General features: G+C 44.2%; 2 protein-coding genes across 2 annotated transcripts in view; both read right to left on the bottom strand.

The window, feature by feature from the left end:
- Positions 1–3442, bottom strand: part of YEATS4 (YEATS domain containing 4) — a 9246-nt gene extending 5804 nt beyond the window's left edge. Inside the window, exon 1 of the mRNA XM_075600298.1 lies at positions 3151–3442. Within this exon, the coding sequence (XP_075456413.1) occupies positions 3151–3201 (51 nt within the window). The 5' untranslated portion in view covers positions 3202–3442. The remainder of the gene's footprint in view (positions 1–3150) is intronic.
- Positions 3443–49120: 45678 nt separating this feature from the next.
- Positions 49121–54296, bottom strand: LYZ (lysozyme). The gene is made up of 5 exons (XM_075600297.1): positions 54126–54296; positions 53539–53762; positions 52463–52627; positions 51295–51373; positions 49121–49456 (listed from the first exon to the last, which is right to left on the bottom strand). The coding sequence occupies exons 1-5, from the start codon at positions 54176–54178 to the stop codon at positions 49375–49377; spliced, it is 603 nt and encodes a 200-aa protein (XP_075456412.1). The 5' UTR covers positions 54179–54296; the 3' UTR covers positions 49121–49374.
- Between the last annotated feature and the right edge of the window lie 17793 nt (positions 54297–72089).

Raw genomic sequence — 72089 nt, 5'->3', positions numbered from 1 at the left:
AACTGCCAAATTAAAAACTGCTAACAGTAAATGCCTCTCCTGGTCCAAGCTCCAGCTGCACTTCCGCTCCTCTCCTCACACACAGAATGGCAGCATATGCAGTCTCTCTCACAGCTGCTAGTGCTGTCAGAAGCTGGCGGTTCCCAAATAGTAACTTTGTTACTTGCAACAAAGTAATATTTCTTCCACAACTTGTATAGCTTCTGCCAAGGTCATTTTTATTTGTCTTTTATTTAGTTTGTAGTTAAAATCACTATCATCTCCCCCCCCCTCCTCCTCACCTCTCTCCTCCCCCCCCCCTCACCTCACTGTGTGTGTGCAGCGTTTGTGGGTGTAGCTACAGAGTTTGTGTGTGGAGCTGGTGTGTGTGTGTGTGGGTGGGTGTGGGTGTGTGGAGCTGGTGTGTGTGTGTGTGTGGAGCTGGTGTGTGTGTGTGTGTGTGTGTGGGTAGCTGGTGTGTGTGTGGAGCTGGTGTGTGTGTGTGTGTGTGGAGCTGGTGTGTGTGTGTAGCTGGTGTGTGTGTGTAGCTGGTGTGTGTGTGTGTGTGGAGCTGGTGTGTGTGTGTGGAGCTGGTGTGTGTGTGTGTCGAGCTGGTGTGTGTGTGTGTCGAGCTGGTGTGTGTGTGTAGCTGGTGTGTGTGTAGCTAGTGTGTGGAGCTGGTGTGTGTGGAGCTGGTGTGTGTGTGTGTGGAGCTGGTGTGTGTGTGTGTGTAGCTGGTGTGTGTGTGTGTGTGGAGCTGGTGTGTGTGTGTGTGGAGCTGGTGTGTGTGTGTGTCGAGCTGGTGTGTGTGTGTGTGTGTCGAGCTGGTGTGTGTGTGTAGCTGGTGTGTGTGTAGCTAGTGTGTGGAGCTGGTGTGTGTGTGGAGCTGGTGTGTGTGTGTGTGGAGCTGGTGTGTGTGTGTGTGGAGCTGGTGTGTGTGTGTGTGTGGAGCTGGTGTCTGTACACAGAGGGGACGGCAGTGCGTGTATATAGATAGCTGCAGTTTAAGTGTATATAGAGGTGCTTTAATGTATTTACCATCTTAATTTTATTTTTTTAAATCTATACAAAGGTGTCTATTTATGAAAAAAAGCCTACATTTAGCCTCGGGCCTTCAACTCTTCCAGCCAGGGCATTATTGGCCAGTAATGCCCTGTTCTTTGGGGATTATTACTTAATTAACAATTTACATGCTGCTTGAAGAACAGGAACATTCCAGAACAATGGAGCAATGTCATAGTTATCCTCATCCAAAAGAAAGGAGACAAGGACCTCAAGAGCTACACACCAGTCAGTCTACTTCCAATCACTTACAAGATTTTTACAAACATACTCCCTGATCTGCAGTAACAGACCCCCAAACTTTACCCTGTCTACACAACAAGTGGGATTTCGCAGAGGATACAACTTAATGGACCATATCCAAGTCGTACAAAAAGTGCTTTACCAAAGTAATGAATATGACTTCCGTTTGGAGTCGTAGGGGCTGAAAAAGCATTTGACACTTCCAAACCTCAGCGGTACTAAATGCATTGACAAAGTGTTGTCCATATAATAATAAAAAACTTAAATGAGAATGCCACAACATCAATTAGATTACATGAAGATAAAAGCAAGATAAGGATCGCCAAGAGAGGGCACCAGGTAGACACCACCGAAGCTTTTCACAGCAACACAAAGAATTTTTCAAGACATTGCAATTGGGAAGAAAAAGGAATCTAAAAACAACAGTGAATACTTGAGCCACATAGGGTTTGCAGAGGACATAGTCATTGTTGCCACAAGTTTTGCAACAAAAACAGAGAGCTCGCCAAAGCAAGTACCAAGATGGATCTCCATATGAATCTCAACGAAACCAAAGTGATGCCCAACAATTTTGTCAATTCTGCAAAGATCGAAAAAAATAGAGTAGAGCTAGAAGTCGAAGACCACGTCTACGGGAACCTTTCGAATGAAAATCAATAGAAGATGGGATTGCGCACATTTGGACGAAACAAGTCAATCTTTCAAGGGAACCTTTCAGTGTGCCTAAAGTGGAAAGTATTCTGTCTGTGCTCAAGTATGAATGTGAAACCCTAAATGCAAAGATAATTCAAAAGCAGCAAACAACAAAACAAAGAAACACTAGTATGGACAAATGTATGTTGGGTATTAATTACCCAAAGGGAGCAGAAAAAGAATAAATGAAAACGTCCATGACAACACAAGGATGAAGTTATTAAAATGGCAGTGGGATGGAAATATCATAAGTTGAAATGACCATTGTTGGACAAAGATGGTACTCGACTGGATTCCAAGGGAAATTAAAAGATCAAGATGACGACCAAAAGTCAGATGAGAGGATGAAATCAGAAAATGTATTGGAGCAACGTAGATTAGGGAAGGTTTGCACCGCAGTACAGGCGGACCCCGGTTTAAGGACACTCACGAGTAAGGACATATCGCCCAATTGGCAAACGGCAGCTCACGCATGCGCCTGTCAGACCGTCCTGAACAGCAATACCGGCTCCCTACCTGTACCGAAGCCGTGCGACTATAGAGCCTGTTACAAACGCGTTATTTACATTAGTTATGCACGTATATGACGATTGCCGTACAGTACATGCATCGATAAGTGGAAAATAGGTAGTGCTTCACTTTAAGTACATTTTCGCTTTACATACATGCTCTGGACCCATTGCGTACGTTAATGCGGGGTATGTCTGTATGTGGAAGATACATACCTCCCTCCAATAAGAGATCAAACAATGAGAATTTATTAATACTGTACAAGTTTCGGTCCCAGTGGAGACCAAAACACCCATCAATAAATGCTCACCGGGTCCTGTATTTCTTTGTATATTCTACATAACCATGCACCTCCCCTATATGTAAAAAAAAAAAAAATCCAATGTACAAAGCTGTTTACTGCGCACTATATAGTAATTATGCAGCGCGTAAAGTCCCATTGGGGAAAAAAAGCGCTATGATATGAAATAAAGTTATTATTTCCCATGATTAAAGGGTTCTACCCTCCAGAGATAGATATACACACAGAGTTTTAGAAGTCTATGTACACTCGAACATATGTAAATAAACCATCACAAATTAAAAAAAACACCACTATGCAGGACCCCCTGGTGCCTGCAGACCCCTCTCCGGACTGTGAGCGGGGTCCCTGGGGCCCCTCACCTTCACTCTCCCTCCAGAGTCCGGCCCAAATTCTGCCATCCTCTTGAACATATTGCAGCGGGAGGCAGCCGGGGAGGGGCGGGAGCAGCTCAATGCGGACCCGACACCGCGCTGCTTACTGCAGGGAGCAGCCAACCGCGACCGAGGGAGGGCACCGTGACAAGCACGGGGAGACTGGCGGTGCCTTCACTGGCACAAGCCGCAGGCTGAGTTCGGCCGTAAATGACCCAATGTTCACTGTCCTCCCCCCCTCCTCTGCTTGCCGGAATGGTACGGTCCGGCCACACACACAACACTTTTGTCAGTGCAGGCGACCGCGCGTGGAGAGCATAGAAAGGGGGCGGGACAAAATAGATGCTGTGACCAACGCAACGGAGGCATTCAATTGCTAAGGGGACTAGTGCTGGCAACGTGTTTACGAAATACCTCGGCGGCCATCTTTGTAACTGGCATAATTCGCCATACTTACGGTCTCCCTGCATATGAAAAATCGTTCTGGATTTAAAAAAAAATGTGTATTTTAATGGATCGGACTACTATGAAATACGAATTCTAGCTCTATTTGTCTCTTATTTTATGTGATAAATTGGGAAAATAGGTAGTATGATACACCTGTACCTTTCATTGGACCAACCATCTTTTACAGTTCATTACAGGCAAGCCTCAGAGAGTTTTCTGCGAGAGACCCCCGTGAGATTCAAACATGCGTGTACTGTCGGCCATTGTTGGTCCCCACTGCAATGTTGTCTCACGATGTCACAACTTTCTATTGGCCACCAATGTTAGGCTGATCCCAGGGGCCCTCATTTCTCCAAAGAAATAATTCAATTTGACAGCAATTTTACCACCTGATTGTATTTATTTAGAAAAAATATGTAACCACGCTATTTTGAACTCTGGTGACCTCCCCTGGCTCCCGTCATACCGCTAAAGTTAGAGCCACTTAGTCTCCTCCAGAGAAAACAAAATGGCAGATTACATTTCCCGCATCACGCAGGATAATAGGAAGTCACAAAGTCACCCAGCCATTTCATATTGTCCCGTGTGATGCTGAGGATTTCAATACCAGTATCTCGGAAACCGAAGACTCAGAGCTGATAATAGCGTGGTTGGTTCCACTCTGGGGACCCCCTGGATGACCATCCTTTAAAAAAAAAAATATGTAAAAAAATATTTATTTTTTTTGTCATAGAAGCATTTATCTTTTGTGGCCCTCTGTGCCCGGCTTCTAAGGAGATAACATCGGTGTGTTATATATTGCTATTCTGCATGGGTTACCTTGACTCAGTGCTGGATGGTGAGGTAACAAGGATGTATAAAAATGGTTGCCAGGAACTTTTCTGGTACAAATGTCATGTTCCCAAGGACAGAGACCCCTCATACACATTTTGACAACATTGCACTGTATTTTATATCATACAGGAATATGGTTCTTCCATTGGTGGAACAATAAATAGCAAAGCTGCATACCAATAGTATATAATAAAATACTTGCAACAACCGGTGCTCCTGGTTCAGGGAAATCTGCCTGAAGAGTCTGGGTTAATAGTAAGAATTGATGATCCAGGGCACAGAACGGATTTTCAAAAAAGAGATTTAATGTATCAAAATAGCACCATAATACGACGTTTCGTCCTTCTTAGAGGACTTTTTCAAGTTCTCCAAGTACAATAAATTTGACCTTTTTAGCTACTGAAGTAAAAAATAATGGGGAAAGAGGGCGGCCTTGTCTTGTCCCATTTGTGATTTTAAAATTGTCAGATAGTGTTCTATTGACTTTAACCCTCGCTGTTGGGTTAGAGTACAGTGCCTTGATATATGTCATGTACATGTCCCACTCTTCTATGCTCCAGCACTCTATCCATAAAGGCCCATCCTAACCGATCAATGTCCTTCTCCGCTTCCAGGGAAAGAAATATTGCGAGAACCCATTTCTGATGCACATAGTGTGTCAGGTTAATCAGCTTTCTAGTATTGTCCCTAGCTTATATGCCCGGCATAAAGCCTAAATTGTGCAAATTAATCAATTGTGGGATGTATAATTTTAGTCTGTTCATCAGAATGTTGGCAAATACCTTAATATCTACATTAGGCAGTGAAATTAGTCTGCAATTAGTACATCATTGTGGTCTTTGTCTTGTTTTGGGATAACAGTAATGTGGGTAGCCAGCATCTGTGTCGGCATATTGAGTTCTAATTGAATTGAACACTGCTCTAATATGTATATTCAATATGTTTTCTTACTTCTTATAGTATTTAAGAGTTCAAAAACATGGGCCGGGCTCTTGCCTCTTGTCATAGATTTATCTACTTCTTTTATTGGTTGTGCTAGCGTTTTCAGCTGACCCCTTATCTAATTTTGTCATATTTATCTTTTGCACATAGGAGTAGATTTTTTCTTGTAGACCGTTACCTGTGATCAGGGTTACCACCACTCTGGGTTTGACCCGGAGACTACGGGTTTTGGCTACGTATCTCCGGGCTTAACTGTGAAATCTCCAGGTGGTTGCCTCGGCTCTTACCTTCTCCGGTAGCATCATCCGGTAGCATCTCCACCTGCTGGGTCCCATCAACATGGCTCCGTGACGTCAAATGCCGTCGCCTTGCCATGACAATGGGACGTGACATTGCACGCCATGAGGCATACACGTGGTCATGGCAACGTAGCACCACAGGGCATCCTGTTGTCATGGCAACTTAACGCCACATGGCGCCGTGAGGTCCCGTTGACATGGCAACACTGCACCATTTTACGTTGCGGAATCATGGTGACGGTACCTTGCAGGAGGAAATGCCAGGACATGATGCTGCTGGAGAAGGTGTGAGAAGAAAATATATAAATAGAAGGTGGCAACTCTGCCTGCAATGGTTAGTTTTATAAATTGAAATAGAACTCTCGAAATTCCTCTTTAATACCTTTCAATTCATGTGTAGAGTCGCCATCTTTCGTTCTCAGGCAATATATGTGGGATTTGGCTTATGTTTTTCCTTAATCTCAAGGCCAGTAGTTTATTTGATTTGTTCTCCTTCTCATAATGTTTGTGTTTGGTCCAAACGCATGGCCTTTTCTATTTTATGTATTAACAATTTCTTAAGCTACTTTGTGAGATTTATCTGTTCTAGTCCTATATCTCTGGCATGCTTCTTTTTTTTAACTGTTAATTTGTTTGCCAGTTTTAATGGGATACAGAAAAATGAGGGGAACATTATAAGATAATAACATAATTAATGGGGGATCATATTACGTAATACAATGTGTGGTTACATTGTGGTGTGCTTCTTTTTATATTTTGGTTCTTTTTCCTGAATTCTCTGAACCAATTTCTCAATTTTCAGCGTTCAGTTTTTTCTGAAATATGACTAATTTGATCAGTTCCTCTCTTCTCACACACTTATGCACTTCCCATTTTATAGCTGCGGACGTACTGTATCTTCTGCTATGTTATTAATAAATACATCTTTAAGGATATGTCTGATTTTATACAATATGTGAGCGCATTCACATGTTTCAGACAGGTCTGCAAACCTGCCGTTCCCCAGTATCTCTTCGTCCACTGCAGCCAGGCATTCTGGGAAATGACATGCAAATGAGCACTCATTGTCGTCACCTTTTGCTCTATGTCCTTTTTAACATGGACCAAAACAGCTGTCTGTGGGTAGGTTTACTGTATATACACTTCTTTAACTCAGGCTGTGCTGAAAAGCTGTGTTATACGCAGACATAAGCATATAGGGGTCCATGTTAAAATAGACAAGAAGCAAACAGTAACACTGTGTGCTCATTTGCATGTCATTTCCCAGAATCCCTGGCTGCAGTGGAAGCACTGTATGTTAGGAGATAATGGTGAAAAGCACAGTTGCAGACCTGTCTGAGACATGTGAATGTGCTCACTAGTGGTATTTTTATTTGATGTACACTGTACGGTTGAGGGTTTTTGTCACCTTTTTATCCACTATAACTTACATAATGTGTGTTTTTATATAAAAAGTTCAGTGAATTTCAACAAAGTTTCATTTATTCTCCACGACCATTGATTTTTGGCCTTTTCCCCAATTTTAATTATTATGTCCACAGGGGCATGAACTGACCACATGCTTGCTCCTATTTTAACCCCTTTCACCTTACTTAAGTACCTTTGTTCCGTTAGAAAGTAAAGACATTTCGTGTAGACTTTGTGCGGATTAGAGTAGACGGTAGTCTCCTTAGTGTTATATATTCTCCATATATCCAAGAGTTGATGTAGACTAAGAGTTTTATGTATTGCGCTCACCTGGCATTATGTTAGTATTGGTTTCCCTGTTGAGCTGTCCAATGCAGGGTTCAGTAGTTGTAATCGCCTTCCAAGACCAAGCAGTCTTCCTTGAACTCATTTAACAATGCTAGTGTCCTCTCTAAAGAAAGAAAAGGCTTTTTGCCCTGTGTTTGGCACATATATAGGCAAAGGTATACAGGTTATATATGTAGCCCTGGTAAGAAAATAGGGCTATAGGTCTATCCTCCTACTGGTATAAGCCCTGCTAAGGGCAGGCTGCCAGTAGTTATCATGGGTTCCCCCCACTTCAAGCCCCTCCATGAGTGGTGGAGGTAGGCCACCTGACTCTGTGTCTAAGGCAAGAGACATTGGGGAGGGGCCTGCCAAAGTCATAAAGGGCAGTGCACAGTGTCAGACTGTGTCAGCTGTGAGAGAGAGAGTTCCTGTTAGTGTGACATAGTTGGAGGAGATCAGGCAGGCCCTGAGTAGAGCTGATAGGGCTATATGTCTATCCTCCTACTGTTATAAGCCCTGCTAAGGGCAGGCTGCCAGTAGTTAACATGGGTTTCCCCCACATCAAGCCCTGCTCTGAGTGGTGGAAGTAGGTCACCTGACCCTGTGTGGAAGGCATAGACACAGGGGCGGTACCTGCTGATGTCATGAAGGGGAGGGCTGTCTCTATTTAGTTGCTTGTTCCTGTCAGGGACAAGGTAGTTGAGTCCTGGGTTCAGTGCTGAGCAGTTACCGTGTGTGAGCTAGCTAGGTTCCGGAGGAGTAGGGCCTAGTTAGCTACAGGTTGACCAGTGCCTCTCACCCTGCCTAGGGGGTGAGGGAAGAGCTAGCCCCACCCTGAGTGCCCATGACTTGGGGTGGAGGCAGGGACACAGAGTACCCAGATACCATCCTGAGGGTGTGCAGTCTGGTGGAAGAGGAGACCCTGTACCTGTGATACCACTGTGTTGCTGTGATTGCTGTTACACTGTGCTGCTGTGTTCTGTGCAATAAAGAGCTGCTGCAGATTTTACAAAGGCTGACTGAGACTGGAATCTCTCATCCCTGTGTGGGAAGTTCTCTGTAAGGGTTCCACCCCATATCCCTGGGGCTTCACAGAGATGAAGGCGTTGCACCACTGAGAAAGGATGAAGGCATTCACCCCAGAAACCTGGTCCTGTCCTCACCCACACCATCGTGGGAGACTCAGGCCCTCCTGTTGCCAGCAGGTATGCACCACACCAATTGCAAAACGTGATATATCAAAAGTGGCGCTCTATTATAAGCTTTAAACACGTGTTAATCCAATATTAACATATAAACCTTAAATTGAATAAATATATGTGATACAAACAAATCCTTGAATGCTGCTGTGACCCAGTGCAGGACTGCTCTCTCAATCCCAGGTGAATATGGCGACGTGGTGATCAAAGGGAAGCGCAAACATGTGGAGATATAAAAAATAAAACTGATGGTGCAGTATTGTGACAAATAAATGCGTATTCTTCTTTAAGTCTGCTGTTATTTATACTCACAAGTGTGAGGATGATGCTGTGTACATAAAGGTATCTTTGGGTATATGTCTGCAGTGATGATAAACTGGCTGGAACCTTGGTGTGGGAATGTATTCCTTAAATAGTTAAACACAGAAAAGCCAACATAGCGCGATCTGTTTAAAAACTGTATTTAAGTGGTTAAAAATATAACAATACACTCACATGATGTATGCTATTTAAAAGCATTTAGATACGCAATGCATCTCGCCTCCGGTGTCTTAGTGCAGTTTTTCCTTCCCTCTTCTCGGCGTGCGTCTCACTCCTGCGTTCCAGCAGGGCGGATGTGACGTCAGTGAGACTTCGGGAGTTCCGGTTTGGCGGGCTGGCTGTGAATCCACTTCACTCTGAAGTGAAGGTGATTCACAGCCAGCCCGCCAAACCGGAACTCCCGAAGTCTCACTGACGTCACATCCGCCCTGCTGGAACGCAGGAGTGAGACGCACGCCGAGAAGAGGGAAGGAAAAACTGCACTAAGACACCGGAGGCGAGATGCATTGCGTATCTAAATGCTTTTAAATAGCATACATCATGTGAGTGTATTGTTATATTTTTAACCATTTAAATACAGTTTTTAAACAGATCGCGCTATGTTGGCTTTTCTGTGTTTAACTATTTAAGGAATACATTCCCACACCGAGGTTCCAGCCAGTTTATCATCACTGCAGACATATACCCAAAGATACCTTTATGTACACAGCATCATCCTCACACTTGTGAGTATAAATAAGGGCAGACTTAAAGAAGAATACGCATTTATTTGTCACAATACTGCACCATCAGTTTTATTTTTTATATCTCCACATGTTTGCGCTTCCCTTTGATCACGTCGCCATATGCACCACACCAAGACACGTAGCAAGACCTTAGTACACCTCAGGGGGTCCGATCTGCGACCGGGGGGGGGGGGGTCTGAGGGCTACAGTTGGAGGCAGGCTGCTGAGATCTAGAAACAGGACAGGTTTACAGCGAAGCAGAGCTGAAAGTGTTAAGTGCACCTTCCATGCAAGTACTGCGGAAAGTAGGGCGCAGATGCATATCAGGGGTAGTCAGGGGAGCGTGGACTCTCGCACAGTACGCCCTGGGTGCCCTAAGAGGCTGTTATAAATTGGGTGCATGGCTATTGCTGTTCTAGTCCCTTGAGGCAGATAGTGTGAGGCAACTGGGGGCGGGGTTAGCCTGTTAACTAGTCCAGGGACCATGGCCCAGGGCCCGCACTATGAGTGGCCAATAGTAGGAGACGCCCAGTACTTAGGGAGATGCCCGGGTACACTAGCCAGCACCTAGAAAGCACACCACAGAGTACTTGCAGGAACCGTCAGCGAGTGCGGTGCACAGAGAAGGAGTTCTGCCAGCCTGGGGTATGCCACATCATACTCATGGGTAAAAGCATGCAGAGAGCAGTCAGAGAGCAGTCAGTGTCTAGGAACGTGTTACACAGTAGACACTGAGAGTAGCGCTATTGTGGGCTCAGTGGGCTCACTAAAGATGGCGGCCGCAGATACATGTGCTCTGCAGGGCATGAAGGAGTTAAAAATGGTGACAGTAGCGTCATTCACGGCCCAGCAGTTAGCAGCCGATCCAAAATGGCGACTCCCGCCAAGCCTAGATCGCGCACGTGCCGCGTGCAAGCAGGCTGCAAGAGAAATGTGGCGAGAGATGTGCAGGGGTTTGGCGCCAAACCCAGATTCCCAGCCAAAAGAGCGGAGCGGCGCGAAAGCCGAAAACCCACCCACCTGTGCTGTGACTGGCCGACAGAAGAAGCCACATCACGCAGAGCGAGAGAGTGCCCCTCCTCTTGTTTCCACCAGAGGGAGGGGGCACGACAAGAGCCAATCAGAGTTGTCCTCTCCGGAGAAAGGAGGGACAGGAAGTGAGAGCGAGGAACTTCATTTCTGCCTGACTATTGAGGAGAAAGGAGCTGTAGAACTGAACTGTTCAACCCCCGAGCAAAAGATGGCTGATTTGAACATGACACCATTTCAGTATCCAGAGGCTTCCTGGTTGTGGAAGTTGACGGCCGAGAGTATCTCCAGTGCCTGTGCGTAAACTGCAGGACACCCAGACCAGCCCCAAGCACGACAGCACGATGCCCTCAATGTGGCACGCTCTATCTATGGCCTGTCGAGCCATGGCCTATGATCAAGACCCCGCGGGGTGCCTCTCCGGGAACTCTAACAGAGGTGGCGGAGACGGAGGAGAAGGCTGTCCTGGTTCCCTGTATCACCGCAGAGGTGGGAACCGAGGCCCAGCCAAGCAGAGATGTACCCGAGAGGAGCGCGACCGCAGTGGGGGTACCAGAGCGGGCCCGTTTCGTACCACTACCCACTAGCGGTGCGGCAAGAGATCCAGGTGACTCCCAAGCGGAGGAAACGGCAAAGGTGTCTTCGGAGGAAGGAGATGGCCTATCATCGGTGGCGATGAGCCTACCGGCGAACCACCCCAGCTGTAACAAAGATGGCAGTCCACTTACCAGAGAGAGGGAGCAGACAAGTCCGGACACCCCCGACGGTGAGCGTTGGTGCGGCCTGAGCTGCGTAGAAGTCCCCCGACGGTGGCGTCTCCCAGTGCGGCGGAGATGGGATCCGAGATGGCTCCGGAGGAACCAATGATCACCAGCCAGCAGCGGAGCGGTAAGGAGACACCTCCACCCCCTTACTCCCACCAGGCGAAGACGGAACCTGCAGAGGGCGAGAGAGAAAGGCTTGCGGCCTACTTGCCCATCCATGGACTGGATGGTCCACCACCGCCCCTTCCGGTCCTCGACGCACTTCCGGTGCGAGACCACGGAGCGGATGGAGATTCCGCGGCCACCAGCGATGACGTCACTTCCGGGTCCGACTGGCGCAGAGGCCCGGTAGTTTTGTTTTCCAAGAGAGGAGCGGCCATGGCAGCCGCGCTTGCAGCACTGAAGGCCCAAGGCGTTACCCGAGGAGCACGAAACGCGCCGGAGAGGGCAAGTCGAAAGATGCCCACTGGTCGCGGCATTGCCCGCCTTATAGACACTGTACCGGACATTGCCAATTCCCCAGTCACCGCCCCTAGCGCCATTGCCCCGGCCACTGCCCGTGCCCCGTCACGTGTCAGGTCACCGGGTCCTAGTGGGGATAAGCTGAGCAAGAACCCCAAATATTCTACAGATTGGAGGGATTGGGACCTCAGTGATGAAGGGTCTGATGGGAGATACCGTATGCAAATGTTATTCGTGTGCCTAACCCTGTTCCGTTTTCTCCTGCACATAGAGGTAGGGGCCGAGGGTCCCATACTACTGCAGAAGCGGGTTCGGTGAGTTTGGTAGTGCATTAGATGAACCCCACAATTTACACCGATGATACAAAAGGTAGACGCAAAGGCTCGCACTCTACTGAGGTGGCGACGTCAGGTGTGTCCTCCCAGGCAGAGTCAGATACTGATATGAGAGTGGTATCAGGGTATGAGCACCAAGACAAGTGGTGGGCACCGCTGTTTACAGGGTACCATGAAGGTATGGACCGTACTCGGTTCTTACTCATCAAGAATAACATAGTTGACCATTGGTGGGCTGTAGGCACCTTTTCTCCCCAGGAGATTGCTGACGAACTGGATAAGCGGTATAGTGACATTGAGCAAAAGTTAATCATTCCCAAGGGTCCCGCTGTACTGTATGATGATGTAGCCCCAGAGGAGCCTGAGTTTTGGGTACTGCCAAGCAGGGCAGGTGACCGAAAGCTGACAGAGCCATAGTGGCCAGGTATAGGCAGTCCCATGGCTATGAGTTCCCCTATGTACCTGAGCCCATTATTTTAGAGATAGAGGAGCAGAGAGATACCTGGCTCCGGGAGGCTGTTATGGAATACCTTCGAACTAAATTTGGTATGGCGGTCTATCATAATGAGGACAAGGTCTGTGATGTTAGACGGGCATGGAGTGTTGGGAGGAGTATCTACATGCATAGCGTGGTGTACCGGCCGGAGTATGGGTCAGTACATCCCTATTATATAAAAGTTACGGATCACAATGGGTGGGAAGTTAGGAAGCCTGACCCGCGCCATTACTATTAGTTAGGTTCTCCATGTTGGGAGTTACCGTGTATCTTTAATTCGCCACCTGGGTGGAACATTCTGATGTATGGGCACTAATCAATTGTGTTTGTTTTCCAGATTGTTCACCTGCAGGATGGTTCTGCTAAAGTTAGGTCCAAGTGGGGACCATTGGATTCCACCTGAGGGAGAGTGTAGCCCTGGTAAGAAAATAGGGCTATATGTCTATCCTCCTACTGGTATAAGCCCTGCTAAGGGCAGGCTGCCAATAGTTATCATGGGTTTCCCCCACTTCAAGCCCCGCCCTGAGTGGTGGAGGTAGGCCACCTGACTCTGTGTCTAAGGCAAGAGACATAGGGGAGGGGCCTGCCAAAGTCATAAAGGGCAGTGCACAGTGTCAGTCTGTGTCAGTTCTGAGAGAGAGTTCCTGTTAGTGTGACATAGTTGGAGGAGATCAGGCAGGCCCTGAGTAGAGCTGATAGGGCTATATGTCTATCCTCCTACTGGTATAAGCCCTGCTAAGGGCAGGCTGCCCGTAGTTAACATGAGTTTCCCCCACATCAAGCCCCGCTCTGAGTGGTGGAAGTAGGTCACCTGACCCTGTGTGGAAGGCATAGACACAGGGGCGGTACCTGCTGATGTCATGAAGGGGAGGTCTGTCTCTATTTGGTTGCCTGTTCCTGTCAGGGACAAGGTAGTTGAGTCCTGGGTTCAGTGCTGAGCAGTTACCGTGTGTGAGCTAGCTAGGTTCCTGAGGAGTAGGGCCTAGTTAGCTACAGGTTGACCAGTGCCTCTCACCCTGCCTAGGGGGTGAGGGAAGAGCTAGCCCCACCCTGAGTGCCCATGACTTGGGGTGGAGGCAGGGACACAGAGTACCCAGATACCATCCTGAGGGTGTGCAGTCTGGTGGGAGAGGAGACCCTGTACCTGTGATACCACTGTGTTGCTGTGATTGCTGCTACACTGTGCTGCTGTGTGCTGTGCAATAAAGAGCTGCTGCAGATTTTACAAAGGCTGACTGAGACTGGAATCTCTCATCCCTGTGTGAGAAGTTCTCTGTAAGTGTTCCACCCCATATCCCTGGGGCTTCACAGAGATGGAGGCGGTGGACCACTGAGAAAGGATGAAGGCATTCACCCCAGAAACCTGGTCCTGTCCTCCCCCACACCATCGCGGGTGACCCAGGCCCTCCTGTTGCCAGCAAGTATGCACCACACCAAGACACATAGCCAGACCTTAGTACACCTCAGGGGGTTCGATCTGCGATCGGGGGGGGGGGGGGGGGTCTGAGGGCTACATATATATACGGGTTTCTGGATGTATTTTTGCTTTCACTAATACACTTTGATCTTCAACATTGAGTGCTGTCTCTTGTTTACCAATCCTTGGAACGGTAACGTATAACTACATTCTCTATATGGGACGTGCACCTGTGGCTTAACAGCACCTATTGGAGTGCCAACTGCCTTATCTGACTATATATATATATATATATATATATACATATATATATACACACACACATACATACAAAAAAGGAGAAACCAAGAAGTGGCGCCTATTGAATTCTAAATCTACAAAAAATGGGTCTGATGTAACTATGATGAACTAATAGACCAATAAATGTTATAAAATGAGTACAAAAACAATAATAACAATGAACATCAACTAATATAAAAAAATATATGAAAATGCTAAAATATATTAAAATGAATTAAACAATGATATAAAATAAAAAAATTAAAATTCTTTAGAAATTAAATGATACAAAAACCAGTCCCAGAACACTGTCCTCCAGAGTCTTTGCAGCCTGTTTGGGGGGAATTGCACTCCCTTGGAGATATCTAAAATAAAAACAAACAAAAAACAGGCGCACTCATAGTGTAGTAAGGTTATAAATTTATATGGGACTGGAATTAAAATATGAACTGCGCACTCACAAACAAATCAGATATTAACGCATGTATGAGATAAATACTCAATTGCCAACAACTGTAGCAGGGTCCCAGCTGAGCCTTCAGTGTCCCGACTGTACAAGTATATTTCTGTTATCAGGCATATTTCTAGTTTGATTAGATACAATTTATTCAGGCTATATAAATAGCTTTATTTTGGCTTTATTTTTGTTAAATAAATCATGACACGGTGTAATATGTCCATGTGTTGTTGTTCATCTGAGGTTGTAATTGACCTAATTTTAAGACCTGCTAAGGAACAGATGATTGTTATTATGTCCTGATATGTAAAACCATAGAATTCAAAGAGGGTGTACTTTCTTTTTCACACAACTGTATATATATATATATATATATATATATATATATATATATATATCTTCAGACTCTTGTTCTGCATAACCATAACCGACTTGTTTTTCCATAGCTATAACTTTAAACCCTTGCTTTGAATAACAGGTCATTGTGGGTAGAAGTGAAACTATATGTGATTAAAGGAATGTTTTTCTAGTTCCCCTTAACTTTACTTAACATCATAAATTGCATAGACTGCTGTATCTTTGTTCTCCTAGTGGTCCCTCCCTGGGCTCCTAGTTTCCTTATCTATTTACTCTCTATTTGAACGAGAAATATGGAAGCTGTTGGCATGGGGGTGGGGGGAGACTTTGTGGACTTTATTTCTTCCAGACTACATTCCCCCCTTTTTAAAATTATTTTCTTATTGTGTAAAGCATGTGACAATGTATAATTCTACATTCTTACCTAATATAGCAATCGTTTGGTACTCCTGTTATAAATTTGTAAAAATCCTGATTGTGTCCCTACAGAAAAGGATGCCTTCTAACTTTCTGCTGCAGTCTGTGAATTGTTGCAGCTGATATATAACATTGTATTACTACGTGTAACACATTATTGTTACAGCTTTAAGAGAAATAGGCAGTCTGCTGTTTGGAACACAGCAACAGATCTGTTTGTGATACTTTGTTGCCAAAGACCAGAGCTCAAAAAGGAGTGTTTCAAAAGAGGAAGTGGATGTGACTTTCTAAATGGCTGCTGTAGCAAACATAGGATAATCAGCACAATAAAAAAGGAGTTAAAAAAATGAGGACAGTATTATCTAATACTACAGAAATGTATGATTTTTCACGTTTTGCTGCTTTAAGTGTGTTCTTTATCAATATATATCTTCCTTCTGGGTCTATCATCTGATCTCTAATCTATATCTGTACATTTTTGGTGATTAGTACACAAACACCATTTTTCTTTACATTCACTCACGCATACCTTTATTATAATGAAAATCCAAAAACTTGGGAGTATCAAATTTATTTTTAATAGTGCATTTCCTGTATAAAAGAACCTTTCCTTCCATTGTTTTGAATTTAGCTAGGGCTAATTTCCTTTTCTTTTTTTTTTTTTTTTTTTTTTTTTTTTTTTTCAACTTAAATTTTTTTATTTTGAATTGTGTGAGTACATACATGTCATGCATTCATGATAAACATTGGAGGGAAACGTGCCTCCTGCAATTGGAAAACATGCATCATGTGTAGTATCTGTGTACTTTGGACAGACGGGGAGACAGACAGACTAACCGACAAACTACATATAGCTCCCAGCCGGGAGGGGGAAATGGGGTGGGGAGGGGGGGTGGGAAGGGGTCTCCGACCGAGGTTCCGCTTCTAAACGTGCGACCGCTGGCTCTCTGCAATTAAGAAAACCGACAGTCCGGCGGGCAACCGGTGTACCCCACACTCTCTGTCCATCCATGAACTGTGTGTGCTCTTGGACCGTCGGGGTGTCTTAGGGCCTCTTTAAGGGAGAATGCACTTTACATCTATCAATGCCAAATCGTGGCCCTATCTACCCCCTGTATGTCTGTCTGTGCCAACCATGGTGACCAGACTTTTAGGAAATTTGTGCCAGTGTCATTGACCAGACTCGTCAATTTCTCCATCTGGCAAACTGACCAAATTCGGTTCCTGATCTTTGTGATTATTGGGATTTCATTTTGTTTCCAACGTGCTGCGATCTCCCCCCTCACCGCCGTTGCGAAATGAACCGCCAGTTTGTTTGCTCCCCTGGAGAGACCTTTTTGCGGCCTGTTCAAAAGGAACCGCCATGGGTCGACGGGGGTGGATGTGCCGAGGATCCTATTCAGCCAATCATTAACTGAATCCCAGACCGGCGTAAGTTTGGGGCAAGACCACAGCATGTGGAGCAAGTCTGCTTGTTGTCCGCATTGTCTTGGGCACAATGGGGAGTAGCTGGGCAGAAATTTAGCTAATTTAGTGGGGGTGTGGTACCATCTCATCATAACTTTATATGCATTCTCCCTCAAAGTCGTGCACATTGAGCTTTTTGACGTCGCCGTCACAATTTTTGTCCACTCCTCTACATCAATTTCCTCCCCTAAGTCCTTTTCCCATTTAATCATATACCCCGTCTTGTCCGTCACTGTCTTACTAGAACTGATTACTTCCCCGTACATCTGCGATGTGAGTCCCTCGGTGGATGTCCCCGAACGACAGAGCTTTTCAAAATTCGTCATTGGTATGTGGGGCTGCACTGATTGATAAAACGCTCTGAGCTGGAGGTATCTAAAGAACTCGGCGTTGGGAATTTTTTGGTATTCTTTAAGTAAATCGAATGATTGAACGCCTCGTTTTCCCCCCAGATCTATTAGCCTGTTAATTTTGCTTTTTTTCCAGATAGAGAAGTCTGCGCTGGTCCGGCCCGGAGCAAAGAGTGGGTTATCCCAAAGTGGGGTCATACCTGACGCTTTATGGGTCAGACTGCATCTCATACGTGTGGCCTCCCAGATCGAGATCGAGTTGTTCATGGAGGATAGCGGCAGTTTGGCACTAGTCCGTGCCTTTTTGGGGAGCCAGATTACATGTTCCAGAGCCACAGGGGAGCAGAGCTCCTTTTCTAGGGCGACCCATCTTTTTGAGTCTGGATTCGTGTGCCATTGCACGATTTGGCATAATTGCGCCGCTTTGTAGTAGGACAACAAACAAGGTACCGCCAGCCCTCCTGCTTCCGTTCGTTTACGCATAATTTGTTTTCCCACCCTCGCTTTCTTGCCTCCCCAGATAAATTTATCTATAGCTGATTGAAGTGAGAGGACATCCTTCAATCCTATCGGCACTGGGAGGGTCTGGAATAGGTATAGGATGCGTGGAAGCAGGTTCATCTTAACGCAGTGGATCTTTCCGATCCATGATATATTGTGGGTAGACCATCTTTTGAGGTCCCCTCTCAAAGTCTGTGTCAATTTGGGATAGTTTGCCTGATATAGCATGTCATACGCCTTGGTGACGTTGATCCCCAGGTATCTAATGTTTTTCGGTTGCCAATTAAAATTAAAATTTAAGGCGATCAGCTTCTCCATGTGCGTGGGGAGATTAATATTCATGGCATCAGATTTGGACTGGTTTATTTTGAATCCAGAGATCCTGTTGAATCTCCCCAGCAGGTCAAAAAGATTTGGCAGAGAGGCAAGGGGTCTAGATATAGTCAGGAACACGTCATCCGCATAGAGTGCCACCTTATGCGACTGGTTTCCAATGTCTATACCCGTAATGTCTTTGCTCTCGCGTATGTGGGCGGCTAGTGGCTCCATACACAACGCAAAGAGGAGGGGGGAGAGCGGGCAGCCCTGTCGTGTTCCGCTCTTAATTTGGAAGGGGTCCGAGACGAACCCCTGGTGGGTAACCCTTGCCAACGGATTCTCGTAAAGGGCGAAAATTGCTTTTGTTAGTTTCTCTCCCATCCCAAACGCTCCAAGCGTGGCCTCAAGGTATGGCCAGTCTATCCTATCAAATGCTTTTTCTGCATCCAGACTGAGCGCCATAACTGGTATTGATCTGGCATTGGCTATTTCTAGCAGATCAATGATTCGTCGAGTATTGTCTGAAGACTGTCGACCCGGGACAAACCCGACTTGATCTGGGTGCACCAGTCTGGGTAGGATGAGACCCAATCTATTGGCCAGGAGTTTGGCATAAATTTTGATGTCCGAATTAATCAGGGATATTGGTCTGTAGCTTTTGCAGTCCAACGGGTCTTTTCCCTGTTTATGTATTACCGAGATGGACGCTTGGAGCATTTGTTGGGGGAAAGGGGTGCCTCCCAGTACTTGATTAAACATGTTGCGAAGGAACGGGGTTAAGAATTTTCCGAATTTCTTATAGTAAAGATTCGAGAAGCCGTCGGGACCCGGGGCTTTAGAGGGTTTTAGGTGTTTGATAACCTCCAATATTTCCTCCGTTGTAAAGTCACTACCCATTGCCTCTCTGTCCAACCTACTCAGGCCCGGTAGATTCGAGCCCTTCAAGAAATCTTTCCGGGCTTTGTCCGTGCCAGCCGAATGGGCTACTTTATCCCCATCGTATAATTTCGCGTAGTATGTTTTGAACTCCGCTACAATGTTTTGCGGGTTGGCCGTGATGTTGCCTGACTCCAGCCGTAGGGCCTGGATATTATATTTACTGGTTTTAGCGCTGATCATATTAGCCAGCAGGGTATCTGGTTTGTTTGCTTTTTCAAAGAATCTTCTCTTAGTCCAACTCAACGACTTCTCCGCCTGGGAGGCCAGAAGTAGATTTAGTTTAGTCTGAGCGTCGCCAATCTGTTGGCGGGTGGCAGGGTCTGGGGCGATTTTATATTTATCCCAAAGTGTCTTTAGCTCCGCGTGTTCCCTCTTAATTTTAGCGTTGCTCTCTTTTTTCTTACGGGCCGCAATACTAATCAGGTTCCCTCTTATTGTTGCTTTGTGTGCCTCCCAGAGGGTTATGTGAGAGCTAACGCTTCCTTTGTTTTCTCTAAAGAATGTTTGGATTTCATCTCCAATCCTGATCTGTAGATCCGGGATTTTTAGAAGGGATTCATTTAATTTCCAGTTTGCTCCAGGCCTGTCCAGTCCTATCTGTGTGCACCGTAGCTCTATTGGTGCGTGATCGGACCACGAAATATCGTGGATTCCCGCATGGGCGATCTTTGGGACCAGTCTACTAGAGACAAAGAAGTAATCGATTCTACTAAATGAGTCGTGTGGGTGTGAGTAGAACGTATAGTTTCTAGTGAGGGGATGGAGTTCCCTCCAAATGTCGACCAGCTGTAGATCGCGCAGTCCCTGTTCGAGGGCCCTGGATCCAGGATCCGTCCGGCCTCTGTAGGGCCCTGAGCGATCTAGGGCTGCGTTTGATACCGTGTTAAAGTCTCCCCCTATAATTAATGCGCCTTTAGCGTGTTTGCGGATAGTTTCAAAGGATGAGACGAAGAAGGCCGGGTCCCCCCCACTGGGGGCATATATTACGGCGATCGTGAGCGGTTGCTGGTTAATAGACCCTGTGAGTAGCAGGAACCTACCCTCCTCGTCCTTCTTTACCTCATCTACCACCAGTCCCACCCCATTATGTATCAGTATCGCTACTCCGCGTTTTTTTACCCTTGCGGACGCTAGGTAGACTTGTCTAAATTGCTTATCAAAATATTTGGGGAAACTGGTGGTACTGAAGTGTGTTTCCTGTAGCAGCACAATGTCCGCACCCTTACGTTTATAGTCGGTGAGCGCTATTTTCCGCTTACGCGGGCAATTCAGCCCCTTGGCGTTGTGTGAGATAAATGTTAGTGACATGAGGTGCGTGTGTTCTCACCTCTTGTCCTGGGTGTCTTCAGATGGGGTGTCCGGTACCCCGCGGGAGTACTCGGCCTCTCTGCAGTGCACAGCGGTGCGCTCAATGGCAGCGGGTTGCCTCTCTGGCCGGAGGGGGGGGAGGGTAGGGGAAAGACATATGGGACATAGGACACATAAAGGGAAAAAAACAACATTGATATGAACAACCATGTGGGTGAGGCAGTAATGGTCCCAGACCACCACCCCCACCTTGCCTTCGGGTAGGTGGAACTCCTCCCGCGCCCCTGGCTCCCTCCTCCCCTCCACAGGGCTCCTCCGCTCCACCCTCTCCCAAGGACTTTCTCGGCTACCTGGGCATCCGCCCCGGCCCGAGTCTGTAGACGCACAGCGACGGCCAGACTGAAGCCCTCGCCGGCAGACAAATTTTACCATTATGTACGTGGTATCTCTTGCCATGAGCTATCCTCTAGCACTTTTAAAGAACTGACTATCGTCAAAACCCCCCCCCCCCCCAACTTATTCGCGTTCCTAACTACGTAACCTAGCTTACCTCCAGCTCCCCTCCCTCCCTATAACTAACTCGGAATCCCTCCCCTAGCTTTTGTTCGGTCCCCCTTGACCTCTTATTCTTTTTTTTAAAACATCACTTATTACTCTCCATTAACAGTAAACAGTAATAAGGTAATAATAAAAATTAAACTATTATTCATCATTTGTTTTTTGTTTTTTAGTATACTATACCTATTGTGCTACACCTTCTCCTCCTGTCACTTTATTTATTAATGTACTGTGGTGTGTTGTGTTAAACCTTGAGTAACTGGAAACATAGTAAGCCCCCCCTCCCCTCTTCTGCTTCATCCTTGCCACGGGACTCATTCCAGCTCGACAGGTCTGCTGCTCAGCCTCCAAACCCTCCGTCTGTGGCTCCTGTGCAGTCGGGAACCTCTCGTGATGCTTTGCAGCTCCTCCCCTGGTGACGACGACCGTCGCCATCTTGGTAGTGGCAGGCCGTCCTCTCGCGAGATTTGCCTCCTCAGTCTCCTTCCTCCGGCCCCTCCCCTCTCATTGTGGATCGGGAGCTGCTCCAAGATGGCCGCCATTCGTGGAGAGGTGCTGCCGGAGCTGCGGGGAGCCATGGAACTGACCTGAACGGGTCTTGAACTGCTTCTTTAACTATGGAACAGTAACTGGAACGGGAACAGGTAGGGTGTTTGTCTTTATTTGCAGCTCAGGTCCCGATTTCATTTCGGGCTGTGGGGTTGACGTCGCTTGTTGGCTTTTCTCACCTCCTTCCATGAAGTGTCGGGTGCAGCTCCCCCTGTGGCTAGTTCTGCGGGTATTTTGTCCTGGAGCCCTATTTTGGTGAGGAAGCTGCTGCCATCTTCTAGTCTCCGCAGCGTGGTGGCAGCGCCATTTTGTATCACCATTAACCCAAACGGGTACAGCCAACGGTAGCGGGTCCCAGCCTCTCTCAGCACTTTAGTTACGGGGGCAATTTGTTGTCTTTTCAGCAGGGTAGTGGGTGAGATGTCTTGATAGACCTGCAGTTTATAACCCTCAAAGTCTCCCTGAGATCTGGTCAATTGGCAGAATGCCTCCTTCACTCTAAAAAAGTGAAAACGGGCTATTATGTCTCTTGGGGGGGCATTTTGCTGTGGTCTCGACCTCAATGCCCTGTGGCAGCGGTCCAGGTGCAGGTCTGCTTCCGAACGGTCAGGCATTATGTTTTGGAGCCATCTGCACATAAAGTCCTCCGGATCCGTTTCAGTCTCTGGGACCCCCCGGATCCTCACATTGTTCCTCCGATCCCTATTGTCCGCATCCTCCTGCCGATCCAATATATCCCTGACTGTTTCCCTCATTTGTGCCACTTGTCTGTCTGTTTTGTGGAGTGCTTTGACTGTGGCGTCCATTTTTTTTTCAAGAGAGTCTGTGCGCTCTCCTATACCGCAGATATCAGCTCTCAGGGCTGCCACTTCAGACTGAAAGCACTTTTTGATGTCTAAGCAGAACTCTCTCATGTCTCTGCGTCTCATAATTTGATTGTCTCTGCTGGTGTCTGGGCCGACATCTTCCTCCTCTTCCGATTCGGAATTACTTGGCGCCATTCCCTCCTGGCTGGGGGCCCGAGCTGGATCTCCTTTAGTGAAGTAATCTGTCAGGACCGCTGATGTACTCTTTGAGCGGGTCGTTCTCGGCATCCTGGGACTTTGAGGCAGTGTGTAGATATGAATTGGGGCTTGATTGTGCTGTTTTGCTGCGTTTTTATTTAATATTGCCGCCGGCTGAGAACGGAGCTAGTGGCTCACACGTTCATGCACTCCAGCCGTCGCGCATGCGCCCTCTAATTTCCTTTTCTTAACCGAGTTGACACCCTTTACATTCAATTAGATAATTGTAAGTAACATGTTGGCTGATCGTATAATGTGTTTTACCCTTAAGTTCTATGTTTCAACCCGTTGGTCCCCACCAGACGTATTTCTAGTAAATGAATCATCATTATTGCAGCAAGACATTCCTTAATATAGATATAGCTATAACAAATGAAAAAACACATGATAAAGAAAATGACCCTAAAAATACATTCTGCATATATGCTACCACAACCCTCCATCTCGAACCTCTGCAATAAAATAGAGTGGATATGAACCCTCAGTTCCCCCTCTGAACAAGCAATTTTCACATACAGAAACCTTGATCTCTTTTTATTTACCGGGGAAAGTAACCTAATGCCACCAAAATAGCTCCCCTCTATTGTGTGATAATCTGAGCTTGAAAGTTGCGCTGTAACTAAAACAAGTGCGCTTTAAAGAAAATACAAATTGCACATTTCCTAGAACTTTAATATCTGAAAGTTCATATTAACAAACCCCATTCTTCACCAGCTCCTCAGGGGTTGAGTAGTAGTATCAGTGACTTAGCTAGACATGTGCGGGCCGCCGGGTAAAAATTGTTTTCAGGACATCCTTTACTAATAATACTGACAGCAATTTTTTTTCTCCCTCCCTCATTCTCTCCCTGATCCTCTCTCTCATTATCCCTCATCATTTCTCCCCCTGCTCCTCATCAACTCTCTCCCTCCCCATCATAATCATCTCTTCCTCTCCTCATCATCTCTCTCCCTGTCCCTGGACTCCCCCACCATCATCACCTCATCTCCCCCATCATCACCTGATCTTCCCCACCATCATCATCATTACCTCATCTCCCCCATCATCATCACCTCATCTCCCCCATCATCACCATCATCACCTGATCTTCCCCATCATCATCATCATCATCATTACCTCATCTCCCCCACCATCATCACCTCATCTCCCCCACCACTGCCAGCATCATCACCTCATCTCCTCCACCATCATCACCTCATCTCCCCCACCATTGCCAGCATCATCATCACTACCTTATCTCCATCACCATCATCATCATCATCATGACCTCATCTCCCCCACACCACCATCATCATCATTACCTCATCTCCCCACCATCATCACCTCATCTCCCCCACCATCATCACCTCATCTCCCCCACCATCATCACCTCATCTCCCCCACCATTGCCAGCATCATAATCATCATTACCTCATCTCCCCCACCACCATCATCATCATTACCTCATCTCCCCCACCATCATCACCTCATCTCCCCCATCATCATCATCATCATCATCATCATCATCATCATCATCATCATCATCATCATCATCATCATCATCATCATCATCATCATCATCATCATCACCTCATCTCCCCAGGGCCCCACTATCATCAGCACCTATCTCCCCATCATCATCATCACCTCATGTTGCTTGTTAACGGCTTCCTCAGTTTTAATGTATAACTGAACATATAACAACCTTATACATTACTGTAACTGTAACTTTTTATTACAGCTCGCCTCCTCGAGTTCCGTAGATTTACCTTCTACTTTCCTACTGTCAGACCTAATCAAAAGATCTGACTTGGTTTTTTTTAGTAACATTAACATTTCTCCACAGGTCCCGTCTCACGCTGTTATCTTGGATGTATCTGCACAGGAATCCTGGTTGCTTCTCTGCCTCTTGCGCTGGGATGTGGCCTGTCTCTCTTCTGTTCAATGAGGTTCCACCTCTGCCTGTGAGGTAAGGCGCGTGCCTCGGTTAAGCTGATTTTCTTTTTTTAACAGGTTCCTATGGATAAAGGGGGGTAGGTATAGCTTCTCCCAGAGTCGTGCAGAGTCTATCACTGACCTCAGTGTACATGTTCTCTCCCCTGGTAGGTAACAACCAACTTGAATGGGAATCCAGAATTGGTATTTAGCCCCATTTTTCTAAAAATGCTTTGCATTCCTAGGGATCTCTGAACTATTAGTTCTGAGCATAAGAGCTCCGTGAACCCTTTCCAACAGACAACTTTTGCTAGATTCGTTGTTCAGGATGAAAGAGAAAAGTTTTTGCACACAGCCTTCTATATCTGCTGGTGGCACATCTCCGGACCCCCTGTAATTCTGAGGTTACATCTCCGGTCCCTATTGCCCCAAGTAATCCACCTGGTAGTGCAGCTCCAGGATTTGTTACTGCCCTTGTATCTGCTGCAATAGGCTTTGTTCTTCAGGAAAAGACAAAAGCGCAAACGCACATAGTGAAGTTTGTAAAAATATAGGTGTATATTGATTAGGGTATAATATCTGCGTACATCAGATTAGTTGGTAATAGACATTTCATGTACAATACATGAGTTTACCACACGCCGCACTGCCACTTCCAGTGAGATGGTCTCTCTCACAGCATCCAGAACCGTCTGTCACAGCTGTAGCATGGGATCTCTGCCGCACTGCTGCCTTCCGATCGATATCCTTCCCCACTCGCTGCCGTCACCACCGCTCGTGGCTAGGATCTGCCTCCGACCGCCACTATGCTTCGGAGCAGTGTGTTAGTTAGTCACGTGTCCCGCGGGGTTTTGCGACTGGCCGCAAAGGGAGGTTGAGGCGTAAAGCGTGATGGTGGCTTTACTGCAATTTGCCGAGTGCAGCTTTGGCATGAAATCAGTCCAGAGCAGATAATACCACACAGATTGTGGAGATATAATTCTAGGGCTATAAAAAACTTATCCAACGCGTTTCGAAGCTTACGCTTCTTCTTCAGGGTTAAAATACATTGGGATAAGAGTATATTTATACCCTTAGATCGCCACTTGATTGGTCAAAGTCAAAAGGTATCTAAACCAATCTGATCTTCACCAGGCATCATCCCACAGGTGTGGGTGTTTTGGAGTACCTACTCCTTAATTTGCTCTGGTGTGTTGACCATTTCAGTGCTGGTCCAAGGGTATAGCTAAAACACATTACATTCTTTTTATTTATAAAATACAATCATAAAAATCACATCAATAAAATTGCCAATGATTGTGAGTATTTCAAAGGCTCTGAAATAAAACAAACAGGTGTTACTGATACATATACACATTATTTGCCTTATACTTAATATGAATGGGTATCGCAGATGTTTAAAGATTTAATATATAAGACCAAGCACTAGTCTAATTGAAGACACATAACTATATACGGCCTATTTATACAAAATGTTTAATATAGACACCAAAGGTCTATGTTTTCATTTAAACCTTTTGGGCCTAGAGACTTCAATTGGTGGATCCAGTAAGTTTCTTGGACAGAAATATCTTTTATTCTGTCTCCTCCACGTCTATTTTGGGGAATGGTTTTAATCCCCTTAAATGTCAGGGATGAGGGGTCTTTGTTATGGTGGGTCGAGAAATGACGACTTACACTATGGGTCTGTAATGCATGTTTAATATTTCTCACGTGCTCTTGGATACGTGTTTTCAGACAACGTTTTGTGCGGCCTACATATTGTAGGCCGCAGGGGCATTCTAATAGGTACACTATGAATTTGGTATTACAGTTGATAAATTCAGTAATATTGTACACTTTATGATCTATATTGGATTTAAATGTTTTGCGTTCTCCATGTAGGAGTTTGCATATACAGCATCTCCCGCATGGGAAGTTCCCTACTACATTATTACTCATCCAGGATAATGCATCTTTATTTTTTACAGTTTTCCCAATGTCACTCGGGACTAATGTATCTTTTAAACTGCGTGCTTTCCTGTAAATAAACTTGGGAAATGTAGTAATGTGTCCACTCAGAATGGGGTCTGTAGATATAATGCCCCAGTGTTTTTTTATTACTCCTTCTATTTGTCTGTGCATGGAATTGTAATTTGTAATGAACGGGACTTCTATCCTGTCCTCATCTACATTTAGAGGGCTTTTCTTTTTTTGTATCAACAGTTTATTCCGATCTATTTTTCTAACCTTTTCTAGTTCTAGCATGAGTTGTTTATAGTTATATCCTCTTTCTAAGAATCTAAGAAACAGGAATTGGGCTTGTGTTTCGAAGTCTGCCTCCTTGCTGCAATTTCTCTTAATTCTCATGAACTGGCCTCCGGGTATATTGCTAATCCAAGTTCTTTTATGATTACTGGAGGCCAGTAAGAGATTGTTGGTATCTACCTTTTTGAAGAAGGTTTTTGTTGTTACCCCTTCTGCCTCTGAGGCCTTCAGGTCCAGATCTAAATAGCTGACACTCTCTGTGTGTGTTACATGGGTGAATACCAAGTTGTAATCGTTATCATTAATGTATTCCATGAATTTATCTATTGATTCTTCATCCCCCTCCCACACACAGAGAATGTCATCTATATAGCGACGCCATATCACTATGTGTTTCAGGAATGGATTCTCCTGCCAGATGAAAGTTTCTTCCCAGTTTCCCATATACAGGTTTGCGAAGCTGGGGCCAAAACGTGTGCCCATAGCAGTTCCGCAAACCTGCAAGAAAAACTGGGAAAGAAAAAGAAAATAATTATGGCTAAGCACATATTCTATGGCTTGTAAGATAAACCATCTATTCAGATCTGTGATTTTAAATTCTCGTCTCAGGTATTCCTCAACTGCTGCAATACCCTTTGCATGTGGAATGCTGGTGTACAGGGCTTGTACGTCACACGTCAGCCACCTGTACGAACTTTTCCATTTGAATTGTGCAAAAAGGTTTAGTACCGCAGAGGAATCCTTTAGATATGAAGGTAGCTCCCCTACGATACTTTGCAGGAAATAATCCACATATTGGGATAGATTAGCCGTCAGTGAGGATATACCTGAGACTATTGGTCTACCTGGCGGGTTTGATAGAGATTTGTGCAGTTTAGGTAGGTGATAGAACACCGGTATTTTTGGTGACTTATTGTATAGGAACCCATGTTCTTTATCTGCTATTATTGTGAGGGATAGTGCTTCGTCTAGAAGTTCTTTAAGTTTAGCTAGAAATGATGCTGTGGGATCTGAAGTTAATTTTTTGTAAAAGACAGGGTCACAAAGGAGTCGGTGTGCTTCCTGCTCATAAGTAGAGCGATCTTGTAGAACCACACCTCCTCCCTTGTCAGCCTGTCTAATAATGAGTTGATTGTTATCCTGCAAAAACTTAAGTGCAAGATTTTCAGCCTTGGACATGTTCTGTTTAATGTTTCGTTCCCTTGCACTATTGGTGATTTTATTTAGGTCGTTATACACCATATCAAAAAAGGTATCCACATTGTTACCCTTTGATTGATAGGGGTAGAAAGTGGATTGGGTCTTAAACGGCGTGTGAATACATGCTGATGATTCAGTATCTTTATCTCTTTCTTTATTTGTATCAACTTGGTTATTAGATTCATTTTTTGTTTTAATAAAGTGTCTTTTAAGTGTGATATTCCTAGTAAATTTGTGAAGATCTTTAAAAAGTTGAAATGAATTTGCCCCATTAGTCTTAGAGAAAGATAGTCCCTTACTTAAGACTCTTTTTTGATCATCTGTAAGGATGAATGTGGAGAGGTTGAAAATACCTCTATCAAGCTTGGTAGGTTGAGTCCTTAGAATTCTTTTCTTTTGGACCCTGGATCCTCCTCTTTTCCCTCTTCTGGCAATGGTCTTTTTAACTTGGTCCCTGAGATCACCTGTTTGTGGTTCTCTGTAGTTATCGGTTCTTTTACTGGGGAGCCATGCCTCCTCCTTATCAGATCTAAAAAAGAGATGGAGAGGAGGGAGAAGGGGAGGGTGCAGGGCGACTGTCACGTGTATACTCCGGTATCCTTACAGGGGGTCTATAAGACTCATTTTGTTGTTGGTAATTCGTTTGTCTGTTTCTATTATAGTTATAGTTTTCGTCATAATTTCTCCCTTTATAGTTAGGGTTCCTAGGATGTCCCCCCCTTTGGGGATACGATCTATCTCTCCTAGGTTGTTCCCTTCTATCTGTATATTGATGGCCACCAAGTTGTCTCCCTCTATCATTTTGTTCTCCATTCATTCTATGGCTAATTTGATGTTCTAAATTACCATTAGGGCGACTGTTAGATTCCCCATTGGATTCATTCACATTTTTATTGTCAGTCCCTTTTCCTTTAGAGTTATCTTTGGCCCATGTTCGTTGTTTGTTAGTGTCATAGTCGTTTTTATCTCTATAAAACTTAAAATGCTTGGTTTTCACGGTTTCATCATCATGTTGCTCTAAGTTTGTGCACACTTCGTGTTCCAGCTCAGAGCAATCATTGGCGATGATAAGGGGCTCCATAATTTTTATTTGTTCTTCAATTTGGGTTCCCAATTCTTTTAGTGATTTATTTCTCTCAAATATTATTAACCGCACTAGATCATTAGAACATTCATCTAAAATGCGTACCCACTCCTTCATGAAGTGTTCGTTGTCCCTACCAAAGGTGGGGTTTTTTAATATACGTAAGCCTCTAGGCAATCTACCGCAGTCTAAATATCTCTGCATTGTACGTCTCTCAAACCATTGTTTACTTTCTGTGATAAGAAGTTTTTCTAGGTTTTTTTTTTGTAGCAATTTCTTTTATTGGTCATTTTTCAAACAGGAAATTTTTTACATACATTGTTATCTTGAGCCCAAGATAGTTATACATTTTGACCAATGTCTTTTTCTCGTTTTCCACGAGTGGGGAAAGAGGTGAAAAAGAGAGGGAAAAGGGAAAGGTAAGAAGGGAGGGGACTATGAGGAGGTGGGAGGAGTACTAACAGGGGAGAAGAAGGGAGAGAAAGATGGGGGAGGGTGTGGGGGAGGGGGGGGGGGCTGAGGCCGTGTCCTTATCTTTGAATTGAGTGTGTAGCGAATTTGCCCGCTTTAAGGTGTCCTTTGTGTGGTCTTCTCTGGTTCTATCTCCCAAGCCAGGGTTCCCAAGTGTTCTGGAATTGGGGTATCTTTTTCTGGAGCATGGCCGTGAGCTTCTCCATTAACATTACCTCGTTTATTCTCCTGACTACAGTAGTCTTTGGGGGAGGTTTGATCTGCTTCCAGGCCGCTGCTATTGAGCACCTGGCTGCTGTTAATATGGCCGTGGTGAGCCTGGACATCGGGGAGGGGATATCCTCCATAGGTTTGCCCAGCACCAGGATCAGTGGGTCAGACGGGAGTCTAAGTCCCGTTGTGTCCTCTACGAGTGTCTGGATCATGTTCCAGTACTTCTGAATCTCTGGACATGACCACCAAATGTGGGCCATGTCCCCCTTTTGACCACATCCCCGCCAACATTGATCTAATGTGCCGGGGTAGATTTGGCTCAGTCTAGCTGGAGTCAGGTACCACTGATACATAATTTTATAGATGTTCTCTTTTGTTATTGTGCATATTGATGTTTTTTTAGCTTGTTCCCAGATATCTGCCCAGTCTTCCTGATCTATTTGAATCTGAAGGTCCTCTGACCATTTTTGCATGTACCGGTGAGTAGGAGCCCGAGATCCGAGCTCCAGACCCTTGTAGATCTCGGATATCAGGCCTCTCTGGTATTTGTTTTTGATGCAAAGAGATTCAAACCTAGTGAGTGGAGGGAATTTGGCTGCTGGCGACAATGCTAGTAGAAAGTGGCGGACTTGTAGGTACTTGAATAGGTGGAGGTCGTGAATTTGATATTTGTTTTTAAGCTCTTGATAAGTCAAGATTACCTCTTTCTGCAGCAGATCGGCAACCAGCTTAATATTATGACCCTGAAATTGGTCGAATTGTCTTTGGGAACACCCCGGTGGGAAGTTGGGGTTCCCGAAGAGTGGTGTGAGCTGGGAAGGGGATGCTATCAGACCATACTTCCCTTTGCTTCTAAGCCATATATTCCACGTGCATCTCATTGCTCCAAGATCGAATCTCTGTGGACCGGTCCTACTGCTGTTTGGAGACCACATTGCTGACTGAAGGGGGCTGTGACGTGCATAGTGAGTTTCTATTTCAAGCCAGGAAGCCAGGGCCGGGTCGCAGTTCCATACCACTGCCTGCTTCAGCTGTGTTGCTTGGTAATACTTGACTATGTCGGGGACCCCCAAACCTCCTCTCTCTTTTGGTGATAGCAAAACTGATCTGGGGACTCTGGGTTTTTTATCGTTCCATATAAATTGGAAAAATTGGGATTGGAGATTTTTTAATACTGCTTGTGGAATTAGGATTGGGAGGGTTTGAAAATAATAAATTAGTCTGGGCAGGATGTTCATTTTTATAGACACCATTCTACCAAGCCATGATATTTGGTGCTTTCTCCATGCTTCTAGATCTTTCTTGATTTGATCGAGTAAGGGGGGATAATTATATTGGTAGAGTTTGTTATAGGAGTTGGAGATTTTAACTCCCAGGTATTTTATACAGGTAGAAAGGGTATTATGGTGCTCAAGCATGAAATCCCATCAATAATAATTACAGAGGCAAACTCCTGGGACATGAATAATGTGCAACCTAATAAAGGGCTCCAGTTACCCTGAAGGCAGGGGTAGTTGCATAAGAACACCCACCCCTCACCTCATTGGGCTGGCCCCAGGTATTACTCACAAATGGTTTGAAGTCACCAGGGATCCTCTCAGTTTGCGTGCTGTCGCCAATGGGAAGAATCCAGTACAGAGTTTGTTGATGCAACGCACAGCAAGAAGGTGATAGCAGGTCTGGCAAAAATCTTCTTTATTAGAGGAACATTAAAAACGGAAGGCTGCAACCTTCTACGCGTTTCGTGCAGTGAAAATTGCACTTTATCAAGAAGTCAGTTAAACATGGTACACTACACCCTATATATAGGGACAGTCTGCCGTTTGGCGCCAAAAACCGCTAATTGGAATTTGCATAATGACCTAATAACACAAAGCTGTGCCAGTGCTATACCAGAAGTGGCTGTTTACCTGTTTGGCCGCCGAGATATCCGCCTCCCATATACACCTGCTCCATGGCACGCAATGCAGGGCAATGAAGGGCCAAATCTCGCGAGATGCATTCCAGGTTAGTCACGTCTGACCGCGCATGCGCAGATTGTGCTAAATGAAAAAGACAGACCCTGATCCCGCAGGAGGGAACCACTAAAGTTCTCAATACTCGCGCATGTAGTCTGGGCAGGATGTTCATTTTTATAGACACCATTCTACCAAACCATGATATTTGGTGCTTTCTCCATGCTTCTAGATCTTTCTTGATTTGATCGAGTAAGGGGGGATAATTATATTGGTAGAGTTTGTTATAGGAGTTGGAGATTTTAACTCCGAGGTATTTTATACAGGTAGTACTCCATTTATACTTATAATTGGCTTGAATAAGCTTCCATGTTTGGTCGGGTAGGGATAAATTTAGTTCCTCAGACTTGTCCATATTGACTTTATAGTCTGAGACTACTCCGAATTGGGTTAGGACTCTTTGGAGGTTAGGGAGGGAGATGTGGGGGTCCGCGAGCGTCAAGATCACGTCATCCGCGAATAGTGAGATTTTATGCTCCCTACTCCCGATTGGTATTCCCTTTATGCTTTTGTCATTCCTGATTGTCGCTGCAAGGGGCTCTATAGTTAAAGCAAATAGTAGAGGGGAGAGTGGGCAACCTTGTCTGGTCCCGTTCCTAATTTGTATTGGATTCGAGAGGCCTCCTGGCAGTTTTACATGGGCTGTGGGGTTTTGATAGAGGGCTCTCACTCCCTCTAGGTATGGGCCACAGAAACCGAACCTCTTCATAGTCTGGTCTAGGAATGTCCACTTGATTCTGTGTTTTTCTAGGTTTTTAAACATATCTTTCATGGACGTTTGCTCATTGTTAGGCTCATTGGTCACTTTGGGCTCCTCTGCAAAGAGGAGATCAAAGGCCTCCTCACGTTTGGCTCTGCATGCAGTTAAACTCCAAACCATGATGATGTTGAACTATTACACAGATAAATTATACAGTGAAAATAAGTGCAGCACTAAATATAGTGAGAATACAACAAAACAAAACAAAAAAAGTGCGCAAATTATTATTTCTAGTGTTTAACCCTTCACCACCGTTGTGTTAATTTAAAACTAAATACAACCTCTAATTCGATGGGTGCTCTGCAGCTATGTGGACAGGGGAAAAACCCCTAGGCAACTGTAACTCAAAAAGACAAAAGCGCAAACGCACATAGTGAAGTTTGTAAAAATATAGGTGTATATTGATTAGGGTATAATATCTGCGTACATCAGATTAGTTGGTAATAGACATTTCATGTACAATACATGAGTTTACCACACGCCGCACTGCTGCTTCCAGGCCTCAGATGGTCTCTCTCACAGCATCCAGAACCGTCTGTCACAGCTGTAGCATGGGATCTCTGCCGCACTGCTGCCTTCCGATCGATATCCTTCCCCACTCGCTGCCGTCACCACCGCTCGCGGCTAGGATCTGCCTCCGACCGCCACTATGCTTCGGAGCAGTGTGTTAGTTAGTCACGTGTCCCGCGGGGTTTTGCGACTGGCCGCAAAGGGAGGTTGAGGCGTAAAGCGTGATGGTGGCTTTACTGCAATTTGCCGAGTGCAGCTTTGGCATGAAATCAGTCCAGAGCAGATAATACCACACAGATTGTGGAGATATAATTCTAGGGCTATAAAAAACTTATCCAACGCGTTTCGAAGCTTACGCTTCTTCTTCAGGGATAAAATACATTGGGATAAGAGTATATTTATACCCTTAGATCGCTACTTGATTGGTCAAAGTCAAAAGGTATCTAAACCAATCTGATCTTCACCAGGCATCATCCCACAGGTGTGGGTGTTTTGGAGTACCTACTCCTTAATTTGCTCTGGTGTGTTGACCATTTCAGTGCTGGTCCAAGGGTATAGCTAAAACACATTACATTCTTTTTATTTATAAAATACAATCATAAAAATCACATCAATAAAATTGCCAATGATTGTGAGTATTTCAAAGGCTCTGAAATAAAACAAACAGGTGTTACTGATACATATACACATTATTTGCCTTATACTTAATATGAATGGGTATCGCAGATGTTTAAAGATTTAATATATAAGACCAAGCACTAGTCTAATTGAAGACACATAACTATATACGGCCTATTTATACAAAATGTTTAATATAGACACCAAAGGTCTATGTTTTCATTTAAACCTTTTGGGCCTAGAGACTTCAATTGGTGGATCCAGTAAGTTTCTTGGACAGAAATATCTTTTATTCTGTCTCCTCCACGTCTATTTTGGGGAATGGTTTTAATCCCCTTAAATGTCAGGGATGAGGGGTCTTTGTTATGGTGGGTCGAGAAATGACGACTTACACTATGGGTCTGTAATGCATGTTTAATATTTCTCACGTGCTCTTGGATACGTGTTTTCAGACAACGTTTTGTGCGGCCTACATATTGTAGGCCGCAGGGGCATTCTAATAGGTACACTATGAATTTGGTATTACAGTTGATAAATTCAGTAATATTGTACACTTTATGATCTATATTGGATTTAAATGTTTTGCGTTCTCCATGTAGGAGTTTGCATATACAGCATCTCCCGCATGGGAAGTTCCCTACTACATTATTACTCATCCAGGATAATGCATCTTTATTTTTTACAGTTTTCCCAATGTCACTCGTGACTAATGTATCTTTTAAACTGCGTGCTTTCCTGTAAATAAACTTGGGAAATGTAGTAATGTGTCCACTCAGAATGGGGTCTGTAGATATAATGCCCCAGTGTTTTTTTATTACTCCTTCTATTTGTCTGTGCATGGAATTGTAATTTGTAATGAACGGGACTTCTATCCTGTCCTCATCTACATTTAGAGGGCTTTTCTTTTTTTGTATCAACAGTTTATTCCGATCTAAATAGGCCGTATATAGTTATGTGTCTTCAATTAGACTAGTGCTTGGTCTTATATATTAAATCTTTAAACATCTGCGATACCCATTCATATTAAGTATAAGGCAAATAATGTGTATATGTATCAGTAACACCTGTTTGTTTTATTTCAGAGCCTTTGAAATACTCACAATCATTGGCAATTTTATTGATGTGATTTTTATGATTGTATTTTATAAATAAAAAGAATGTAATGTGTTTTAGCTATACCCTTGGACCAGCACTGAAATGGTCAACACACCAGAGCAAATTAAGGAGTAGGTACTCCAAAACACCCACACCTGTGGGATGATGCCTGGTGAAGATCAGATTGGTTTAGATACCTTTTGACTTTGACCAATCAAGTGGCGATCTAAGGGTATAAATATACTCTTATCCCAATGTATTTTAACCCTGAAGAAGAAGCGTAAGCTTCGAAACGCGTTGGATAAGTTTTTTATAGCCCTAGAATTATATCTCCACAATCTGTGTGGTATTATCTGCTCTGGACTGATTTCATGCCAAAGCTGCACTCGGCAAATTGCAGTAAAGCCACCATCACGCTTTACGCCTCAACCTCCCTTTGCGGCCAGTCGCAAAACCCCGCGGGACACGTGACTAACTAACACACTGCTCCGAAGCATAGTGGCGGTCGGAGGCAGATCCTAGCCGCGAGCGGTGGTGACGGCAGCGAGTGGGGAAGGATATCGATCGGAAGGCAGCAGTGCGGCAGAGATCCCATGCTATAGCTGTGACAGACGGTTCTGGATGCTGTGAGAGAGACCATCTGAGGCCTGAAAGTGGCAGTGCGGCGTGTGGTAAACTCATGTATTGTACATGAAATGTCTATTACCAACTAATCTGATGTACGCAGATATTATACCCTAATCAATATACACCTATATTTTTACAAACTTCACTATGTGCGTTTGCGCTTTTGTCTTTTTGTGTTACAGTTGCCTAGGGGTTTTTCCCTTGTCCACAGAGCTGCAGAGCACCCATCGAATTAGAGGTTGTATTTAGTTTTAAATTAACACAACGGTGGTGAAGGGTTAAACACTAGAAATAATAATTTGCGCATTTTTTTTGTTTTGTTTTGTTGTATTCTCACTATATTTAGTGCTGCACTTATTTTCACTGTATAATTTATCTGTGTAATAGTTCAACATCACCATGGTTTGGAGTTTAACTGCTTGCAGAGCCAAACGTGAGGAGGCCTTTGATCTCCTCTTTGCAGAGGAGCCCAAAGTGACCAATGAGCCTACCAATGAGCAAACGTCCATGAAAGATATGTTTAAAAACCTAGAAAAACTTCTTATCACAGAAAGTAAACAATGGTTTGAGAGACGTACAATGCAGAGATATTTAGACTGCGGTAGATTGCCTAGAGGCTTACGTATATTAAAAAACCCCACCTTTGGTAGGGACAACGAACACTTCATGAAGGAGTGGGTACGCATTTTAGATGAATGTTCTAATGATCTAGTGCGGTTAATAATATTTGAGAGAAATAAATCACTAAAAGAATTGGGAACCCAAATTGAAGAACAAATAAAAATTATGGAGCCCCTTATCATCGCCAATGATTGCTCTGAGCTGGAACACGAAGTGTGCACAAACTTAGAGCAACATGATGATGAAACCGTGAAAACCAAGCATTTTAAGTTTTATAGAGATAAAAACGACTATGACACTAACAAACAACGAACATGGGCCAAAGATAACTCTAAAGGAAAAGGGACTGACAATAAAAATGTGAATGAATCCAATGGGGATTCTAACAGTCGCCCTAATGGTAATTTAGAACATCAAATTAGCCATAGAATGAATGGAGAACAAAATGATAGAGGGAGACAACTTGGTGGCCATCAATATACAGATAGAAGGGAACAACCTAGGAGAGATAGATCGTATCCCCAAAGGGGGGGACATCCTAGGAACCCTAACTATAAAGGGAGAAATTATGACGAAAACTATAACTATAATAGAAACAGACAAACGAATTACCAACAACAAAATGAGTCTTATAGACCCCCTGTAAGGATACCGGAGTATACACGTGACAGTCGCCCTGCACCCTCCCCTTCTCCCTCCTCTCCATCTCTTTTTTTAGATCTGATAAGGAGGAGGCATGGCTCCCCAGTAAAAGAACCGATAACTACAGAGAACCACAAACAGGTGATCTCAGGGACCAAGTTAAAAAGACCATTGCCAGAAGAGGGAAAAGAGGAGGATCCAGGGTCCAAAAGAAAAGAATTCTAAGGACTCAACCTACCAAGCTTGATAGAGGTATTTTCAACCTCTCCACATTCATCCTTACAGATGATCAAAAAAGAGTCTTAAGTAAGGGACTATCTTTCTCTAAGACTAATGGGGCAAATTCATTTCAACTTTTTAAAGATCTTCACAAATTTACTAGGAATATCACACTTAAAAGACACTTTATTAAAACAAAAAATGAATCTAATAACCAAGTTGATACAAATAAAGAAAGAGATAAAGATACTGAATCATCAGCATGTATTCACACGCCGTTTAAGACCCAATCCACTTTCTACCCCTATCAATCAAAGGGTAACCATGTGGATACCTTTTTTGATATGGTGTATAACGACCTAAATAAAATCACCAATAGTGCAAGGGAACGAAACATTAAACAGAACATGTCCAAGGCTGAAAATCTTGCACTTAAGTTTTTGCAGGATAACAATCAACTCATTATTAGACAGGCTGACAAGGGAGGAGGTGTGGTTCTACAAGATCGCTCTACTTATGAGCAGGAAGCACACCGACTCCTTTGTGACTCTGTCTTTTACAAAAAATTAACTTCAGATCCCACAGCATCATTTCTAGATAAACTTAAAGAACTTCTAGACGAAGCACTATCCCTCACAATAATAACAGATAAAGAACATGGGTTCCTATACAATAAGTCACCAAAAATACCGGTGTTCTATCACCTACCTAAACTGCACAAATCTCTATCAAACCCGCCAGGTAGACCAATAGTCTCAGGTATATCCTCACTGACGGCTAATCTATCCCAATATGTGGATTATTTCCTGCAAAGTATCGTAGGGGAGCTACCTTCATATCTAAAGGATTCCTCTGCGGTACTAAACCTTTTTGCACAATTCAAATGGAAAAGTTCGTACAGGTGGCTGACGTGTGACGTACAAGCCCTGTACACCAGCATTCCACATGCAAAGGGTATTGCAGCAGTTGAGGAATACCTGAGACGAGAATTTAAAATCACAGATCTGAATAGATGGTTTATCTTACAAGCCATAGAATATGTGCTTAGCCATAATTATTTTCTTTTTCTTTCCCAGTTTTTCTTGCAGGTTTGCGGAACTGCTATGGGCACACGTTTTGGCCCCAGCTTCGCAAACCTGTATATGGGAAACTGGGAAGAAACTTTCATCTGGCAGGAGAATCCATTCCTGAAACACATAGTGATATGGCGTCGCTATATAGATGACATTCTCTGTGTGTGGGAGGGGGATGAAGAATCAATAGATAAATTCATGGAATACATTAATGATAACGATTACAACTTGGTATTCACCCATGTAACACACACAGAGAGTGTCAGCTATTTAGATCTGGACCTGAAGGCCTCAGAGGCAGAAGGGGTAACAACAAAAACCTTCTTCAAAAAGGTAGATACCAACAATCTCTTACTGGCCTCCAGTAATCATAAAAGAACTTGGATTAGCAATATACCCGGAGGCCAGTTCATGAGAATTAAGAGAAATTGCAGCAAGGAGGCAGACTTCGAAACACAAGCCCAATTCCTGTTTCTTAGATTCTTAGAAAGAGGATATAACTATAAACAACTCATGCTAGAACTAGAAAAGGTTAGAAAAATAGATCGGAATAAACTGTTGATACAAAAAAAGAAAAGCCCTCTAAATGTAGATGAGGACAGGATAGAAGTCCCGTTCATTACAAATTACAATTCCATGCACAGACAAATAGAAGGAGTAATAAAAAAACACTGGGGCATTATATCTACAGACCCCATTCTGAGTGGACACATTACTACATTTCCCAAGTTTATTTACAGGAAAGCACGCAGTTTAAAAGATACATTAGTCCCGAGTGACATTGGGAAAACTGTAAAAAATAAAGATGCATTATCCTGGATGAGTAATAATGTAGTAGGGAACTTCCCATGCGGGAGATGCTGTATATGCAAACTCCTACATGGAGAACGCAAAACATTTAAATCCAATATAGATCATAAAGTGTACAATATTACTGAATTTATCAACTGTAATACCAAATTCATAGTGTACCTATTAGAATGCCCCTGCGGCCTACAATATGTAGGCCGCACAAAACGTTGTCTGAAAACACGTATCCAAGAGCACGTGAGAAATATTAAACATGCATTACAGACCCATAGTGTAAGTCGTCATTTCTCGACCCACCATAACAAAGACCCCTCATCCCTGACATTTAAGGGGATTAAAACCATTCCCCAAAATAGACGTGGAGGAGACAGAATAAAAGATATTTCTGTCCAAGAAACTTACTGGATCCACCAATTGAAGTCTCTAGGCCCAAAAGGTTTAAATGAAAACATAGACCTTTGGTGTCTATATTAAACATTTTGTATAAATAGGCCGTATATAGTTATGTGTCTTCAATTAGACTAGTGCTTGGTCTTATATATTAAATCTTTAAACATCTGCGATACCCATTCATATTAAGCATAAGGCAAATAATGTGTATATGTATCAGTAACACCTGTTTGTTTTATTTCAGAGCCTTTGAAATACTCACAATCATTGGCAATTTTATTGATGTGATTTTTATGATTGTATTTTATAAATAAAAAGAATGTAATGTGTTTTAGCTATACCCTTGGACCAGCACTGAAATGGTCAACACACCAGAGCAAATTAAGGAGTAGGTACTCCAAAACACCCACACCTGTGGGATGATGCCTGGTGAAGATCAGATTGGTTTAGATACCTTTTGACTTTGACCAATCAAGTGGCGATCTAAGGGTATAAATATACTCTTATCCCAATGTATTTTAACCCTGAAGAAGAAGCGTAAGCTTCGAAACGCGTTGGATAAGTTTTTTATAGCCCTAGAATTATATCTCCACAATCTGTGTGGTATTATCTGCTCTGGACTGATTTCATGCCAAAGCTGCACTCGGCAAATTGCAGTAAAGCCACCATCACGCTTTACGCCTCAACCTCCCTTTGCGGCCAGTCGCAAAACCCCGCGGGACACGTGACTAACTAACACACTGCTCCGAAGCATAGTGGCGGTCGGAGGCAGATCCTAGCCGCGAGCGGTGGTGACGGCAGCGAGTGGGGAAGGATATCGATCGGAAGGCAGCGAGTGGGGAAGGATATCGATCGGAAGGCAGCAGTGCGGCAGAGATCCCATGCTACAGCTGTGACAGACGGTTCTGGATGCTGTGAGAGAGACCATCTGAGGCCTGGAAGTGGCAGTGCGGCGTGTGGTAAACTCATGTATTGTACATGAAATGTCTATTACCAACTAATCTGATGTACGCAGATATTATACTCTAATCAATATACACCTATATTTTTACAAACTTCACTATGTGCGTTTGCGCTTTTGTCTTTTTGTGTTACAGTTGCCTAGGGGTTTTTCCCCTGTCCACATAGCTGCAGAGCACCCATCGAATTAGAGGTTGTATTTAGTTTTAAATTAACACAACGGTGGTGAAGGGTTAAACACTAGAAATAATAATTTGCGCACTTTTTTTGTTTTGTTTTGTTTTGTTCTTCAGGAAACTTGCCTCCTAGCCACAGCTTGTGTGATGGTAAGCCTCCCGAAATATCACTGCTCGGGAGCTGGTTGCGGGTTGCAAATCACATATCCAGTGGGTGTGCGAGCAAGTCTGGCATGCGCCCGCCAGCTACTGATTCCTTGGCATTTTTCTCCAAGGAATCCCTCCATCTTTTAAGCAAAAATTAATAAAAAGTGTCAGACATCATTTTTTTCCTCTGGTTCTTCAGAATCTGAGGAAGAAATTCCACATGTACGCCGGAGGACTGAAGTGAGCAGCTTTGAGCTACACTTTATCTTCGGATTCGGAGGGCGACATTCAGCCCACAGAAAGAGGGGGAAGCAAGTCGTAAAAAAAAAAAAAAAAAAAAAAAAAAAAAAACAACGAAAAAGGAGATTTTACCCCGTATGGGGTCAGGAAGGGAAAATTTCCTGGGGAAAAATCAGTTGAGGCCCATAGTTGGTATAAAGCATGTAAGAGCCACTCTGACCCTTATCAGGGTATGCTAAAAGTGCGGGAAAGGTGAGGGTCCCCCTCAGATGATGAGCCCATAGTTGACTGTTCACACTTGTCTTTTACAACATTGAACTATTGAACTATATATTGAGATAGTCTCCAGATTGTCAGCCTCAGGTCTAAGAGCAAACGGAGCTCTTAAGAAATGTACAATTTAAAATGGCAGATGCAGCTGGTCTTCTTTTCTTCATGCTGGATAAGGCAGAGAAAGAGGGAATTTAGGGACCCAGCTTTCCAGAAAGGTCCTCTTAGCCTAAAAATGGGCACTTCTGAAGGCAATCAGTAGAGCCACTCTAATTATAGGGCAAACATTTTATTATGCTACCAGTGCCCGTAGATCCCTCTGATTAAATGCAACATGATTACCCGATTTAGCACCAAAAGTGCATGAGTTCCCTAATTTGGAAAACCCTTTATTTATTTGGTCCAGGGGTGTAGCTATAGCCTGGGCAGCTCAGGCAAAGTCTGGGGCCTGCACTCTAGGGCCCCCCGGTCTCTCTCCCCCCTTGTCTGCTTAAACAGAAGCCAGCAGAGGAATCAAGCAGCTGTTACAGAGCTGACACCGGAAGTAAGAAAGACTTCCGGGTCAGACCACTACAGCGCGCTCCTCCCCTGCTTTCCTGCTCTGCCGGTGTAAGGCTTGTAATATAGTACGTGCTGGTGCGCGTGCAGGCATGTTTAGTTTCTATAGGGCAAGAGGTGGCGCGCGAGCAGCTAGGGGGCGTGGCTCTGACGTCACAGCGTTAGGCCGCACTGTGATTGGCTCACAGCATCACGTGGCATGGCAACAGTGCGAAAATACAAATTTCTTGTATTTCCTCTGATCTGCCGCGCCACCGCTTGCGGCCATGCGTGTGTCTCAACTATAGCAACGTCAGCCTCACACAGGCAATTATCATTGCCGCACGTGCGCACAGTATATTACTAGCCTAACGCTGTGCTTATAGTGGTGGCGGCGGCGACGGCGCGTCAAAACAAATGCATTGATTCTGTTGCATGAGCTTATAGTAGGCGCGATGGAGCGACCTAAATCTCTGTAGTCAGTAGAATTAGATTTTTACAGCGATGGTCTCACCATGTGACACGCTGTAACCAATCAGATAGCTTCTGATGCAGGGAGAGGGGGAATGTGTGTGTGTGTGTGAGTGCAGGGAGAGGGGGGATGTGTGATTGTGTGTGTGTGTGTGTGTGTGAGTGTGTGGTTGTATGTCTGTCAAATGAAACACACTATATTAACAACTTTAAAATAGTAAATTCACCCATAATTTAAAGTAAAAGTAAAGTAAATTCAGCATACAAACAGAAATGACAACTCCTCTCCATTTCAGCCTTCCCCCTTGCTCTTGTCTCCGACCCTCTGCCTACCCCCTTGCTCTTGTCTCCGACCCTCTGCCTTCCCCCTTGCTCTTGTCTCCGACCCTCTGCCTTCTCCCTTGCTCTTGTCTCTGACCCTCTGTCTTCCCCCTTGCTCTTGTCTCCGACCCTCAGCCTTCCCCCTTGCTCTTGTCTCCGACCCTCTGCCTTCCCCCTTGCTTTTGTCTCCGACCCTCTGCCTTCCCCCTTGCTCTTGTCTCCGACCCTCTGCCGTCCCCCTTGCTCTCGTCTCCGACCCTCTGCCTTCTCCCTTGCTCTCGTCTCCGACCCTCTGCCTTCCCCCTTGCTCTTGTCTCCGACCCTCTGCCTTCCCCCTTGCTCTTGTCTCCGACCCTCTGCCTTCCCCCTTGCTCTTGTCTCCGACCCTCTGCCTTCCCCCTTGCTCTTGTCTCCGACCCTCTGCCTTCCCCCTTGCTCTTGTCTCCGACCCTCTGCCTTCCCCCTTGCTCTTGTCTCTGACCCTCTGCCTTCCCCCTTGCTCTTGTCTCCCCTCTGCCTTCCCCCTTGCTCTTGTCGCCGACCCTCTTCCTTTCCCCTTGCTCTTGTCTCCGACCCTCTGCCTTCCCCCTTTCTCTTGTCTCCGACCCTCTGCCTTCCCCCTTGCTCTTGTCTCCGACCCTCTGCCTTCCCCCTTGCCTGACATCACTCCCCCTGTAGAAAAAACATATAAAAGGGGGAGCTCCCTCTTTTATGTGTTTTTTCGGTATGTACTAAGGGTATTGGATAGATCCTATTGGGGTTGCAGCAGACTGGGATTTACATTCTAGCCCTCATTCTCCCGTATGTAAGGGGAGGACAGCTACATTCGTAGTTACGGTAATATTGCATTTTCTTTCCTTTCTGATTTAGTTCTTTCTGATTTAGTCCTTTATACGAGTTAGCGCCCAAGTTCTTTTTTTGTCACTTCCCTTGTAGCAAGAGACGTCTCCAAAACTCAAATGACAACTTTCGCATGGGCTACGGAGACGGGTGACATCATCCGTAGCTGTAGCCGTCACTATAAGCGCAGCCTAATGCTGCTGATTCCTTTACCGGTGTCTCCTCTGTTTAAGGCCATACCACCCATAGGTAGGCATGGGGAGGAGGGGGGAGAGAGGTGCTGATGATGGTGGGGCCCATGGAGAGATGAGGTGATGATGATGGTGTGGGAGATAGGTGCTGATGATGGTGGGGCCCATGGGGAGATGAGAAGATGATGATGGTGGGGCCCATGGGGAGATGAGAAGATGATGATGGTGGGGCCCATGGGGAGATGAGGTGATGATGATGGTGGGGCCCATGGGGAGATGAGGTGATGATTATGGTGGGGGAGATAGGTGCTGATGATGGTGGGGCCCATGGGGAGATGAGGTGATGATGATGGTGGGGGAGATAGGTGCTGATGATGGTGGGGCCCATGGGGAGATGAGGTGATGATGATGATGGGGGAGATAGGTGCTGATGATGGTGGGGCCCATGGGGAGATGAGAAGATGATGATGGTGGGGGAGATAGGTGCTGATGATGGTGGGGCCCATGGGGAGATGAGGTGATGATTATGGTGGGGGAGATAGGTGCTGATGATGGTGGGGCCCATGGGGAGATGAGAAGATGATGATGGTGGGGGAGATAGGTGCTGATGATGGTGGGGCCCATGGGGAGATGAGGTGATGATTATGGTGGGGGAGATAGGTGCTGATGATGGTGGGGCCCATGGGGAGATGAGGTGATGATGATGATGGGGCCCATGGGGAGATGAGGTGATGATGATGGTGGGGGAGATAGGTGCTGATGATGGTGGGGCCCATGGGGAGATAGGTGCTGATGATGGTGGGGCCCATGGGGAGATGAGGTGATGATGATGGTGGGGCCCATGGGGAGATGAGGTGATGATGATGATGGGGCCCATGGGGAGATGAGGTGATGATGATGGTGGGGCCCATGGGGAGATGAGGTGATGATGATGATGGGGCCCATGGGGAGATGAGGTGATGATGATGGTGGGGCCCATGGGGAGATGAGGTGATGATGATGGTGGGGCCCATGGGGAGATGAGGTGATGATGATAGTGGGGCCCATGGGGAGATGAGGTGATGATGATGGTGGGGCCCATGGGGAGATGAGGTGATGATGATGGTGGGGGAGATAGGTGCTGATGATGGTGGGGCCCATGGGGAGATGAGGTGATGATTATGGTGGGGGAGATAGGTGCTGATGATGGTGGGGCCCATGGGGAGATGAGAAGATGATGATGGTGGGGGAGATAGGTGCTGATGATGGTGGGGCCCATGGGGAGATGAGGTGATGATTATGGTGGGGGAGATAGGTGCTGATGATGGTGGGGCCCATGGGGAGATGAGGTGATGATGATGATGGGGCCCATGGGGAGATGAGGTGATGATGATGGTGGGGGAGATAGGTGCTGATGATGGTGGAGCCCATGGGGAGATAGGTGCTGATGATGGTGGGGCCCATGGGGAGATGAGGTGATGATGATGGTGGGGCCCATGGGGAGATGAGGTGATGATGATGATGGGGCCCATGGGGAGATGAGGTGATGATGATGGTGGGGCCCATGGGGAGATGAGGTGATGATGATGATGGGGCCCATGGGGAGATGAGGTGATGATGATGGTGGGGCCCATGGGGAGATGAGGTGATGATGATGGTGGGGCCCATGGGGAGATGAGGTGATGATGATAGTGGGGCCCATGGGGAGATGAGGTGATGATGATGGTGGGGCCCATGGGGAGATGAGGTGATGATGATGGGGGAGAGGTGATGATGGAGGGAGAGGTGATTAACTCTGTGTCCAGGACATAGTTGAAAACGAGAGGTAACTCTCAATGTATTACTTCCTGGTAAAACATTTTTATAAATAAGTAAAATAAATGGTAGTGGTGGGGGGGAGATATGGTGGTGATGATGATGGGGAAGAAGAGGTGATGATGATGATGATGATGGTGGGGAGATGAGGTAATGATCATGATGGTGGGGGTGTCGAGGGACAGGGGATGAGATGATGAGGAGAGGGAGAGATGATTATGATGGGGAGGGGGAGAGATGATGAGGGATGAGGAGAGAGAGGATCCGGTAGAGAATGGGGGAGGGAGAAATAAAATTGCAGTTAGTATTAATATTTAAGGGGTTCTGAAATTTATTTTTGCCCGATGGCCTGTGCATGTCTAGCTACACCACTGATTTGGTCCCCAATTTTTGGACGACATTAGGGCCAGACACAAAGTGAGAATATACCAGAATGCCCCTTCGGAAGGAGAGTCCGTTTGTCAGACCATATGGACTGATCTGTGATAATACCAAACAATGTCAAACAAAAAAGCCCTTTTATCAAAACAAACCAACAGGAGTACTGCCCCGTATGCCTCTCAATCAGGACAAAGGAGGCCTCAATTAGGGAGATTCCCTTTCAGATCACTGGGAGGAAGGTTATCACAATAGAAAAATATAACATCAGACAAATGAGGGTTGAGAATAGTAAACAAAGGACTCTCACTTCCCCTGAGGAAATTGCCATTTTAAATGTAACAAATGTTCTCAAACAGAAAAGATTCAGAATGCTTTCACTGCATTTATATAGTGATCGGGACAGGTTTTTTTCCACCCAGTAATACCCTGTCAATTTAAAACTGAACAATGTGTCTCTCTGACTTCAGAGTTCTAAGCTTGGATATTTAATACCTTATATTCATGTACCTTTGCATGATTAGACTTTGTAGGGTTTCACATTTTTCCCTCTCCGCTTTACCCTGACAGTGTTTGCTGGCTTTATTAGTGAGGTGTACTACTGTTATTTTTCTTAAGTCTGTTCATAGTAACTGAGCTGCTGATCCTATGTGTACGTATTATATACATCTAGCACATTTGTGGCACTCATGTACCTGGGTACGCCTCTACATTTTTCTTGAGGGGTTCCGAGTGACTTCTCCTCATGATTAATGGTCTCCACATCTACTTCACTTATATGTTTGCAGTTGTGCTATGTGATGCACCATCATTTGGGTGCTTTTTCTGTTGATGGTCATCTTTTATGGGTGATTTTAATATTATGTATTTAGTTGTGTATAAATAAATGTGTTTTTATACATTAAGCATACCCTTGAGTGCCCTTGTCCATTGTGGGAGATTGTCTACATAGTCTGTTAGGCTTCTCTTCCTTTTGGCAAAAGTGCAAGGAGCATTGGACAGGCCAAAAACCATTGCTATCCATTGATAGAGATGCCCCTCCCACTTAAACCTGGGGAGTCTCCTGTGGTTTTGGTAGACACCGCATCAAATGCATCTTTTAAGTCTACGATTCTTTGGGAGGCATACCATCCTACCAGCTATTGCGAGGTGGCCAACCTTATTCTCTTATAGACTCTGTTGTCTTGCGTGTTCGGTAATTAGTCCTTCTCCTCCTCTAGGTCCACAACTCCGCAGCCCAGTTGGGTTACTTCTCGTTTAACCTCCTGAATTTGTTCCTCTATAATGTTTGATATGCGTCAGTAAGTCGCTTATGGCCTCTTTAATCTAAAGGAGCTTTAAATCCTCCTGTTGCATACTCCCAGCGCGAGTACTCCAATTCCTCCTCTGTGTCTGACGTATCACATGGCGAAGCAGATACTGATTCGGCCTCGTGGAGCAGGTCTGACTGCTCCTTCATCTCGCAGATCCTGAAAGAGGAGAATTCTTGAGGCTTGTGTTTAGAAGGCATCTTTAAAAAAAATTCTATTATTTGGTAAAGTTAGAGCGTTTTAATGTTTGTCTCACAATGCTAGCAGAGCTCAGTCTTTAAGCAGCCATCTTGTGGAGCCTCAGCCACGCCCCTCCAATTGGATCCATTTTAATATTTTGCTGATGCTTGTGCTGAACACATGTTGAAAATCCCAGGATGATCCTGTGCATACTACAGTAAAGCAGATGCTTAGTTACTCATTCACTAGCTCTGCAGTTCCCATTCATAATGCACTGGGTTAGGGATATACCGGGTCCACAAAATGACTGGGTAACCGGTATCGGGTACCCAGAAAAAATTAAAATTACCCGGCTGAATAACCAGTTATCCAGCAGGGTAATTTTGACTTGCCTGCAGCCGGTGGCAAAGGGTGAGGAGAACCACGAAGACATTGTGGTGGCGGTGGGAGCAGGGCAAGACATCCTTCAGTTGGTGGCAGCAGAGGATGACATTCTTCACAGCTGGTGGTGGTGGGAGAAGAGGAACATTAACATCAAGCACAATATAAAGCAGAGAAACATCTGGAGCGTTACTATAGGACAGTCTTCAGACTTCCGGTGTCTGCCACTGCTACAGCGCAGCTCCTCCCCGGCTGTCCCCTCACCGGCTGTCCTACAGTAACACTCCTGCGTCAGATGTTCCTCTGCTCCTTCCACCACCGGCTGTGAATGATGTTGCCTTCTGCTGCCACCGGCTGAAGAATGTTGTCCTCTGCTGCCACCGCCACAAGGATGTCTTCCACTGCTACACTGCCACCAGGATGTGCCTCACCCTCCGCCGCCGACTGCAGGTAAGTCTCTTCTGCTGCTCTGCGCCTGCCATTCTCCAAGAGGTGGATAGAGGGAGCAGCCCAGAACGGGAATTACCCGGCACCGGGTCCCAGCGCCTAGGGCTGGTTCCGGGTAATTTGCAGGTACTTTAAATATGGCCGGGTACTGGGTAATTTCCGAGTACCCGGTACCTCACTACACTGGGTGCCTGCAAGAAGGTGAATTTTGAATATACTGCAAAACAGGGAAGAAATAGTCCCAAGAAACCACTTGTTTGTGTGCACACTTACATTAAACTTGTAGATAAAGGCCGGTCTATAGGCATAATGTTTATTACATTTAAATATTAAATCTAATATTAAAATTAGGGAGGAGAGGTGGTGGTCTCGGGATAGTGGTGGTGGTGTAAAAGAGGGAGGAGAGAGAGGTGGGGGTGTAAGAGACGGAGAGGGGGGAGAGAAATATATGGGGGAGGATAAGAGGGGGTGTGAAAGATGGAGGGGAGAGAGGCGGGGGCATAAGAGAGGTGGGAATGTAAGAGGGAGAAGAGAGAGGTGGGGTTTAAGATAGGGTAGGACAGTGGTGCGCAAACTTCCTGCGCTCTTCCTGCCTGCCTGCTCTCCCCGTGTCGCGTCCCCCCCTTACCTCTAGTGCGGCGTCAAATGATGCCGCAGGGTCATTTGACGCTGCGTTGCCATGGAGACGCGTGGACTGAAGCCGGGTGAGTTACAGAGACCTTCGCGCTCTGTGTGGGGCCTCTGTGTCCGCAGCACCCCTCAAAAAACGTCTCGGCGCACCCCCCAGTTTGCACATCCCTGGGGTTGTGTGACAGGTGGAGATGTGAGTGAGAGACTGAGGGGGGATTGTGAGAAGGGGGGAGAAATAGAGGTGGGTGAGAGTGAGGAGGTGTGTGAAAAGGATGCTGTTTAAGAGAAAGGGGGTGGGGGTATCACAAGGTTGCCAACATAGGGGGGCCCCGGTCGAAACTCTAGTCCTGGGCCCCAGGAAAGATGTATCGTTCCCACTAAAACACTCCCTGCCCCGTGACGTCTGCGGTCACCTGCAGTGAACCCCAATAAACGTCTCACTCCGCTTCCTAAAGATAAAGGGAGAAATTCTTATTAGGATGACATGCTGATAAGCTGCTGGACTGCTTCACTCTTGGAAATGAGACTTTTACAACTTCGCCTTTACACGAAGTTAAAGCAACGTGTAAATATTGAATAGATGATGCTCAATAAAGTTACTTCCCATGTTGCACTTATTTTCAATGCTTTATTTAAAACCACAATACAGGACTATTAGATTTTTTTATTTAGCAGTTCAACAAGCAAAGTCAAGCACAGTGACAGTATATATAGAGAAATGTATTATCAAACGCCTTTATAATGGACCAACAATGGTTTGACCATCTGAAATGTTGTAGAAAAAATGCATATAATATTTTCATAGTTGAAAGCTGCCTTAAAAGCGTAGACATGGCGAACTGCTGCTAAGATCAGTCAGGTCCTAGAACCCTGTAATATCGAGCCTGCAGCCTTCAATCCACTTAGAGAGGTCTTTCCCTTCGCAGTTATTTCTCCAGCCAACCCTATACATGAAAGGAACATGCAGATTAATCATTAAAGTGAATGAAACGCACGTACATTTCCAGTTAAAATTACATTCTGTATTTAGAGTGTTTTAATAAAGCTGTGATCTCCCAATAAAGTGTTATTGAAGGCTTGGTATTTTCCTCCTGCAAGACATTATGGGCTATAAGCGAAGTGCCTGACATTTGATTTTCTTATACAGGGGGGCAAAACTATTTGAACAGAATATTTATTAAAAAAAAAAAAAAGTTTCTACAATAATTATGTTACAAAGCAGAAAGGTAGAAATAGTATTTTTATGGATAAATATTTTTTCTTTGAAAGAAAATACAGCTGTAAATTTGCAAATAAAATAAAGTAGCGACATTTCAAGTTTGTAACAAAATCTATTTCAATCCAATTTCAACCACAAACATGACAACTAATCCCATGGAATTTTCAAGTTGGATTAGTTCATCATTCACTTTAGATCATGCATATGTTTTTTTATTTTTAATATAACACCTTCTATATACTCTAGTCTAAAGGACTGCACTAGTATTTACAATGTAGTTTATCAAAACAACCGTACATGCAGCTCTTGATAATGTGTAATTTATTACATACCACTAGCTTTGTTTATAGTGTTGACACTTAGTGCGTGCAATGTTAGTTAAATATGTAAACTGTTTTCACACAAAGTACTGTTTCTATATATCACCTTTCTCTAAAGCCACAGCCCTGATAAATTCTACACAAATATTTTTTTTTAATTTTCGAAATTGCCTTTACTTTTACATGTGGAATGTGAGTGGCATATCCTTAGTTTGGAATGAGAACACCTAAACATAAAAGGTACTAAAAGCTGATCTGTTCACCGTTCTCTGTTTAAAGCATTTGTTGCAAAAGGCACCACACTGGAAGTGCCAGTATGCATTTTCGATATATACAATTTCATGTTTGTTTAAAGGTGTCTGGCAGTGGCTTTTAAACTTTTTTTGGTGAAGGAACCCTATAATTATATTGTGAAATTCTGCCGATCCCCCACCCTCTTTAATAGCGCGTCTGAGATCAGATAGACTGTAAGGAACCCCAACCCTCTCTAATAGCGCGTCTGAGATCAGATAGATTGTAAGGAACCCCAACCCTCTCTAATAGCGCGTTTGAGATCAGATAGATTGTAAGGAACCCCAACCCTCTCTAATAGCGCGTTTGAGATCAGAAGCATTGTAATGAACCCCAACCCTCTCTAATAGCGTTTCTGACATCAGATGCATTGTAAGCAGTGGAGGTTTTCCAACTTGGCCTGGGCCCACGGCGGCAAAAATGTGGGGGTAGCATATATCGGTGCTTTACGATCGCGCGGCCGGCAAGCGGCGATTGCTCTTGTGAGCCGGTTAAGTGCCGATCGTACATGCACGATCTACAACGTGACAGCACAGGGATTTGTGTTGCTATGGTGACGTGACGGCGGAGCGACAAATGGCGCTGGAGGAGGAGGACAGCACCAGGTAAGCTCCTAAGGTGGTGTATTTGTAAATTCACCACTAATTGTAAGGAACCCCAACCCTCTCTAATAGCGCGTCTGAAATCAGATGCATTATAAATTATTTTGTATTTGGTACACTTTGCAAATGACATGAAAATTGCAGGGAACACTTCAGGGATGTCCAAGGAACCCAAGGGTAACTAGGGACCCCAGCTGAAAAACACAGGCGTATGGAGTTACTGATGAAACAATAACATTGTATAGTGGTCAATTTCTGTCTATAGAAAGCATACGAAAAAGGACAAGCTTCAGGGATTAGAAATGTATAGTTACTCAGAAACATGATACAGTACAGTACAGAGTACATACCAGGCAGCCATGCCATTAGGATCACTCACAACACGCTTTGCACATTTCACAGATTCAGTGATGTCATCGCTTAGAAATGCTAAGAAGAGAAAAGCATTATTCTGTACTCTGCTTTCACTTGCATATCTATTACTCATGTCATGTGTTTGTAGCTCCCGTCTTCGGTAGATCTTCCGGAAATCTAAATTTCATTTAACACATTCATAATAATTTCAAACTATTTTATGTTTTAAAAGTAGTCTGCAACTCTCCCAGGCAGGGCTCTGTGGGAAACCTCATGTTGTTCTCATCCCAATTATTCAAGTGCCTCGTAAACGTAATCTGCAGAGCAATAACAAATTAAATAGTTCCTGGCAGGATGGAGAAGCACAGGGAGTGACAAATTGTGTGACTGCACAACTGCTTTCTCCTAAGAGAGAGAGGGGTGTCTCTTACGTTCTCCGGAGCAGCCCTCCTCCTGCAGTGACGCGTTGCCATGACAATGCGCCGTCACAACGCCACAACGTCATGACACCGCGATGCTGCAGGTGGAGAGATACTTTGAGGAAAGGCCCCCCCCCCCCCAAAGTCTTGGTGCCTTGGGGTCCCAGAGGGCTTTAATCTGCCACTGGGAAACTCTATGCAAATTAGGCTTGCTTACAAAGAAAAAGAGAAGGCAAAGTGGATATAGAGTACTTATGTACAAACTTATCCAAGGACAACACTAAGAACTACATGTTGAATATTCTACATGACTTTCAGGGATAGTCCTGGAGAATCTAGGCAAGTAGGCAAGGGACAGAGGGAAAGAATAAATGTTAAATGGAGAGTCAAAATAAAAATGTGGAGATAGGATATAAAATCACAGCTGCAGAAGAAAGTGGTGGAATATGCAGTTCTATAATGAGGTTTAGAGGGATGTGGAGTCATTCACTTACCTCTAACATTCGGGAATAATTGTCTCATTACTAGTACATGTTTTAGACTTCTCACACAATACAACTATTATTACTACTCAAGATCCACCGATATCTCCGCCCATCATTCTATAGAGTTTGTTTATTTTCTATGGCCTTTATGACTTTGATCCAGTACTTGAGCACCCAGTTACCACTCCTCTTTGAACCTATAACAAGGGGATGTAAATTCAAATGATACTAAAAACATGCAAACACAGAAGCTACTTTACCACTGCATTCAATCTGGCAGGCATTGTGACTTCTTGGGGTCTTGCCATCATTACACCACCAGCGACTGTTAATTTGAATAATGCCATAATCGGTGCTGTTGTCGATCCGGTTAAAATTTGTTGCCTGCGTGTTAAAGGTGCTCTCAAAGTACGCTGTACAAACCCCTGTGGAGATTATTTTTTTTACAATTATGCCTCGAAATGCACTTATAAATAAAGAACTGCTTTTTTTTTTTAATGCTACCCATTGGAATAATCGTAACATTCTATTATTCTATTTTCTGCTTAAATTGTCGTCAGCAGCTTCAATGTGTGTCCCTCAATTAACAAGAATAGCTCTGATGCACCATGTAGAACCATAGAATTCAAAGAAGGTCTACTATTTTTCTCTCACACAACTGTATGTATTGTTTTACAGCCTGTAATGCTTCACTTCACATAACCCTTTCATTGCCAGAGGGCACTAACCTCTCTGTATGTAGAGGGAACACAGTGAAAGCTTCATAATGTTGAAGATATCCAAGCAACAAATTGGTTAATTTACTGTTGCTGTTATCATGGCTGTATTATAATTTATGATTCACCCCTGCTGTGCACTGCTTTCTGTTCCTTAAATCAGTTCCTTCTACTGTAGAGGCTATCTGCCTTTCATAACCAGCGATATCAATCTTCCCAGCTCTACTCAGTACTAGTTTCATTTAGTGAATGGAATCACAGCAGGTTTTGGTCTCATCTGCCACTATCAAAATGTATTCTTCACAAGTTTGCTGCCCAAAACGGCTACCTTGGCATTTGGATCCACAGAACAAAAATGTATGTTTCGTGCTATTCAAATATCCTTTGAATATATTGAAATCAATAAAATTGGGGTACAAATTCAGAACATGTAAAATTATTGCAAGAAAAATGCCATGGTTGTAGGATATTGTAAACTGAGTACAGTACATTAAATTAAAAATGATTATGAAACGTTAACTATCACTGTAATGCATCTTCTCTATCAAAATCTGGATTGACAAAAGAGAGATATACAGTACACAGAAGACAGAAAGCTTCCACCACACATAGTGACTTACAGTTTGGCAGGCTGTATCCTTTGAAACCATCTAGACCCATCTTTTTCATAGTCCCTGCAAGTTCACATCTTTCAAACACTTTTCCATTTGTAACTGCAAGAGTGAGGAGAAGCCCTCCTAAGATTTGCACTGCAGGCTTCATTGCTGATCTATTGGGAACAGGTGTTGTAACCAAAGACTGCTTGGGTAAAACCTTCTCTCTCGTTGCAGTCCCCAAACTCCACCTCCACAGGAAACAAAAGAAAAAGTAGAACCGAATGAGAGGGCAGTGACATTGCAAAACAATCTTTTGGTAATACTCGTCCTGTTTTTTTTTCTTCCTTTAGAAATAGTAGTGCCAACCCTAGATCTACAGTATATCGTGTAGGTTAAACTAATGGGTATGGGGTAGTGACCTTCTGACAAATGTCTTTCTGAATGACACTTCTTAAAATAAGTACACCCCCACTTTATAGTCTCAGTGTATTTGAATATACAGTAACAGGTTGAAGAGGGCCACGTGCACTAAAATGCGGTTATAACATCTTAGTGTAGCACCTTTCCCCCCCATCCTATGTGAGATAGTGTATTCTGGTGCTGGTGCGTACCTGTGAGGTGGAACAGGAGGCCGGAGATCTCCGCGGTGGTATAGGGAGTACATCAGGACAGGCTATACGAGTGGTTTATCGGTCTGTGGCAGCACCTCCAGCCCAAGAGGTTCCTGGTGCGGCGAGGATGGACCTCAGGGGCACTTCTTCTGTGGGTGGTCATATTCCAAGCAGCACACCAGTGTTGGTATAACTGGGGTTTATTGGGTACACAGCAAGATAACACAGGATACAGTCTCTGAATATAGTACCCAGCTTGAGGCCTTGAATACCCCTCTGCAATGTTCCTTACCCCCTAATAGGTTAAGGCCTTAGCCTACTCCTCCTGGGGAGAGGCTCTCTGCTGCGTAATCATAGCATGGAGGGCAGCCCAGAACTACGCCCAAAATACACACCAACTATAGAAGAAAACCATCTCCTTTCTTGGGGAGTGGCTTGTAAGCCGGCCTTCCTACATTCATAGACCCACCTTACAATAACAGGCTACTCCTAAACTTTATTGCTAACACACACAAAGCAATATAACAGACCCTGCATGAATTACTCCCAACACTGCCCACTCTTTATTGGGACTTAGCGTTAGAGGGGCCAGGGAATCAGTAGTCCAAGGGGACTTGGCTACATTAGCTCTAATTATTGTACCACACACTAGAGGGCTTATTCTAACCTCATACGTATCCCGTCAACCTCCCTCCCTCCTGTGCCCTTTGGAATGCACGCTCCCTTTCTAACAATTTCATTTTTGTGCATTACTTTTTATTTTTCTCCCTCTCTGCTCCTATTTGCTACAACTGAGCCTTGACTCACCCAGTTTGACTCTGCACTGGAAGCTGCCGTCTCTTTTGATGGTCTTTCTTTCTTCTACACTCCACGCCCAGATGGCAGGGGTAGAGGCGTTTGCCTCATCTTTTCCTCAATTTGCCGTTACTGTACCCTTTCTATACCTCCCTTCCTTTGGAGGCTCACACTGTCCAGCTTATTTCTCCTCTCCCTCTCTGTATGGTGGTCATCTATTTCCCACCTACCTAAACTCTACCGCTGTCTCTCTCTTGGACTTTGAATCTTGGCTCTCCTTCTTTCTCTGCTCCGACTCCCCTTCTCCTTGGGGAGTGGGCGTGAAATGCGTGGGAGGAGGAGTTATGTCCTATCTTTGTTCGTTTTTATGTAGCTGAATAAATGGATTTTAACGTCTAAATCAGCTGGTGAGTTTCCAACATTTTTTCACTCGGAGCATCAGTCACATCGATCTTTCTTTTCTGCTGTTCCCTCTTTCTCTAACCTCTTCTTTTGGCCTTCACCAATGGACTGCAGCCATCACCCACCAGGATGGCCACTACATTGACGTCATGTTCATAAAGCTTTTCTTTCTCTGATTTCTCCATTTCCCCCTTCTTCTCTCTGACCATCATCTCTTTTTCTCACTCACTTCTCCCCTTCTCCACCTCGTTTCTGCAGAAATCTGCGCTCCATAACCCTACCATTCTGTTCACTCCACTTTGCGCTCCTACATCTCTTCTCAGCTCCGCTACAGACTGACATCCTGGTCATGAACTACAACTCCGCCCTATCTTCCTCTCTTGATTCTCTATTTCAAGACAATATTGCACACAACCTCCTCATAACTCCCCGGCCTTCGTTGACTCTTTTTCCTCGGTCACAGAGGACATGTCGCCACTGATCTCATCTCCCTCTACTATTTGCCCTCATATCTCCTTAAACCTCTTGCTCCTACTTTAATGCCCACACATATTTTCAACTCCTACCTCCACTCTGATATCTTTCCCACTTCCTTCATGCAGGCAACAGTTTTACCTTTATTAAAAAATAACAAACTTGACCCTATCTCTCTCTTTAATTATTGCCGTCTCCCCCCTGCCTTTTGCCTCTAAACTACTTCAACACCTTGTATTCTCTAGCCGGTTCCATTTTCTTACCTTCTATTCTCTCCTACAATCTGGCTTTTGCACTGCTCACACCCATGAAACTCCTCAACAAAATAACTAATGACCTCCAATTTGCCAAAAACGAAGGTCATTACACTCTGCTCATATTACTCAATCACCCTGCAGCTTTTCATACTGTGGAGCACCCTCTTCACATTTTCCATACTCTTGGTATCCGTAACGGAGCAATATCCTGGATTCCCTCTTACCTCTCCTATCATACATTCAGAGTCTTGTTTGCAAACACCTCCTCTGTCGATCTCTCTGTGGGCATAACCCAGGGGTCTGTCCTGGGACATCTTCTCTTTTCTCTTTACACACTTTCTCTAGGTGACATCTCTTGGGTTGAAATATCAACTCTATGCTGATGACACAAATGTAACGCTCAACCCGACCTTACACCTGCTGTACAGACCAACATCTTTTGAATTTCTCTCTACTATATTATCCTGGATGGCTCTCCACTGACTCAAACTTCCACCCAAGCCTGGCCATACTGCCCACTTCTATATTACTGTTGGAAGCATTCTCATACATCCAGTATCACAAGCACACCGCGTAGGGGTCACATTTGACTCCTCCCTCACATTCACAATGTAGCTAATATCTGTAAATTTTTTCCTCAGTAATATTGCAAAGATACGCCCTTTCCTCTGCCGCTCTACTGCTAAAACTCTAACAGAGGCCCCCATTCTCTTCCATCTCGACTATTGTAACCTTCTAGTGTCCGGCCTTCCTGCCTCTCACCTATCTCCCCTACAATCTATCCTAAATGCTGCTGCTATAATCACTTTACTGTATCCTAAATCTGTCTCAGCATTTGTCCTGCTGAAATCCCTCTCCTGGGTTCGTATTAAATCCTGTATTACTTACAAAATTCTCATCCTGTCTATTACGGCTATACACTCCTCTGCCGCTCCTTCCATCTCAATTCTAATGTCTCGCTCAAAGATGTCTTCTGTCTACCACTTTTGCATCTAAAGCCTTCTCTGGTCTAAAACCTCTCACTCACTGCTTCACACCCCTGGAGTGCCTCTCCCCTCAATATCAGACTAGCATCCTCTCTCCACCTTTAAGGCCCATCTTAAAACACACCTCTTTAATGAAGCATATGGGTAGCTCCACTGATTGATACTATACATCTCATATGCCCTGACCTTGACCCCTTGCAGATGCACTTACCAGAACAACCTCTTACTGTGTCTGCAAATTCTTCCCACTTACCTCTCAGGCCTCGTCCAGGCTGAGAGTGAGTGCGCTGGTACTCCAGCGCCGTGACGTCAGGCGCTCATCTTGGCCGGGCGATTCCTGGCCTGCTAGTTGCGCGCGTAGGGGGGGGGGGCGTGCCAGTGACGTCACCTGAGCGGTTCACCCTCATTGGCTGGACTGCCCATGTGACCAGGGCAAGGGCGACAAATTCCAAAATGTCTTAGCAAGCAGCAGAGAGCCCACGGGCACGTGTGCGCGCACTCAGGACAAACACATTGTTTCAATGTGTTTGATCGCCCTGAGCACGAGCACCCTAAGCTTCACCCTGGACGCAGCCTTACATTGTAAGCTCTTCAGGGTAGGGACTCCTTTTTCGTATTTTATTTTTTAGTCTGAAGCGCTTATTCCCATGTGTACTGTATTACTGCTGTGAAGCACTATGTACATGGTATGGCGCTATATAAAAATAAACATACATATCAGCCAAAGTGGCCTATTGAGGCGATTTTGGATGAAATTTCCCATTTAAATGACTTGAGAATTTCAGCTGAAAATGTCCTGATTGGCCGTTTTGTCAGATAAAGAAGTCCCTAAATGTGCTGTGTTGATCACCAAGACCATCTAGCATGAATCATTTTTAAAATAGTTTGTGTAATCCTTAAATAAGTATTCTTGTAACATATTAGGCTGTTATGTATTCTATAGAGTATATAATGAAATATTTAGGGAAGATTTACCATGTACAGTGTGCGATACAGTGCCTTGATCGCACATGCTCCAATCAACTTTATTTCTTAGAAAACGGGAAAAAAGGATCACATAATGTCACTATTCGGCAACTAAAAATATATTGCTAATAAAGTTCTTGAGATATGTTTTACCGTGATAAAGTTACAAGATAATGACAAATGTTATGCATATTCTAAATAATTTATTATGTGCAGTTCCTGCAGACTTCGTGAATACAAAGGAACCTCAGGCAATGTGTCTGTGCACCCTAGATTAACTTGCGACTGTGGTATCTACCTTGACTTCCAACTGTGTAGTGAGCAAGGCTCAGTGTCTCACCTTATGTAGGATGGGTAACCTAAAGGGGGAGCTTGCTTTCAAGTTAGCATTTACAATGGATCCCATGACTTCTTTACACTCTCTGCTTTTTTGGGCTAATGTATTCACATCTGCCCCCCCCCCCATATTTTGCCAGCATAGTACCGCCTCCTTAATTGAGCAACCCTATCCCCAAAGCGCTCTTCATTTTTCTGGTTGAGGCCCATAGAAGTGACGCACGTGCCGGCAAGACGCACAGCAGCCTGGTCTTCCCATCCAACTTTCATGTCGAGTTTAAGCTTCCTTAAATCATTTTTATTTAATTTCCTTGAAAAAGAACGCTGCGACGTTCGAAATGCATTGGATGGGTCTTTTGCCACATTAAAGTGCCCTTTTAATCATTTTTTTGTTCTGGTTTCTTCCTGCTCCGTTTGTGCTGGTGCGCTTTTTGGTCTCCCTTTTCCCTGTTATTTAATTTCCTCCCTGGTTAAGCTAATTTTTCCCACGGATCTACCTAGTGCCTACTGACCATGTGTTGTGGATCTGGCATCAGGTAGTCCGGTGTTGGCGACTTCCCTGGTATGCTGCTTTGGTCGCTGCTGGATGCGGGGCCCTCCAGTTTTGTTAGGGGTGATTACATGAGACCCAACATGTCCGGATAAGTTATGATGCATCTGTCGGATACATATTTTGCCCTCAAAGATGTCAATTATCCTATCAAAATAGATGTCAAATCATGTTTTTTGATTGTCCAAATGTAATGATGTGGGCCACAATAGGAGTCATGGTTTATTTTTTATAATCTGAGCTATTTTGAGTTTTAGAAAACTATTTTTTATCCTCCGTTATCAACGTCACAAGAGATGGATGAGTGGGAGTTAAGGATACAACCACAAAAGGTAGGGCTCATGGGACAGAGGCAAAGTTATGGCATAAAAACCATGGATTTTGTATATGAAATGCAATTCTTTTATTTCAACTTCAAGCCCTCTGACGGTTCTGATAATGTTATGTGGCAACGTATTTACATTTTCTGCTATACAGTTATTTTTAACCGGTCTGCATTATTATACCGTGTGTCACAATAATTTTTCTGTAACTGAGCACTGTACTGCTTTTCATATATTAAATCTAAAATTGAATAAGTACTGTCTTTGGGCTCAGATTGAACCTAGAACCTTTTAGAAAAAATGAACCGCGTTTTCGGACACATTTTGCTAGTGGGTTTATGTGTTAATTACATGTTTTTTTTAGGGGAGATATTGCTCATTTTTAAGACCCTGCGGGAGGTAAATGAGTCGGCATATTCAAGTCCCGTGCTCTGGTGTGTAATACATGACAAGTATATTCAAAGAGCTATTGGTAATTCTGCTTTAAAATAAAAGATATAGGGACATTACTATCAGATTCCAATCTTTCCAAATTACTAAAACCATTATGAGGAGGGGCAGGAGGTGAAGACAACCTCCTTTTTCAGAACACCCGTTGGTTTCTAATTAGACCTTTCTATCCACACCCTCTATAACACAAGCCTAAGGCCGCGCTTATAGTGTCGGCGACCGAAAAAATACATTGCCGCCGCCGCCGCCGCGTGCGCTTATAGTACAAGCGACGGACCAACGTTGCGAAAATCTGAAGCCGGCAAAATTAGATTTTTCAAGGGCCGTCCCGTCACGTGACGGCTCTTGAACAAATCAAATTGCTGGAATCCCATGACCCCGCCATTTGCCGAAACATAACTTTCGCCGGTGGCAACGGGTGACGGCACCCGCCGTGTTGCCATCGCCAACCACGGCACTATAGGCACGGCCTAAGGAAGTAGGGCATCTCCAACAGGTGGGGTTTCCCTTTGACTTTTCCCTTCATGGAAAAAGTGTGCCAATACGTTCGCCCAATGAAAGAAAAAACATCCTACCAAAGTTTTCCTCTTCCATTGACCCAGAATCTATCGAGGTTGATAATTCCGACCCGGCTTTGGAGAATCCCCAGCTCCAGCCCGAGACCTAGGAAACATGTTTTATCCCAAGTCACCTTACATGAGCATTCTGTATCCTAAGTTCCATTGAATCTTTATTTTATTGCATTTTTCCCCACGACTGTAACGTACTCTTGTGCTATTTTCATTTTTGTAATACCCTGGATCTGTAGTGTTTTTTCTTTTCCTGTTGCATAATCTCCCATATTGATATTTAACATTTAATTCCCCTGATGTTACTTTGTGGATGCATGTTAACCTTTTCAAAACAATTATGGCATCCAAACTGGCTCCATAAATAATAGGTTGTCTAATCCATCCCATATATCATGCAGGATTTTGAAACCTGCGGTAATGTCACTGGTTCTAAGTGAACTACCAAAAATTAAGACATTTCGAATAATTAATGCCCCCACTCAAGGAGGTATTTCTTCTTGGAGCACATTTTTTCCTTTTGCTGGGCAGAACAAAAAAGTACTTTGGCACTGCCACTACTCTGCAATATTATGCCTGGACATATTTAAGAAAACCCTGTATCACACTGGTTTATTATAGGGAAGGGTTATCTGCATTAAGTGGTCTATATCCAATTTCTAAACATGGTACAGGGATTACCGGTGCCGATTCACGTTTCAGAAAATAATTATGGATTTGTTTAGTATAAGAGACAACTCAGAGCAAATAAAAACGTATGCTTATTCATACAAAATAAGGGTGGTTTGTGTTTGCCCCACTTCGAGAAATAAAATGCTATTCATTTGAGAATATAGAATTGTTTTAACAACTCTACTAACAAACTAGATTACTAAATGAATAATCCAAATTTAAAGACCTCTTTGCCCCAATGATATGGTCTTTAAATTCCAGATATAAATGTATCAGCTTCAACTAGATTTACCCATCAAATGTGAGACTCTTGTTTCACTACTCGCCCCCGTGTTTTCATTTGGATTTTCTTCCTGGCCAGATGCAGTCGCTTTAAAAGTTGCAATAAACAAAATGGTCCGTTACCTGCCAGCTAGGCAATATGATTATCCTTTTTCATCACCTTTACTATTTTTTTTTTCTAGCCATGACCTTTTTACTTGCTTACCAATTAAGCATTGACTTTCTACAGCCTTAGATAAAGCTTCTGTCGCTAGAATGCATACTCCTTTTGAATACCTTTTACTCCAGAAGCCTTTTTCACAGCATTATTGTTAGGATATATCATCTGTTCGTCACTCAAACCTAGACCCAAGTTGAAATGATAAGCTATCTGGGAGCAGGATCTAGGCATCCATGAGTGGTACAGGACTTGGCTTAATGTAGTTCCCTCTTCCATATCAGCCATTAAGGAGTTTCAACATAAAATGCTTTCCATATGGCACTACACATTAGCAAGACGTAAATCTTTATTTTCAAAATGATTATGCATCCTGGATAAATTAGTCATGTGGACTAATTTACTCATATGGTAGGAAAGCCCCTTGGTTTAACACTATTGGTCTCAGATTTGTCACGCTTTGCAAGAAATGTCAGGGTTACAGATTCCCTTAGAACATGTAAATTTCTTTTAACTAAAGGATTTACCCAATTCTTTGCCTAACAAAACAAAATGTGTCCTATTGGAAATACTCGTGTTCCCCACTTGATCTCTTGGTATAAGATTCTGGCAGACGGTGGCCATGGAGAAACCAATGGCTATGAAAAAGAATACATTTTAGGATTATTGTAAGATTTGTGAGCTCTTCCTGGATAATACTGCAAGATCGCAGAACTTTCAAACTAGTATCCTTTCAGAATATGTTAGTTTAAAATATTGATGTCCCCAACTCTGCTTTCATTATTTTCTTTCTTTATGACAAAGGGCGCAACTCCGACCTGAAATAAATGGTATATTATATTTTTATGCCTATAATTTACATGCACTTTGTGCTAAAACAAAATGCCAGTGAGGGGGAAAAAAAGGCATCGAACCCCCTTGTGCAATGTCGAAGTTGAAGCTCATTTAGTGCTTAACGGCCACCAACACATTGCATGGAACTGAAGGGATTAATAATGATTTAAAACCAGGTGCGTCATGAAAATGTATAGAACAGGGGGTGTGCAAACTTTCCCCCCTGCCTGCTCTCTCCGGCGTCCAATGTCGTCATGTTGCCATGGCAACACAATTCACGTGACCACGCGGCGTCATTAGACATCACCCAACACCAAGTTAAGGAAATTTACAGACCTAGTGCGGTCCCCCGGCATTTAATTTAAACACCTTCGGGGAAGCATGGAGCTTTTGTAACAGCCACCCCACACACCCCCAGAACATCTTGCACCCCCCAATTTGCACACCCCTGGTATAGATCAAGAAAATGCATAAACAAAAATACAACCTCCTTTTTTTACATGAACATGTGTGTGTGTGTGTATGTGTATATATATATATATATATATATATATATATATATATATATATATATATAGTGGTTATTTAGCATAGCTCTAACATAGGAAATCATGGCAAAAGCAATAAGGGTGTAAACAGTACTTTAATAATATGCTAGGTGTGTTGCCGTGCAAAAAAGGCTAAGAACTACAAGGGTAATGGGAGTGGCTTTCTATAAAAAAAAACAAAAAAAACCCCCAAAGAATTTAACTAGTCAGGCAAGTTCATCGAGATGTTTGAGAATGTGCATATTTATAATCCTTGTGTATTCATTGTTAACTTTCTGACCCTGGGAGGTGTACAAGCTCTTTTTACTTGTAGAAAATGTAAGTGCATTTCCACCTGTTATTTTGTATATATTTCAACAAAGGCAAAATTACTGGAGTAGGACAGTGGGTTGTGGCTGTTTCGCTGCTAGAATCACCGCCGGTCACTTCTAAGGCAAGTTTTATTACTGGTTAGGGTAGGCGGTTAATTTAAGGGGTTTAGCGATTATGGTAGGTGGTAAATGTAAGGGTTATAGTGATGAGGGTAGGGCAGGAGTGCGAAAACGTTTGCAGCTGCACCTCCCTGCCTGCTACCCCCAGTGCTCGCGCTCCTTACCACAGTTCCTGGTGTCAAATGACGCCGCAGGGTCATGTGACATCACGTGACCCCACCAGGTCATTTGATGCCGTGTTGCCATAGCGACGTGTCAACAGCCGTCTGAATCTCGGTAAGTAATAGGTTGCAGAGGCCTCATGCGATCCCCTGGCATTTAATGTAAATGCCGTGGGGAATAGCACAAGGCCTCTGCAACCACTGCACCCCCCTAGAAAAATCACCTGCCCCTGGGGTAGGGGATTAATTTAAGGGTTTTAGGGTAGAGGCTTACTTACCTTAGAACTTGCGAAGTAGTCGGTGGTGGCAGTTTCCAGCAGCCATGTGGTTGCAGCAAAACCGCCGCAGCCATCCTAGACCAGGGGTAGGCAGCTTGCGGCTCCCTGCAGTTTGCCGACCCCCAGCTGCTGCTTCTCTCCCTCACTGTTCTGCTGGAGGTTGCGTGGCCTGGCCAGTGCTGGTCAGGCCTCTTGTTGCCGCCGAGCTCAACGTCTCCTTAGCTGCTTGCCTCTCTCCTGTGCTGTCCCACGCCGAAAGTGGGTGTCGCAACTTCCGGCGCGAGCCGACGTCACAGAGCCTGGTGTGGGACAGTACAGGAGAGGCAGGCAAGCAGCTAGGGAGACGTTGAGCCCGGCGGCAAAAAGGACACACCACACACGAATATAGTGCTATGTTTTCTCCTAAAAATGTCCTTCCGAAAACTGTACTCATATTATATGCGCAGCCTAACACCTTTTATTTTTCATGTAGAACACCTTCAAAAACCTTAGGGTCGTATTATGTGCGAGGCCGTACTATATTCAGGCCAATACAGTGTGTGTGTATATATGGAAAATAGTGCATTCGGCGCAAAAAGATAACTATAATAATTAGGATTCAAATACCAATATATTGGAATGAAAAACTGGGCAGAAAGAGTAAATAGAAAGAATGTGGATGGAATAGTGGAACAATATAAACACTAGAATATTATATAAGAACCGGGAAAATATATGTCTGGATGGAAAAGACAATATAATCACAATATAGGGAGAGTCAGTGTGATATAGCAACGTGTAGTATCTCTGTGTCTTCTCTTTGTATCACAAGATTTTACCAGTGTTAAAAACCTCTGGCTTAAAGTCCTGAAGTCCATATATGATACAAAGTAAGAGTATTATGTATGATGTATGATGTATTTGTAAATGACACACTTGCACAGAAACCAATGAAAAAAACAAAATAAAAGGGAGTTATGGTGGGATGCATTTTATTCCCCCACGTATTTTGTCGTATGTTAATGCTTATAAAGTATATACCTATTAGTGTGTGTACAGTATATGTATGTGTTTGTGGGGGTGGAATATTCATGCCTGTGTTGCGGCTCTCGGAATATTTTGGAGAAAGATTGAATTTAAAAAATAAAATAAAATGGCTCTTCCATGAGACGTTGCAGACCCCTGTCCTAGACCGTTGTTTTACAGAGTCTGCTCTCTTGTAAATTAATGCTGAGACCCATCTGACTTCACACCTTGGCATATAGCACTACAGAATCTATCTACCTCTTTGGATTGATAGCCATAAACACCTGAGCAGCATGTGAGTCGGCCCTTTTCTCCTCTGAATGTACATTTGCTAACTGCCTTGCACTATAACACACATCACTGCGAAATGCTCAAAGTACTAGATCATCACTTGAATCTAGGCGCAAAGTTCATCTTTCCTGTCTTGGCTTCAAATACTTTCTGGGCAAGGTACCTTTCTGGACAAGATCCTCACCCCTACCACATGCAGCCCTTATCTGAGATCTGACTCCAAAAGACTGTTCATGGTCCAAAGTAGTATCGGGCCACTCCTCCTCTAACTGTGCACACCACAACTGGAACAATCTACCGGAGACTCTCAAAGCCTCTTTCAAAACTAAAATGCGAGACCGCTTTAATCTGGTCTGTAACTGTTACATATGCCTATAACATTATCTTTAACTGTGCATGCAATGTCCTGTAACATACTTCAAAACGAGAGGCAACTCAATGTATTACTTCCTGGTTAAACATTTTATAAATAAATATTACACTACATTTTCCCCAGAGATTTCTGCGCTCTGAATTGTCTGTTCTATCATCACATCCTTGTAGACTGCATATAAATAAGTGTGGTGAAAAAAAGTGACATTGCAATGTGACATATATCTATAGTGCGTGTCAGGAATTATAACGTGTTTTATGCCTGGGCAAATAGTTCAGAAATAAAAATAAAAAAGGGAAATGTAAGCAGGTGGCCTGGAAGCAGAGCAGAGGAGACGCGTCCCAGGGGAGCTCCATCGACCTCAGAGGGGAATAAGACCTAGCGTCCCCCCCAAACCGCACAAAACAACTTGGGATCAGCCCCTCGAGTCCTCCCTGTCCATCGGTGAGGGAAGAAAAGCAGAGCGGAGTCAGAAGTGGCCAGTTTGAGTCAGCACTCCACTAGCGAGGCGCCGACTCGACCTAGGTGAGTCTCATCCCCCCCAAGCAAGTCCTCCGCTTGGCTGGGGGTTCTATGCGGGACCATACCCTGCTGGAGCAATCAGCTGCTCATATGGGGAGGCCACCGCCAGCTCAAGTCCTGAGCCTCTCCCTGCACCTAAGATCCAAGATGGCCACCGCCAGCCTGTGAGACAAATTTTGAAGAGCACATGAGCTGCAGGGGAGGAAAGGAAATCAGTGATCAGGGGCGACGCCCGCCTCCCCTGCGATAACATTAGGATATCAAGGAAGAATAACTATAAAAGGAGGAATGTTTGGGAAGCAATGAGGGAGATGTGTCTGCTGGTGATGTCCCCCAGAGTGCGCCAGTAAATGGGTGGTTATAATACCCGAATCCTCATCCCAAAAACAGTTAAATTTATAATTAAAAGATGAAAAGAACTAAACAGAAATGCCTCCAAAGGATTCCTCAAAGGTTTATTATTAGCCAAGGACACGGAAGGTGAAGGTGCTCCAAGTTGCGCTCGCCCTGGGACCCAGGAAAAGAGCAGAGAATTATTACAATAGAGGAGTTGGAAGGCCTCTCCAGGGATATAAAAAGATCGTTTCAAACCAAACTCACAAGTGGTGATGGAATTCAAGGTGGAGGTGGCCTCATTATCCCGCCGAATCACGGTATTAGAACAAAAATTAGAAGAATCTATAGTTACAACAAAAACAAAAAAAAATGCCCAAAGCTACTTCCAATGTGACAAAAATACACAGTGCAATACCTATATATTATCTTGAAAAAGGGTCATTTAGTTTAACCCTTTGGCCAAAGCATTGTAAGCCTGCGAGCCACATCAAGGCAGACCCTGTTAGTCTGTTCCCCCATCAGATCTACAAAATTATTTGAAGATCCTGTATTTGGACCAGAGCGGGAGGAAAAAGACATTGAAATGGATAGTGCCCATCGTGCCTTAGGCCCGAGATTACTGGACCTGGCCAAATCCAGAGACATTATAACAAAACAAAGAATATCGTTAGCCTGCAGTAACAGCGGGGATGTCTCTTTCGAAAATACACAAATTCAAAATGTTTAATGATCTTTCCCAAACAACTATTTTCAGACGGCTCCGACCGCTTATACTCTGCAAGAAGGGGATTCGGTATCAATGGGGATTCCCCATCCGATTAATTGTTGACCAGAATGGTAAGCAGCACTCTGTGTGTTACCCAGAGGAAACTGAGCGATTTCTACGGGTTTGAGTATGACCCAAGGAAGGAGCACCAGGATGGACAGCGACATCGAAGTTAGGCCTTGGGGAGCGATCATTATAAGTAGCACGGAGACCCTCTACCCGAAAAGGAACCCCCAGGAAGAGAGCCAAAGCAGACTTCATAGTTGACGGAATGGGACACTGTAAGCAACTTGGAGGGAGGGAACTCCCAAAACGTGTTCTAGGAGAGGAGCAAGACTGAACACAAAGACTGTTTGAAAGGATACTGTCTCGTATCTAAGCTTTGAATAAAGAGCTGTGGAGCACAGGCCAACTCAAGTCAGCTTTAATCTGAGTAACGGAAAAGTCCTTCCCTGAACCAAGGCTTACGGTCAGCTGTATACTGCCCTGAATTTGGAGAGAATGACTTGAATTTACCCCAGGAATAAGAGGACTCTCTTTGCCCCAGGTTTATTTTCACAAAAAAAATGCTGTGTGTTTTCTGATTTTTGGGAGGACATGGATCAAGGGTACCAAGCCTCCCACAAATTGTTTTTTTTTTTAACCAATTGTAATATGGCTGATTGGTGGGTCTACCCAGTCTAGTTTTGAAGGATGGTCGGGCCCATACAAAATATGCATGTTAATGTTAAAAATGATCTGCTATAACATTTTGTCGATTAAAAATAAAGGGAATTTAAGTTTCACATAGTTAATACAAAAGTTTAGTCTGATAGATATTTAGAGATAAAACTAAATTAGAATTAGGCTCACATAAATTAGTAAACTGGTAAGATGCGACTGGTAAAATCTGGACGCTAACAGATTTACATAAACTATTTAAAAAGGTTTAAAGGTACAAAAAATATGTTTGGAGGTCTAATTGTTGTAGGGACATTGTAGTTTTGATGGATTTGGGTGATCCTGGGGTCTGGACTGGGCCCCAGGAAGTTAACTAGTTAATGCTGGCACAATGTTTGGTGGGCATTGGGTTCCACACGCTCGCAGCTCCCCCCTTATGGCCTTAAGCCCGCTTTAACCTGCCAATTTAAAAAAGGTAGGTCATTTGTTTTTTATAGGTCACCACACTCGCTGATGGCTTCCCCTAATGGGGATTCTATATTTACACCCCCGCACCTTGTTACTCCCCCCTCCCTTTATTTTTTTTAACCATCACCATTACCAAACATCTGCCACAAAAATACTCTTCCGTACTAGGAAACTGAATTGGGAAACGAAAAGCTGGTCTGGCCACTTGACAATCCTATTCGTAAATCCGGAGCTGAAAATACTAGGAAAGGAGTTGCTGATGAGAGTATGCCCCTCAAAGACAAATATCATGTCTAATCAAGCCCCAATTAAAATAATCTAACTAAACATCAAGGGTCTGAATACTAATTTTAAAAGATTAGCTTTAACGGAATTTTTAACAGATTAAAAAGGTGATATACTCTTCCTACAGGACATTTTGATTAATCAGATCGGCCCAATACCTTCAAAAAGTCATTCCCACAGGTATACTACGCATCCTGCAGTAGCAAAAATGTGGGTGTGGCTATAATAAGACATGGGATTCCATTCCATTGCTATAAAAAGAGACCCAGAAGAAAGGTTTATTATAATAGATGCAGCAATTCTAGGGAAGAGTACCACTCTTGTAAATGTACTCTTGTAAATGTGTACGCACCTAAAGATTATCAAGTGAAATTCCTCAAAAATATTCTAGAAAAGTGGATAAAAATCCAAGACTCATTGATTGTGGCCGGAGATGTTAATATTGTCCAAAATCCGGATACAGATAAATCTACTCTGGTGGGGAAAACCCACTACGCTCCAATTTATAGAAATAGTAAACATTTTAGGGAAATGATAAAATATTCCTTGTTGGACGCCTGGAGAACCCGAAACCAGGGACAAAGAGAATTAACTTACTATTCCCTTCCGCATGACTTACTTCAGAATTGATCAGATTTTGGTGTCAGCAGACATTCTACAGGGGGTTTTATGCTCAAATATTGGCCCAATTACATGGTCAGATCATGCTCCTGTCAAGATATTACTCTGAATTCCCCTTAATCTTCCAAGATAGTCAATGGAGATTAAATGAATCCCTTCTCAACTTCCCAGACATGGACAAAAAAAAAGACTCAATAAAAGATTTTTTCACGCAAAATTCAGGCTCAGTGGATTCATGCTCCACCCTATGGGAAGCCCATAACGCTACATCTGAGGTTCATTTATATCAATAACTTTATACAAAAAGAAAACTAAAATAGTCTCATAAAATGAGAAAATGTTAATGTTAGAAAGAAAACACAGTCAACCTCAAAAAATAAAATAAAAATGACTGCTAAATGCACGTGAAGATCTGAGGATATTTCAGCTAGAAGATAGAGCAGAAGCTTCTGTGAACAAAACAGCTATAGTACGATAAAGGAAAATAAGGCAGACTGTATTTTGGCCAGCAAATTAAGAGGGATTCAGAAGAGGACACAAATGAATACAATTAAACTTTAAAAAAGAGAGAACTTACAATACCAAATCGGATAGCGAAAGAATTCTATCATTTTTATTCTGAACTGTATAATCTTAAAGAAAAAAAAAAAGGGCCAAAATAACAATATAGACAAGAAAATAGAGGAATTTCTGAGCTCGTGTTGTCTGTCTAGACCAGCGGTGGGCAACCTATTTTTCAATGTAGCCACAGGTGTGGCGATTTAGAAGTGAAAATAGCCACACCATGTAAAAATTGAGGTATTATGTTGCGCATGCGAACATTTTAAACACTGTTTGAACAAGTTTATAAATTTTCAGACTGCAACCCCCGAGGCTCCCTCACCCCCCTCATACTCATCATCTCAACACCCCTCCTCTCACCCACCACCACTACCCTCATCATCTCCTCACCCCCTCATCATCTCATTTAACCCCCCGTCATTATCTCCCCCAACACCCTTCAACATCTCCCCCAGTCCCTTTCAGCAGTCACCCTCATCATCATCAACCCCCCCTCCCCCCCCCCCCATATGCCTACCAGATCACGGCGGCGGCAGAAGCGGCGGCGGGCCAAGCCAGGAGGGAGGGGGTTAGTTCAGGTGCTCGTCAGCGCATCAACTTGCTGGAGCGGGCTCGGAGGGGAGGGAGCGCATCACACTTGTACTGGAGAGGACTTGGGTGGGTGGGGGAAGCGCAACACTGCTGGAGCGCACTCCTTCCCTACCAAGGAAGGGAAAGGGGTTGAGGGTGCCGTCGCGGGCCGCACGGGGAGTCCCGGCAACCCGTATTGTACTCCGTTCGCCATATTTTGACTGCCAATTCTCCACAAGTGGCGAATGGCGACTGGGTTGCCCATCCTGGGTCTAGACTCTCAGAGGAAGACCGCAAATTATTAAATACAAAAATTACATAATTAGAACGGATGGCAGTAATTAAAGAAATTGAATTCTAAAAGCCCCTGGGCCAGATGGTTTCTCAAATTTATATTTATAAATTTGAATTTAAAAATATATAGCAAAATTCTGGCCAACAGATTGAACCCCATTTTACCAAAACGTATAGATATTAATCAGCTAGATTTTATCGGAGAAAGGCAGGACTCTGACAATACAAGAAAGATTATAAACCATGTCAACTCAAGCTAATATAAGGCTATTTTAATGAGTCATTAGAGGAAGGTCTGGACTCTGAATAACAACTTTGCAACTGTGAGAACTTGACTCTAAAAGCTGTGATTATTTGTACTCTTCCTATCCTCCAAAAACTGGGAAGTCTCTCCTCCTGCATCTCACTATGCCCTCCCTATTGCCTTTTCTGTTTACCCACTCCTTTGTGAGGTCTGTTATCTCCAACTTCCCCACTCCATTATTTACACACCTCTCTTCCAACAACTTCTTTACCCCTCAATAAAAAACACCCACACAAATCCTCTATTCACACCCTCTATCTACTCCTTCCTGCTGCTGGGGATCTCCCCCAAGCCTGAACCCAGACATACACACCTGATCTCACCCTGCCATCTCTTCCCCTGTAAATGGTGTTAACCTTCTGATTTAATATTGACTAACCTTAACCCTTTGCGGTCCAATTAATTTTCACTAAGTGTGCAAGCAGCTCTAATTTAATTTTCGGGGAAAAAACCCACATACAGCTCAACCGTTATAGCGCGATCCACAAACACTGCACACACACACCACACTCCCAGGCCCTCCCCCCTACCCCCGGTATGAGCTGCTGGGGCATCGTGGGGTTGCCTGCAGGGATCGGTGCTGGGCTCGGGGACCGGGTCAGTGCAGCTGCTGGGGTGCGGGGCTGCTGATGGGGATCGGTCCCGGGCTGGGGAGGAGGTGGTCAGTGCAGCTGCTGGGAGAAGTGCAAGGGGAATGCTGGTGAAATCCGACATTGGCCCGCAAGTACTAAAATAATTTGCAGGATATATTCCGACATAGGACCGCAAAGGGTTAAAACTCGCCCCACAAAATCAAGCATCCCAATAGCCTGCACTCATGGCTATTGTCCCACACGCATTCCTACCAACCATTGTGGCCAAGCACTGCCATCTACAGCACTTCTTCCCACACCTGCTGTCTCTGGAAGTCTGCCATCATACCACTTGGATTGTAAGCTCTTCGGGGCAGGGATTTCCTTTCCAATTGTCTGATTTTGCTGCGCTTATTGTATTATAATTCCCCGTTCGGTATTTTTTGTGAAGCGTTGAGTACACTTTTGGCGCTATATAAAGACATACATACAATCCTATCCTTCTGCTTTTCTTAAGATTCCACACAGTAACATGAATAGAATTAAAATATAGAACGGAACAAGACAGAGTTGTCCGCTTTCCCCTCTTCTGTTCGTGTTAACTATAGAACCCTTAGCCAGTGCCATTAGAAGAAACTAATATAAAGGGTATCCCAATTGGGAATGAAACATACAAGTTCTCTTTTTGCAGATATTATTTTCACCATTAGGAACCCTCTGACATCTCTCCCAGATCTGGAAGTGGTTCTTGAGGAGTTTGGAGCTTTGGCAGGGTATAAAACTAATCTGGACAAATCGTAAGCCATGAACCTTTCGTTTTTTTTTTTTTTTTTTTAATATCTAGGGATCTTTTACGCAGAAGTAT

This window comes from Ascaphus truei, chromosome 5 (genome assembly GCF_040206685.1).
Source record: "Ascaphus truei isolate aAscTru1 chromosome 5, aAscTru1.hap1, whole genome shotgun sequence".
NCBI classification, from domain to species: domain Eukaryota; kingdom Metazoa; phylum Chordata; class Amphibia; order Anura; family Ascaphidae; genus Ascaphus; species Ascaphus truei.
Note: the sequence above shows the minus strand (reverse complement) of the source record. Positions and strands in the feature narration are given on the sequence as shown.

Excerpts from the sequence above, each read along its gene's own strand:
- LYZ (XM_075600297.1), bottom strand. The coding sequence starts at position 54,178 with ATGTACTCCCTATACCACCGCGGAGATCTCCGGCCTCCTGTTCCACCT. Across the intron at positions 53,763-54,125 it reads CCTCCTGTTCCACCTCACAG|GTGGAGTTTGGGGACTGCAA; the intron begins GTACGCACCAGC and ends TTTCCTGTGGAG. Across the intron at positions 51,374-52,462 it reads CTGCCAGATTGAATGCAGTG|CATTTCTAAGCGATGACATC; the intron begins GTAAAGTAGCTT and ends TTCTCTTCTTAG.